The 68515-nt window shown below is 52.9% G+C and overlaps 7 protein-coding genes across 17 annotated transcripts in view; 4 read left to right on the top strand and 3 right to left on the bottom strand.

Moving 5' to 3' along the window:
• LOC122390748 (RNA polymerase II degradation factor 1-like) overlaps window positions 1–3675 on the bottom strand; it is a 5951-nt gene extending 2276 nt beyond the window's left edge. Inside the window, exon 1 of the mRNA XM_043383979.1 lies at window positions 3508–3675. Coding sequence (XP_043239914.1) covers window positions 3508–3528 — 21 coding nt within the window. The 5' untranslated portion in view covers window positions 3529–3675. The remainder of the gene's footprint in view (window positions 1–3507) is intronic.
• The window catches only part of LOC122390746 (oxysterol-binding protein 1-like), a 37287-nt gene extending 24909 nt beyond the window's left edge, over window positions 1–12378 (top strand). For all 8 annotated transcript variants that reach the window (XM_043383973.1, XM_043383971.1, XM_043383975.1 and 5 more), the window contains 6 exons: window positions 8442–8592; window positions 9061–9230; window positions 9515–9684; window positions 10057–10209; window positions 10648–10715; window positions 11044–12378. In XM_043383973.1, coding sequence (XP_043239908.1) covers window positions 8442–8592; window positions 9061–9230; window positions 9515–9684; window positions 10057–10209; window positions 10648–10715; window positions 11044–11186 — 855 coding nt within the window. In that variant the 3' untranslated portion in view covers window positions 11187–12378. The remainder of the gene's footprint in view (window positions 1–8441; window positions 8593–9060; window positions 9231–9514; window positions 9685–10056; window positions 10210–10647; window positions 10716–11043) is intronic.
• Window positions 12379–12919: 541 nt separating this feature from the next.
• Window positions 12920–19082, top strand: LOC122390745 (adenine DNA glycosylase-like). Of its 2 annotated transcripts, XM_043383969.1 has the most exons (8): window positions 12920–12986; window positions 13560–13718; window positions 13930–14117; window positions 15181–15369; window positions 16651–16831; window positions 17141–17365; window positions 17704–18008; window positions 18281–19082. In XM_043383969.1, the coding sequence occupies exons 2-8, from the start codon at window positions 13568–13570 to the stop codon at window positions 18428–18430; spliced, it is 1389 nt and encodes a 462-aa protein (XP_043239904.1). In that variant the 5' UTR covers window positions 12920–12986; window positions 13560–13567; the 3' UTR covers window positions 18431–19082. The 2 variants fall into 2 exon arrangements, with proteins under 2 accessions (XP_043239904.1, XP_043239903.1); XM_043383968.1 differs by lacking the exon at window positions 12920–12986 and having other exon boundaries at window positions 13446–13718.
• A 129-nt stretch (window positions 19083–19211) lies between these two features.
• On the bottom strand, window positions 19212–24311 carry LOC122390765 (alpha-L-iduronidase-like). The gene is made up of 12 exons (XM_043384021.1): window positions 23920–24311; window positions 23584–23721; window positions 23179–23363; window positions 22582–22677; window positions 22098–22368; window positions 21566–21772; window positions 21286–21411; window positions 20903–21000; window positions 20484–20611; window positions 20087–20286; window positions 19639–19757; window positions 19212–19333 (listed from the first exon to the last, which is right to left on the bottom strand). The coding sequence occupies exons 1-12, from the start codon at window positions 24087–24089 to the stop codon at window positions 19239–19241; spliced, it is 1833 nt and encodes a 610-aa protein (XP_043239956.1). The 5' UTR covers window positions 24090–24311; the 3' UTR covers window positions 19212–19238.
• A 3355-nt stretch (window positions 24312–27666) lies between these two features.
• Window positions 27667–29031, top strand: LOC122390764 (low affinity immunoglobulin epsilon Fc receptor-like). Its single transcript, XM_043384019.1, has 2 exons — window positions 27667–28306; window positions 29021–29031. The coding sequence occupies exons 1-2, from the start codon at window positions 27667–27669 to the stop codon at window positions 29029–29031; spliced, it is 651 nt and encodes a 216-aa protein (XP_043239954.1).
• Window positions 29032–34114: 5083 nt separating this feature from the next.
• On the bottom strand, window positions 34115–35823 carry LOC122390744. The gene is made up of 2 exons (XM_043383967.1): window positions 35399–35823; window positions 34115–34733 (listed from the first exon to the last, which is right to left on the bottom strand). Exons 1-2 carry the CDS (start codon window positions 35625–35627, stop codon window positions 34255–34257), a joined length of 708 nt encoding a protein of 235 aa, XP_043239902.1. The 5' UTR covers window positions 35628–35823; the 3' UTR covers window positions 34115–34254.
• A 4807-nt stretch (window positions 35824–40630) lies between these two features.
• On the top strand, window positions 40631–68170 carry LOC122390743 (leucine-rich repeats and immunoglobulin-like domains protein 3). 3 transcript variants are annotated; one of them, XM_043383966.1, is made up of 12 exons: window positions 40645–40803; window positions 42870–43444; window positions 56977–57048; window positions 58255–58329; window positions 58639–58713; window positions 59077–59214; window positions 61046–61192; window positions 62039–62182; window positions 64671–64958; window positions 65276–65804; window positions 66027–66543; window positions 66889–68170. In XM_043383966.1, the coding sequence occupies exons 2-12, from the start codon at window positions 42903–42905 to the stop codon at window positions 67497–67499; spliced, it is 3138 nt and encodes a 1045-aa protein (XP_043239901.1). In that variant the 5' UTR covers window positions 40645–40803; window positions 42870–42902; the 3' UTR covers window positions 67500–68170. The 3 variants fall into 3 exon arrangements, with proteins under 3 accessions (XP_043239899.1, XP_043239901.1, XP_043239900.1); XM_043383965.1 differs by adding an exon at window positions 42659–42746 and having other exon boundaries at window positions 65276–66543; XM_043383964.1 differs by having other exon boundaries at window positions 40631–40803; window positions 65276–66543.
• Window positions 68171–68515: the final 345 nt, after the last annotated feature.

Genomic DNA, 68515 nt, shown 5'->3' with positions numbered 1-68515 from the left:
AGTTTTATTGGCCTCTGGTTATAGAGCGCGCTCATTTCTGAGCGCCCGAGGCTTTGCTGAAAGTTTTACATATTTCAGGATCGGTTATCAAACTTGTAAACTCCCACGCTTGTTTTTCACCCGCTGCCATCCATTCCACCTGTTCGAGCCGTCAAACCACAGCGTTACCGCTAAAGAAACCCCGGCGCGGCTAATGCGCGGACCTCCAGCTGCCGGCCCGCCGCGTCGGGCGGCCAGCTGTCTGCTCCACCGTGAGTCAGCTCCTAAGGCGCCGGGGGTGGGACGGCAGCTGCCGCTCCTCGCCCGGACACTGGCCGCTCGGGAAAGTGATCCACGCGGCTCGGCGCTCATCACCTCCCGATGGACAAAATCGAACGGGAGTCGTAAAGTGCTCAGTGTTGGTGGTAGAAGAATGTCGTTTGTAGACGGGTTTCCAGTGAGGCGTGACTGCGTCACTGTTATGAATCTCTAAGTCAGTGCTAAATTTTGGCTAGTGAACTACCCGAGCTTGATAAGTTGTACATGATTAGATACTACCGATATAGTAGCATGCGGCATGTCGGGTGATGGATGTAACAGCGGATACTTCAGCCCGATACGACGGGATGGTGGCAGATACTTCGATCATTGACACAGCAACAGCGGGTGTCCGTAACGAGTCATCGGTGTCGATACTGGCTCACCGGGGCTCGGAAGTGGCCGCTATTCTGTGCCGTTTTCACCATCGACCACAGACAGGTGTATGATGAGTTGGATGTGACGGCACCCGCATCCCTCTCTCCTTTCCCGTCTTCTTCAGCCACAGACTTCAATGCATAGGTGCTCATTGAAAGTAGCTGAGTGTGCCGAATGACTGGAGTTATTAAATGAGGTGTGAAACCCGATTTGTCGTGTGAATTGCTGATATCGCACATAACAGCAGCTCTTAAAGGGACAGTATCATCGAAAAAAAATCTATGTATGGAGCTGATTTTTTTTTTTTTACTAGCATTTCTTATTTTTCTGAATCAGAAAAACATAGCTTGAGGACCGAACTCGGTGAAAAATATTGCAACCACATTTCATTTTCATGATTCATTTTCATGAGCGAACCACCACTATACAAGCATGGCCGCCAGTTTGGAAGCATGCAAAATTACTACAGAACTGGCGCAGATAATACATTATTGACGCTACGCTCACGCGGTCGTTCTTCTGATTGAGTTGTCCTTAGGGAGAGGTAGCCTTAGGTATTGCCATATAAAAATATAACGTGACAATTGGAGGGAGTGACAATTGGACGTGACAATTGACAATGGGAGAAAATATCACGTGACAATCACGTGATAAACGTCATACATTGGAGGGAGATTGTGATTCAAGCTGGAGGAATTCCTTTGTTGAGCCGCTAGAATCCGAAGGAAACAGCGGAAATTGCCTACGACTATTTAATGAATTTAACGGTGATGAATAAGTGCGAAAAACGTTTTGGCTTTATAAAATTTGATGAAATGACCAGGATAAAAGTTTTATTACTGGCGGTCAATTCAAAACGGCGCAAACATTTAAACAGTGAAGATAGTGAAGCACGATTCAAAGTGTGGTACACCTTTCGTACTTTGAGCGGCGATAGCGGGATAACGGTGTGGAGCTTCGAGGATCGGTCTTCAGTTCCCGGACCAGAAAGGTGGGGCCTATGCAATGTCAAATTTCATCAAAATGGTGATACTGTCCCTTTAAGGGACTATGAATTCGGTTTCACCGCTGCGTGCGCCAATCCTGAATGAAACGGCTGCGGCGTATATTTCACTTTCATACGCTCCCAGCGCGGTGGGAACGAAGGATGCGGTTAGCTGCATCTGCCGCGGCTAGCCCAAAGCCACCGCGGCTGGCAGCCACGACCGACTCGTCGTCCCTTTCTGCTTTCCTCGTTGTGACGGCTATGCGAACCCCGACGTCATCGGTTCTGTGATGGGTGGTCGTTCATCTTATTAGACGCCCTGCAATCATCCGGGGAACATTTCTTTCGTAAGCACCGAGCGCGGACGCGTCAAACCGGCGTCATTTGTAAATACCGCCGGAGGAGAGGAGACAGGCGCCGCGTGTTGACGGCAGACTGTCAGTCGCCGCCGGCGGTGGAGACTTCTGGTCCGCGCAGACACGACAGCTGTCGATACCGACGCCGATCATCGTTAGCGAGACGACGGGAACGAAAGTCGCGACAGCCGGTCGGGTATGATGTCCTGCCGGTGATGGATTTTGGCTACGAGTCCACGCTATGATCTTTCCGGAGATCTCGCAGATCTTTCCACAGAACGAATTCTATGCAGGGACTAGACAGAGCCTGCTTTGGTAGACTCATGTAGACTCATGCCACATACATGTCTTTGCCTCATGCTGTCTGGTTTCGGTGTATTTGTCAGCGCGGCTAGAAAATACGCCATCTGCTGTCGACAGTGGCTGCTGTCCGTCCCATTGCCGTCGGGCGCCCGCCAGTTATTACCGAATAATTACCCGGCGCCCTGCATCAGCTCGCTGCGGAAACGAGCCACTTTCACATGAGACCATTTTTTCTCACAGTTTGATTTCTCGCATCTTGTAGGTGATGTTCTCCTTCAGCGGCCACCGGCTTCCTCGGCTGAGACGAATGGAGCTGTAGACTCACGGGCGTGACGCGGATGACGATTACTTCCACTTATTAACCGCAGGGGAGTTTTGTGCGAAGCACGCTTCCACTTATTATTTACCGGGGAGTTTTGTTCGAGCAGCGCTGGCAGTGAAACGGACGCACGGCGTCAAATTGTAACGGTGCAGTTGCGCTCATTTGCTCGTGGCAAGATATTCATAGGCATAAACAAAAGGATGAAGCAACGAATGGGCAGTATTTTAAGAACTTGCCTATGAACATGACAAAAATCCCTCGACATGCGTACCCAATACCGCTGTCATATTAATTGTTTCAATACTATTTCAAAATAAGGGGCGATGTTTTTTTTCCCGAAATTCTGTTACTTTTCACTATCGCATTAACAATTTACGATAGATTTTGTGGGATCATGTTGTTGTACGATGACTGGTCACTTGCCTTTTAAGTCTTCAAATTTAAACGTTTTTAGTTCCTTTCTCAATTCTAACGAATCGAGTGTGTATTGTGCCTTTGGATTATCGTTCATTGCATAAATGAAACGGTTACTCTGAGTCCCCGGTGTTCATTCGTATGATGCTGGATGAAAAATTGAGATAGAATTTTCGGAAATTGCGAAGATTAGACACATTCAAGTACTTGAACCCTGAGGTAGGTAGTATCGAGCTCTGTCGATGCATTTGGGCGGATAAAATACGCACAACTTTCACGTACTGCACTGCACATACACATTGTCAGTATTGCTTATCTGAAGGGGAGGCCATGCGTTATTTATTTATTAATTTGAAAGGTTGATTGTCGATGGACATTGCCACTTAGAATAAATATACCTACCCTATCTTATACATAAACGGTATGACAGAACACAAGTTTTGTAAACCCACCATGATCTGCGCTGGTCTCATGTCACCCGAGTTCTCACTCCTGTTGATGTGGACTCCGTCTGCGCCGCTGAGACACTAGTCACACTGTCGCCTGGCGCCCTTCTGTCCGTTCACCTATAGCGCGTCACCACCCTCCTCTCTCGGTCGGCCGGTCCGCCGCTGACGACTCCGCGGTAGGTTCTGAAGCTGCGGCGACCGACGCGACTCTCCTCGTGTAGCCGCCAGCCCGCCCCCATCCCATCGCCCTTCGGTGGCTCCTCCCACCTGCGGTCAACGAATCAGTCTCCTCCTTCTTCTCACTGATTGCCCGAGGGCTTGCCGGTTGAGGTATTCATGTTGGGCTTCTATTTGCTCTGGTATATGATGCTTACTTCTTTCGAATAATTAATGTGGTATATTGTTATTTGAATGACTGTATACCTAGAAAAGGTGATGCTTTAGGGTTACTCTTTCCACTACAATGGTTGGTCCATGATTTTACGTGTGGTGTGTTTCTCAGTGTCTCGGTTGCCGCCATTTCGTTGACTTCGCGTGAACGGAAACTGATATGAAGGTTCTTGAAATAAAAATTCTCCGCTTCGTTCATAAGAACAGCAATGTCGAGGAAAGAAGACTAAAAAATTGTGCCTGCAACCCGCGAGTTGCTGGGGGGGGGGGGGCGTTAAACGCCCCCACTTTTTTCGCCGGGCCATAGCATAAAAACGGCGGGCGCGCCAAATTTTGGGTACCTGTAGGGAATTGATTGAAGTGTATTGTGACAAAGTTTCAAAACAATCGGTCGGAAAATTTTTGAGATATCGAGGTTTTAGTGACGTCATGATTTCTGAGTTTTCGACCAAAAACGACATATGTTCAAAAAATCATATAAAATCACAGAATAGACATACAGACATGCCGTAAACTCCATTAGACTGCCAATATCATGAACAATCAAATGGCTATCTTCGATTATTGATTATCGTTCCGTATATTCCAAAATCTTGAACTGAATCTTGGCAATTTCTCGTGACTACTTCACGATCATGATACATGCATTTCTTAAATTGAACTTTTTAGCCAAACCCGTACACATATGATAAAATGAATGTCACCATCGTGTTCTACGCCCCAAATTACCCATAAAACATGTGTCGCAGGCTGCGAATATCAGTTTAGATTTTCGGGGATATTTGCCTACCCGGTTGACCTGACATTGACCCTGACCTATGCTTGACTGACCCCTACATGGAGCTGACACTCTTGTAGGCCTTATATGATGGATTGTGCACCGTTTTGACGGAGTTTATGACGAGAGACGCCCATTGCGAAGTCCTGAAGACCATGCTACTGAAAGCCCGATTTCAGGTGTTTGACCTGACCTTGACCCGACCTGTGACCTCAAAATTCAACTTTAAAGTACTCATCTGAAGCGTCTCGTCGCGTTCTTTCGTTTGCCGCCTCGTGCGTTTCGCTGCGCCTATTGGTTCTCGAGTTATCAGCTGGGGCGTTTAACGCCCCCCCCCCCCCCCCCCAGCAAACGGTGGGTGGCGAAATACCCCAGCAACTGCCGGGTTAAGTGACCATTCCCAAAGCCTTGCCAAACATCAAGTGGATGATCAGATTTCACAAGCTGCTTCCATAGATTTGCTTAATATCATCTTCAGACATGCGCATGGATCCAAGTGATGGATCTATAATATCAGTGGATCTCTAAGCAAAGTACAGGTTCGGATCTATGATCCCATCGGATCCGGAGTGAAAAATTTATTATGGATCTATGATTTCACAGGATCTAACGATAAACTAAGAACATGAAGCTATGATCTGAGTGGATCCTACCATGCACAACATTTGAAAACAGGTTTCCAAGTGTTTCTATGTTATAACTTATAAGTGCCATAAACCTATGGATTATGACGTGCTATCACATAAAATCACTGAATAAGAACGTTTGCAACGAGTTATTTTTTGGGGAGAGTTTTTTTGTTGACAAAAATGAATGAGGATCTATGATCTCACTAGATCTCCAGCAAAAATATTAGACTCGGATCTATGATCCCTACGGATCTCTCGATAAATTAAAGGGCTGGATCTGTGATCCCGACGGATCCGAGATCAGGATCCGTAGGATCAGATCCCAGATCCATTTTCTCGGATCCATGCACAATGCACATGTCTGATCATCTTTACATTTCAAGGTGTTGCTTCCCTTCACATCTTACCTAATCCTAAGCACGGTAAGAATTTTCATCTTCCTTACTTTTTTAAAGTGTTGAAACTTAGCTGTTGTTTTCGCCCGCCCACGCTCTTGCTTTGTGTCCAGACTCCAGGCTACACAATGTCATAGATGTGCTTAGTGGTGTTTTATTCGCATTCCATTAGACGCGTACTTTTCTTTGGTCGTATTTCACCCATGCAATGGAAGGGATCGCGATCGTCTCCTAAAGGCCACAGCAGGTCATCATTTTCTTCTCGTTATACCACTACCAGAGGAAAGACGCAGTCAGTGTGAGGTACCGTTGTGGCATCTTCTGGTGGCCTCTCGACACCGGTGGTTGTTAATTGCTCGGCCACGTGCCGTTTGGCCCCAGGCTTTCCACCGCCTGGTGATCGGCCGCGCAGCGAGCCATCTGCATCGTCTCCAGTCATGGCCCTGTCCATAGGTCATCCCGAGAAAGCCGAACCGAGAGCGCGGGGCGTTGTCGTGACCATAAGGCCGCGCCGAGGACAGAAAGGCGGCAACCACACCGCGTGCCAGCTGCTCGAATAAGCTACTCACAACAGAGTCACGTGCGAATAATTCAGGAAGGAGAGAGTGGTCTTACGACAGTGGATCGAGATGACTCATGGCACCCATAGTCCCATAGCGGGCTGTTTCTCCGGGTTTGATTGCCGTCAATGAAAGGTGATTGTGGTGGTTCAAAGGAGGAATGATACTATGGTGGTTCAATGGAGGAACAGCGCTGGATGTTTTATGTCCCAGGGCGATAAATCACTTTCCCTGGGTTGTCTAGGATGTGAGGAATATTGCTTGGGCGTGTATAGACGCCAGGAAAACGAAAGGGGCCAGGCAGGCCAGCGAAACTCTTTATTTGTGAGAAGGGCGGTTCCCTGATAAAAATGTTTCAATGCTCTTCTTTCAGGCAAAGACAGTTTTTAACTTGTTTGCGTTTTTCAAGAAGTATCTTATAAATTATGTTTTCAAATATGAGCAAGAATGACAACCCTTGGTGCCGCACGTCATCCTCACCTTCAGACTCGCCTCCCAACACTTCCCGGCTCTTTCGTTCAGAAAATGAGAATCTACGAGGTGTGTTAGTATCTTGCCTTTCAGATTGCATTGCCTTACATTGCATTACCCTCTCTGCTGTGTCCAATGGCCTGTCATCGATGCCTTTATAGTATGGAACGCAGCGGCTGGCCAGGTGACGTGTCAGATTTCTGATGGTGATTTGACATGGACTCCAGCCGTCGTGGGTGACTTGTGCAGCTGGAGCCGCCCTCCCATCTCCCGTGTAACCACGCCTCCCGCCACCGAACCGCAGGGCTCCCTGTCCGGACCGCAGGGTTTCCTCCCTCGGACCGCACACCGCCGCTCTGCGGCCAACTCTGCTGAGAAGAGACAACTGATCCCGGCGCGGACTGACGTGAAACGTCACCGCCCGTTCCCACCGCCAGACAGCCCCGCCCGGCGAAATTGATGCACTGTCGTTTTCCAATTCATCCGGCAAGAAGCTGCGCTCAAAGAAAAGACGACGCTGCTTTCTGTGTGAACTTTCATGGTGTGTTCACATGTCATCCGATGCATTTGACAGTCTCTTGATTGAATGAGGAGCTGCCATGCTTGCTGAAACCGTTTGTGTCGGAAGGGTGCTGACAAGCTTTCGAAGCATTCTGTTATTTAACGAGCTAGCTATAAATAAGTTATCAAGGAAAACGGGAAAGATGTCTAGTGCGAAGTTCTTTGCGGGGTAGGCAGCGAAGTGTAACGCCTTATAGACCACATAATTGCATAGGCTGTTCGGGGTTTCTCTGCTAGATTTGTGGCGTGTATTTATCACTGATGAAATTATGACTATTTCACACCTGGCTTGCGACAACAGTCAGTGGCTCGGTTCACACTCCAGACTTTATAGCTCTGTCATAAGATTGATTGGTGTTTGACATCCGTTGTTGGCGCGTTTGGACACTGTTTGACGTTTGTTCGTCGCTACTCGCTAGTTTCATCTGCAATCTCAAGTATCTGTTGGATTATGGATATCTTTTTTCCCGTCGATGGATTTTCTTGTTTTCCGATTCCGATATTCAAGGTCTGCTGTCAGCTGAGTCGGTAATGAAATGTCGAGATGTCGAGGAGGTACGAGCTTTTCATTGATTCACCCACAACCATCTACGATTCCGTAGCCCGAGTCTCGGTAATGGCCGCCTCGGAGTATGTGGGGGTTTGAGGTATGCTGCGATTCGCGTTCACAGGGCCTCGGTGATAGTTTGCTTATTTTGTAGAGACCTTCGTGTAGAGACCTTAGCGAGACCTTCCGCAACCGGAATGATGATATGAATGGGGGGAGACATTGGTCTGGGCAGCCACCCTGGAGCGTCGCCGGGGCTGAGCTCGTCACTATAGACTGGCAAACCCCCTCCCCGCCAGAATAGAGGGAAACGGAGGGCCTCGGTGAGTTCGTCGCTGGCCCAGTGATTTCGATGCTCATGCGAGCCCCGTGGTACGTGTGGCTGACGAGGTGACAGTGCCGTTACGCCTGTGGCCCGGCTGTATAGCTGACGGTTAATGTTTACATATAAAGGCTGCTTATTTAAACAGGGAGCAATATCACTATCAGGACATGGCTTATGTCTGGGGATACGAGTGCTCTCGGGCACAGTATGATAGCGGCCTAGCGGGCGGTACGAGCCTGTTGGTGTCCAGGTGAATGACTGTTTGGTTTCTTGTCCGCCAGGTGTCTCATCACCCGCCGATGGTGGCGCAACACTGCGAGGGCGACGCCGGCTGGGAGTGCTACCAGGAGTTCACCATGTCGAGCAAGTTCCGCGGCAAGTACCTGCAGGTGATCCCGCTCGGCATCTCACACCTCCACTTCCCAAAGACAGGTGAGTACTCATCTTACATCTGTACTTCCCAAAGAGGGGTGAGCACTTATCTTACACTTGCACTTCCCAAAAAGAGGTGAGTACCCGTTTCGGGTGCTTCCCCACTTCACCTTAAGGGCTCAGACAGATGGGAAGTCGTATCGCATACCTCGGCTTTCCCAAGGTTCGGCCGTAGGAGTTTGGTTGTCGAACTAAATTTCAGCTAGGCTAACTGCGCGAGATGAGAGAAGATTGAAGCTCGCCAGTGGTTTGCATTCTCCCTTGGAGACAGTCGTCTTTCGAGGTCGTCGGACTGTGATGTATGGATCGTGCGCTTGAAACTTGAACGCTTACGTCCATTTCTTTCGTCGTTTTATGTAGACAGTTATGCTTTTTGGTTTATGCTGGATGATATTATCTGGATACCGCAAGACGTTCAGGGATATATTTGTTACCGGCCCTGACCCTACGGCACTCGTGCTTCCCCAGGCAACCACTTCACGTGGCGAAAGGTGACTACGACGGTACACAACATCATCGTTGGCCGACTGTGGGTGGACCAGCACGGTGACATGGAGATCACCAACCACAAGACGGGCGACAAGTGCAACCTGAAGTACGTCCCGTACAGCTACTTCTCCCGCGACGTGCTCAGGAAGGTGAGACGACGATCGATGCGGCTGGCTTGACTCGTTAGCTTTGCATCAATCAAAATAACATTTATCATTCATGTTATTTGTGCATCAATCAATCAAGAGTCTTTGTCGCATTGTTCTCTGGTGCACATTTCGTTGCTCTGCTGGGGAAAGTTTTGTGATGTGAGCTTACTTTCCAACGAGTGAACAGGCTGCATTTTTCACACGTGCCGGGATGCAAGGTGTATTACTGGAGAGGTTTCGTTTATCGAACATCTGCTAATTACGTGTGCACCTTTGTTCGGCAGGTGACGGGCTGCGTGACGGACCCGATGGGCCAGGTGCGGTGGGTCCTGATGGGCACCTGGGACTCCAAGATGGAGTGCTGCAAGGTGCTCAACTCCAATACCTCTGTCAAGGGCAAACCGGTCATCGAGACCGGCCCGCCGCGACTGCTCTGGAAGGCCAACCCCGTCCCGTGAGTAGCCGCTCCGCCTCTCAGTGACGACCAACAGTTATCGAATGGTGATCTCAGATCTAGGTTTACTTCTGTGGCCAAATCTCTGGATACTTTAAAGCTTTTTTATTCTTGTCCATAACGCATAAATATTTGTTCCCATTTTGTTCAGTTCATTTTACCTTTGAATGCTACCAGCTGCAGCAACCCTCCAACTATCGTCCTACAAACAGAAAACCTGGCACAATTATCTGCACCTCCGAACTCTTTCGCTCGCTGACCACAGCACTGCGTGTGTTACCGGCATCTTTCTGTTCCTCCTACCACCCCTCTCCGCCGAGCGCCGCTGTATCTGTCGGTCACGACATCTCACTTCACTTGTCTGTGTCACAGAGAGGACGGTGAGAAGATCTACAACTTCAGTCAGCTGGCGATCGAGCTGAACGAGCCGGAGGAGGGCGTGGCGCCGACCGACTCCCGGCTGCGGCCCGACCAGCGGCTCATGGAGGAGGGCAAGTGGGACGAGGCCAACGACGAGAAAGTCAGGTGAGGGTCCCAGCCCGCCGGACTGAGTGGAGATGGAGGTGACGGGATGGGCAGTCTGGATATGTGGATATAAAATCGAGAGAGGGTTATTTGGCCTAAGTATGTTTTGGCATCAGTTGATATGCTCATGCATTTATATCGTTATATAGCCATTTTGTGGGTTAAATTTCTTGTTTTCATACTCAGTTCGCTTTTTCGACTTATGGGAGACTGGAAAAGTCAGGGTCATAAATCGATACAGGTACTCTTATTTCGCAGTGGCCGTACAGTAATCGATTAGGTTCGTCCGCGATGCTCTTATTGCTAGTTAAAACTTAACTGTTCTTGACTCTCGGTGAGATGGCTAAGACTGGTATCTCGATGTGATGGTTATGTATCCCCGATATCTGACCTGCATCCTTGATCTTCCCGACATCTGACTTGTGATATTGCCCGCAGACTGGAGGAGAAGCAGAGGGCCGTCCGACGGAAGCGGGAGGCCGAGGCCGAGGCGGCAGCAGAGGAAGGTGAGTAGGCACTAGGCACTGGCAGTGCGGGGTGAGCAGCTGGGGACCCCTCAGAACCGGTGCGTCTTTGTCGTCACCGTTGTGTATTATGGCTTCATTATGCATAAATCTCACAGTATAATAATTTCGCATGGAAAATTGGTTTGTTCGGGCTGTAGTGGCGGGTGCAATCAGACATTCTGGTTTCGGAATGCTCATTAAACACTTATCATTTTACATGTATGTTGAATAAGAAGCAATCGTTTTCAGACTTTATCTGTGGCTGAGCAAAATGTGATTTAATTTTCGCAACTGCAGTGCTGACACATTTGTTTTTCTCCCTGTGCAGGTGTCGAGTACACGGGCCACCAGCCGATCTGGTTCCGTAAGGACCACGACCCGTACACCAGCCAGTACGTGCACATATACACGGGCGAGTACTGGACGGCCCGCGAGAAGCAGGACTGGTCGCGCTGCCCGGACATTTTCTAGGCGGCCGCCGCGGTCGTGTGAGTTGTGATGGCCCGTCGCCGCCGTCGCCGGCCTGTCTTTCTGCGGTGTCGGTGAGTGCTCAGCAGTGGCGGCGTCAGTCGCGGCGGCGCGGGCCCGCCGACGGTCGGCGTCCCGTGTCGGGGCGGCCGCCGCGCCGCGCTGGAGACAGTGGCGGCCGGACGCGGGCCGCGCCCGCCCCAGTATACGGTCTGTTATTGAGTGAGGCTAGCCCGATTCCGGTGTGATGTGGCGTGCGGCCGACCCGATCACTGTGTCTGTGGTCGGGAGGAGGCCCGCGATAGAGAGAGGGCCGGGGGGATGCGGCTTCTGTCGACGGAGCCAGGGATAGAGACTGAGGGGGAGGGACAGATAGACGCTGAAAGAGAGACACACTGACTTAGGGAAGGACAGAATGGCTGACTGACCAGGGAAGACAGACTGACTGAATTATGTTGTGAAGACTGATGTAGGATGCTCAGACAGACTGAAAATTTAGAGACAAGAGACAGGATATGCACACAGAGACAGACGCAGAGTACCCATTACCCATGCATCGTAGTTTGACGGAGGAAGCCCGCTGATGGACGATGAGCTCGCTGAAAGCGGAAAGTCAGACGCAGTACGGCACAGGGCGGTGACTGACGCGAGACTGGTCTGTTCAGGACAGTGACTGAGGCGGACTGATCTGTTCAGGACAGTGACTGAGGCAGACTGGTCTGTTCAGGGCTGACTGTCGCCGTCACTCAGTGATGGCGGCGAACTCGGAGTTGGACTGTGCGGCGAACTCGGAGTTGGACTGTGACTGCGCTGCGGACCGGGGCGATTGTGATGTCAATAGGTCGGCCGGCCGGCTGGCCCAGTCCCATAGAAACTATCGGTGATTGTGATGACGGAATGTGCCGGCTGGCGCCGGCGGCATTCCTCTAGGCTACGGGGTTTATGGTATATAATCTGTATTTATGAGACGACAGTAGGCGTGACGGAGCCGCGTGCGGCGGCGCGCCTGCCCGCCCGCCAGATGGTGTATAACGCTACCGTAGACAATAAATCGCTGCTTCGGTAGCCGGCGCAACTCCGGAGACGCGAGGAGAGCGTAGCAGCCGACGGCCGCCGCCGCCGCGCCTGCACCTCGGATGCATTTTCGGTCGGCTTGTGTGTGTGACCGGCTCCAAATATATTCACCTGGGTGACAGCAAGCGTTTCGCATGGGTTTTATTGCGCTATACAGAGTTTAAAAAATTTAAAAATGTTTCAACGACATCAAGTGAGCAACCTCAAAATGTGTGCATCAACAGACAACGGAACGGAGCTGATCTTCCTGAACTGTGCTGACAATGGGCCGAAGCGTGTCAACGTTTGCAAGATAACGAATCTTTCACACAGGACGGCAATTTTGGATAGAGTTATGAAAAATCTGAAGGGTGACGCAAGGCAATGAATGAATGAAGTCTTCCCTCCGCCCCCCATAAAAGTGCATAACAGATTCTGAAAAAAGATTATCCATTCTTCGTAAAATCAAAAATGCATAATCATCATTCGATATAACAACATGCTATCTATGCAACATGATTTCGTGATTAACAAAGAAAAATAGGGTATTGTCAGACGCTGTTGATTTAGTTGCGTTGTTCGTTTTAGAAGAAAGCCAAATATGGCGCCATAGTCTCAATTTCGGACTAATTTGCAGAGGAGAGCGCGCGCGTAAATAAAGCGGATTATTTATTTGTTCTCATCAAGGCAGTAATATACCCTTCTCATAAAGTAATCTTGTGTTCTCACACATCCGTTTTGAAAATAAAGGTCAGCTATTCGGGCACTTGGAAACAGTCCATTTCATTCCTTTGAATGGACACAGTATTGTGAGGTATCAACCTGGCACAAATTGCATTCATCAGAAACTTTGATTCGATTCCAATTCATGTAGTCTATTAATAACCAGCTTTTATTTTTTTTATCTGTACGCAGGCGAGTGGGCTGTACCAATTTCTGGATTATTTGCCGGCTGGTGCCGTTTGGTGGCACTAACGGAGCTTGTTACTTGCTAGATAAAAATGGTGTAATATCTATTTATTAATTTTCCTGACTGCCATTTACTTGTCATTTCCATCTACTACCGTGCTTATATAAATAAACGCCATAGCTATCATACGTCATCAGCTGGCCAGCCAGCTGCTTTTATCCAGTTGCTAACTTGCTAATAAGGTCCACGAGCAAGTAGTAACACTATGGCTTCAAGACTTCTGGGATGCCCTGAGCTTGGCAGTGTGTGTATTGCATTTAGTACTATAAATACAGAATATATCGGTTAACTGAACTTGCTTGCCTTTTGCTATGAGACCACTTTTCACATGCATTGAAAAATGCATGATTTAGTTTTCAGGATGAAAATGCCAAGGATACATGATGCATCAGCTTCAGAGATTCTACAGTTCCAGCAGAGCCTTCTGAAATGGTATGATCAAAATCATAGATCCCTGCCATGGAGGGACATTGCAGCCAAGGAAGCAGATAGCAATAAGAAAGCATATGCTGGTAAGTTACTGAATTCAGGTGTTCTGCTGTTTCATTTTGGCATAACACAGCTTTGTGAAGTTGTGGTTTAGCCACTGCACCATGCAGTTATGCACTCATTAGCTAAGTATGTTGCACAATCATGCCAATAATTATTTTATGTGTCTCCTAGCTAGGTCAGGTTTTAACTGATGTCTATTGCCTATATTCTAATACTGAGCTATTATTTCAGTTTGGGTCTCAGAAATCATGCTTCAGCAGACCCAGGTTGCCACTGTGGTGGAGTACTTCAATAAATGGATAAAGAAGTGGCCAACAGTTGAGGCCTTGGCCACTGCTGACCTGGACGAAGTTCTGAAGGTCTGGTCAGGACTGGGCTACTACTCCAGAGCCAGGAGACTTCATGAAGGAGCTCAAAAGGTAATTTGAATAGGCATGCTTACTTTTTATTGTGCATTTTTGGTCCATTTATGTACCTAGATGCAGAGCAGAAGTTGTGGGTTCAGTTGAGTTAAAGGAAGGGTGCCACCTTTTGGACACAACGCAGTTTTTACAAGATTAGCCTCACATGAACCTAAAAACCGGCTTCACTTACCTATGCTCGAGACGGTCAGCATTGAATCCGCACGTGAAGTTATCATTTGCGAGTTTTGCTGCCAGCATTCGGGCAGGCAAAAATCTTCAGCACTATTTCCTCGTCGTGTTAAGGGTATTTTATAAAACATGAAATCAGCAAAGGTATGTATAAAAGTTATACTTTTGAAGCATGTTTTATCATTTTGAAAGGGTATATTTTTTCTTTATGGTATACACTTAAGTTTTAAAATTTTAATTGGGAAGTTTTTCTAGTAAGTTGCATGAAGGGTGAAGGGTTCCATAGATCTCTTAAGCATTGTAAAGGAAAAACCTTTACTCGACTTATTTGATGTTCTTTAACTGTTGGCAAATATGGCCAACAGTTACCTACTTGGTTACCTACAACTTAGTTCAAATCATGTTATCTTCTTCCTTTTTATTTGTTCATCTTTTTGTCTCAGTTGCGCCATCAATGCAAATGGCAGAATGATATGTTGCCATGACAACAGGATATGCCAGCCGTCCTAGCTGCCACATCAAACGACCTTGAGTTGTGGTGATATAAACAACGATCTTTTTTTTGGCCAATGTATTAAATGCAATGTTTCGGTTTTTTTGTATATTGTGGACGCGCTAACCACGTCTAAAAATTCAAATAAGTAAAATAGATTCATAGAACAAAAATTTCGGAAGGTGGCACCCTTCCTTTAATGTTTGCTCACTTAGCTGATTTGCCATGGTCTAGCCTGGCATCTTCCTGGTCTCAGTTTGCTTCTAATGAATAATGTTGAAGTGGTGTATGGAGTACACCCTATGGAGTAGGTGAGCTATGAGCAGTAAAAGCTGTCATTTATCCCTCCATCAACCTCCTGTTCCTTTACTCACTCTCCCTGACCTCTGCACTCAGGTGTGTACCGACCTGGAGGGCCGGGTGCCGGACTCGGCCGAGGCTCTGCTCCGACTGCCCGGAGTCGGTCGGTACACGGCCGGCGCGGTGGCGTCCATTGCGTTCGGCCAGCGGACGCCCGTCGTTGACGGTAACGTGGTGCGCGTGCTGGCCAGAGTTCGGGCCGTCGGAGCCGCCTCCGACTCCAAGGTGGGTTTAGCGACGGAGTCGCTAAGCGGATAACTGGTGAAAGTCGTTATTAATCTTGAGCTTATTGTCGGAACTTATCGGCAACAAGGACGTCGTCCCTCAATGGCAAATGGCGATATAGACCTGATTTTTGACAGAACCAACGTAGAACCAACGTAGATTATCTCGCCCGTAAACGGCGATCTGCCACCTTCGCCCATGCAGGGGGGGTTGGTGCGACCCCCCCCCCTTGGCGTTTGAAAACGGAGCGTCGTAGAGCTTAGCGGAAAAGACCAACGGATTGCTCTCGCCGAGATCTCGCGATTGGTGGTATATTTTTTGGTCCTAGGTCAACATTTGACCTACTTTTGACCGGTCAAAGGTCAAATTTTCGGAAAAATAGACTTTTTTTCAACTTTCCGCGGCGATTGCGGCAAAACGGTGGGAGATATCGACTTGAAACCTTCACTATCGTGTTCCTTGATCAATTCTCTATCGTTTGGTATGTATTTCGTTTCCCTAGCTCTAGAAATGGCGCGTTGGGAGCGCCGGAAGTCGGCAAGGTCACAGTCGGGGGCAGAAATTCGAAAAATCAAAAGTTAAATTTTTGAAATCTGATTGTATTTTTGGATTTGGGAGGTCCATTTGCTCCCTATAGAAGCTAATATTGCTGCATATTCCCATTGAGGTGACAAGAATTAGCAAAATAGTGGTTCGGGCGCTTTTCAAAAATAGTACCGGACGCTGTTCCTCTTGTGACGTCATAGCTCCGTGACCTGACCTGACCCGGTCAAGTTTCTTATACCATATGATAGCCAATACTTGCCCCAACATGCATGGGAAGTTTCATCACGATCCATCAACCGATCTCCGTACCACCGGCAGGAAACCTCGGGCGTTGGCACTCAGTTTGTGAAAATCCGGCCGGAGGCTGTTCCCTTTGTGACGTCATAACTCCGTGACCTGACATGACCCGGTCAAATTTTTTTTATCAAAAGATGCGCAAGGTTTGCCCCATAAGGTACGCAAAATTTGGCGGCGCTGCGCGCCGCCGTTTTTGCACTATTTCCGAAAAATTTCCGAAAAACCTCAGGGGGGGGTTGCACCAACCCCCCCCCCCTACATGGGCGAGGGTTAACATATTTATTCTTTCTGCAAATATTCGATGAAGACTTATTTGGATGAATTTCTTATCGTAGATGTCGCCACTGAGCAAATTTTACCCGTTGGTAGCTGGTGGGTTTGCTGTTTGTTCGCTAGCTTTGTTTGTTTGTTGACCAGTCCCGTATCATGCCTCGGCAGCCGGTGACCGACTGGCTCTGGAAGACGGCCGGTCAGCTGGTGGATCCGGACCGGCCTGGCGACTTTAACCAGGCCCTGATGGAGCTGGGGGCGACCGTGTGTACTCCACGGGAGCCTGCCTGCCGCACGTGCCCGGTCCGGCCGCAGTGTGCCGCGTACAGGCTGACCGGCCAGCGTAACGGTGAGTGACCGAGACGGACGGATTTCGGTGGACTGGGAACGTAATCGAACTTGGTGTAGATTCAGTTGCCCTTTGTGTAACTTTGTAAGCTGTTGGCTGTTTTGTGGATTCACGAGCCGCTGACTATGTCGAAAATTTCGTCTGATACCGTGGAACTACTCGCATTTTACGGAAGTTTTGTACATATATGTTTTTTTATTGGCGCGTACCGCCGACTGTACTAAGTTTTAACTGTTTATTAGTGAATACATCTGAAATGTCATCACGTTGCTCAAACGTCTTCCAATCATGGGCACTGTTCCGCCGTAGGACCCGTGAAGTCCACCTCGGCCGTCTCGGCGCCGGTCGCGGACATTGAGGAGTGCGGCTCACCGTGCCCGCTCTGCCTTCCTACCGACCTCTGGGAGACGGAGCGGGGAGTGCTCAACTTCCCCCGCAAGCCGCGGAAGGCAGCGCCGCGCGCCGAACAGGTGGCCACCTGTGTGCTGCACAGGGACCGGCGCCGCTTCCTGCTCTGCCAGCGGCCCGAGTCAGGTAGGTGGCGCTGCTTACTGCTCACTGCTTATTTCAGAAATAAAACTGTGTTTTGCTCGTAGGCACTTTTGGATGATGAAAATGTAGCACATCATCCTCAATGCAGTACCATTTCATCCGTTGCTGTTGGAGTCATCCTACAATTGGTTTAGCACTAATCTTTTGACTCAATACTAATGCGGGCTAGTTTGGCTCTATGTTTGATGTTTTAGATAAATATTTGTTGAGCTTGGTACTGATTTAAAAGCGTCTGTCACTATTTGCACACCATCGCCGTCCGATTCCACCATGACCATCCTGCGTAGTTCTTTGATTAACACGCTGTGTCGCTCCACCAGGTCTACTGGCGTCACTGTGGGAGTTTCCCTCTGTCCAACTCTCAGAGGAGGAGCCCTCAGACTCTGCCGTGGACTCAGCCCTCCGCCGCCTGCTGAGCGGCCCTCTGGCCCCGCCGGCCGGCCCGCTCCAACCCGTGGGGGACATCACCCACATATTCAGTCACATTCGCCGAGTGTACCGGGCGCGCTCCGCCCCGCTGAGCAGGGAAACGGAGGAGCCGCCGGTGCCCGAGGGCTACCAGACCGCCCGCTGGGTGTCCCGAGAGGATCTGCTTCAGGCCGGCATCCCCACTCCGGTCAGAAAGGTAACTGCAGCGAATTTAATGAGTGTGTGTTGTTTTGATTAGATTTATTGCGTGTTTGGTTGAAATAAGACTGCTGGTGCTTGCTCGTAATGTTTCGTTTTCATTGTGAATTCGGTCCACAGCTCTTGTCCTGGCTGCCGTTTTGTTTAAGCCGTATTCCTATTCCTAGCCTTCTCGCAAACCTATCGCTAATTCTAGCTATTCTCTTTGTATTTAATGTGACCGTCTAGCTCAACCCTCTCTTCTCTTACCCTTCCTAATTCTTTCGCCAGATTCTGAAGCTATTCGAGGCTGAGCCGACACCGAAGCGCGCTCCTGCCCGGACTACACAGAAGTCTGACGGTAAGCGGCAGGCGTCACTCACATCGTTTTTCGGTCCGGCGACCCGCCGCCGGCGCACAGAAGAGGCGGAACAGAACTAGTCAGTCGAGGTGTCGGTGCCTCCTGCTGAGAAGGCAGAGACTCTCTTGGAGGTCAGTGCCTATGGTATGCTGCTGCGAGACACTGGTGTGCCTCTGAGAGCGGCCAATGGGGCTCAACGGTATTGACGTTTTGCCATAATGCGTGGAGAGAGTAGCTCGGCGGGGCGGGGCAGCTGTTGGTGGGACGTGCCTTACCGTTAACCGGCACGTCGGAGTGTGAAGCTACTCAAGACAAGCTATGTTGGGTTCCTATTCCAGATAGGGTGGATAATGGATAGTTTTCGTGCCTCGTGTTTTGAGTGACGTCGTTTGTAGATCTTTTGCCGAGTTTTAGTGAATTTTCCATACTCATAACTCCTAATGTTCTATCATTTTTTAGAGGTGAGGTAACCATGTCGAGTACCTGAAAGCCATCGCAGATAGCATTGAATGGGGATACGAAACGAGTCAGAAAGACTTTTGTGCCATTCTCATTGGGAGTTCCTGTGTCATTGCCTTGCCGATTGCCTGTTGCTGATTATTCAGCACAAAACAAACATACCCGATGATAAGCTGTGGTATTTGCCATGTAGCAGTACATTTTGTAGGTCTTTTACAAGCTCGTGTCTCCCGTTGGCTCATGACAGCACGCAATATAGTTGTTACAATTTCACACAGTGACTTTATCGTGTTCATCTGTAAGCACGTTTCACTCTGACAGGCGTTTTCAGTGATGACTGACAATTTAATGACGCTGGGATTGGCGACGTGACATTTTGCGCTGGGTGGACAAGTCGGCAGATCGTGGGCGTCGCAGGTCCTCCTCCGTTCAGTAGACAACTGTCGGTGAGAAGGGACCGGTGGCGCCGGCGTAGTCTACCGCTCGTGCTTTGTACTGGCCTCGTGTCGGCTCAGGACCCTCTGCTGAAAATAGCGTGGGATGTAATCAGGAGATGATATCCATGATAGGAGCACTGATAATAATCGAACAACGAGAGCGACTAGCAGCAGCTATGTCGTCAGTTCAATAAGATACTTTTTAGCTGACTTCCAATTCAACACATCATCATGCATAACTGACGTTTCATCATGGATGCTTCGGGTGATATAGAGAACATGTATGTTGAATAGTTACTATGGGATGACTTCCTCGTTTAGGTCCTTGTGTAGATTTTCGGAAAGCATTTATGCTTAGACCAGCGACCACTAACTTCACTTGCCCGACTTACCTGGCGTATCTGGGGACCATTGGAATAAGTTGAAAATCGTATCCAATGGGTTGATTCGACGAAACTTCTCGTTAGACTCGTTCTCGGCTCGGAAGAACACCTCGTACGTTAGAATGCACCTGTCGGTCGAGTGGGACCATTTGAGATAGGTCTCGGTATGAAGTCAACGAGACCAGACAAAAGTAGTTCATATCGTAGTGCTACGTTATGATTGCTTCCGTCAGTATTGTCGACTGACAAGATTGCATCAGTGGGCTTGATTCTTCGATGGTGTTTGTTTTACGTTCTCGCGTTTTTTCGCCATTGTTCGGAGTTAAGTTATTCGTTGTCCTTCAACGTCCAATGATTGGCCTGCCATCGCTCAATCATTCTCTGCTGGTTTCGTCCTCCATCGTTCCGTTCCTCGCACTGGAGCTATCTAAATCTATCCATCTGTTCTCTTACCCACCTGGTGTCGACCAGTCGGTCATCCCAGACGATCAGCACCTCTCCGCGTGTGACTGGCTGCACCCTCAGTCCAGTGACGGGTCCCGGTTGGTCGCCGGTGCCACAGACGTGTACCAGAGTGACAGACGGCAGTGGCAGGCGCAGCTTCACAGACAGGCGGCCGGAGAGGAGCGGCAATGGTGGACCCATGCGACGAGCGCCCTGAGGGGGAGGCTGGGGTCAAGGAAGAATGTGAAAATGTTCTGAACTGACGGCGCTGTTTTGTAGGTGATCGAGGTGTTCGTGTAACGCACCATACACTGTTTTAAAACATAGATGCCATGACAGGAGCCGGCAAGCATCCTTTTCCATCTCACAAGCACCGTTTGTTACGCACTGTTGTTGATTGGCTCTCATACCTGTGCCTGTCTCATCTCCTCCATCTGTGTCCTGTTGGGGAACACGGGGCTGCCCTGCCGCACCCATATGTGATACGGGCTGGTCAAGCGGTTGTCCATGGTGTATACGGTGTAGTACCACTGCTGATCTGGAACGGTCGACAGAGGCTCACGGGTCGCGACGTGACGACAGGATAAAGTACGCACGCAAGATGGCATTTCTGATCGTCTCAAATGCCAAGCGCGTCAAACTTTGCCGTTTGTTCCTCAAACCCTGACTTCTTTTCCTATTATTAATTTATGGGCAAGCTCAACAGAGCTCATCTCGACACAGTTGTCTGATATAAACGTTCAGCACCTGTTCCAAAGACCTCATCTCGAATCTATTTCGTTCCATTTACCCTTTTCAGTAGCATGCGTACCCTGCTCGCTATGCTTACCTGTCGGCATGGTGAAGTTATTGATGTGCACATGGACCGTGGTGTCTGCCCCTGGCTCCTCGGCTGAGTCTCCCCGGGTGAGCAGGACCGTCAGTGATCTGTTCCGGTCACCAATAGATGGCAGCACGTATAGTGAACTGTGGATCGTGGCAACAAACATCTCGTTACATTGAATTCTGGAATCGGCTGACGACGCACTACCGCATCGACTAGTTTTTATCAATGTTTCCCTTGTTTCTGAGTCATCAAAATTCTGAGTTGTTTGTTGTCCAACAGCACTACTCCTGTTTACCTCAAAATGTTACTTTTCTTCATGAAGCTTTTCGTGCAACCGATGTTATTTTTCTGCCTGCCAGATGTGACTTGGTGCAGCTAGCTTTTACCTGGGCATGTGTTTGGCGGCGAACCACAGCTGCCGAGAGCCCAGTTGGGCCAGCAGTGCCATAACTGAGAAGCTCGGCTTCAGGACATACTCTGGGTGTCTGTCTGATGTCCGGTTCATCTGAAACCTAAAAATCCGCCTGCCATCACCCCCTGACTCTGGGAATCGTGGCCTGCAACAATCTCAAACATTTGTTAGGTCTTAGATAAGCTACAGATTGGTACACACTCGTTTTACACACACAAAAGGGATAAAGGTTACCGATCCTTTTCGCCCAATACCTGGCGAACAGAGTCCTCTGCTGGAAGTAGTGAGGGTGGTAGTTGAGGAAGGCGTTGTCGTTGCTCAGCAGGCTGTAGTTGTACTTGTTGCCGGTGGCGGTGCGCCACTGCTGGTGTCTGATGATGTTGGACGCTATCATAGCCGCGTAGGTGACGTCGGCTCGCCACGGCCGGGCCCGCCACCAGCCCTTCTCCGGGTCGGCCTCGCTGTGGGAGGGAGAGATGGAGAGACCTGGAAGGGCATGGACGCGTTCCCAACCGCGACATACACGCTGAGTGTATTGATAGAAGAATCAGTGATATTATGTGGTATTACCTGGATATGTGACTAGTTTTCTGCTAAAGTATGTTTGATTCTGATTGTCTTCGTCAGATAATACAGGTTCCGAAAGTGCCGTTTGCCGGAGAGCATTTTTCAAAGGCACCTAGGAAGCTCATCTTTGAAAACTTAGGCTTCTGAAGTGAAGAAGACATCTTCCAATTGGCATTAGCACATAGCAGCAGTGACGATACCAGTGCTGACGGTCCTCACTCGTTAAACACGGGCAGCTGTTGCACCTCGGGGAACCTGGCTCGCAGCTCTCGCAGCGTCTGCACCTCGGCAGAGAGGATGGAGCGCACCTCCTGCTCGCCTTTCCGGTGAAACGAGAGGAAGTCGAGCTGTGGGGCGGCGTGCCTCAGCAGCGCCCAGCACAGGGTGCTGAAGTGGGGAGGTCGGCACGAGCCGCCCGGTCCGCCCAGCCTCAGCCGGCCGTCGGCAGCGCGCAGTCCGCGCCGGCTCGCCCAGAAATAGTTCAGGTACCCTGCCGAAAATGGGGGTTGTGAAGATGAAGAAAGGCTGTGCTTCATGACGGCCAAAAATCTGCGTTGTTCGCCCTCCACAAACTCGCTTGTTTGTTACCGGATACTACTTTTCTTTACCTTGTCCTTAGTTTATCAATATTGCTATTGCCCTAATTTGGCTTAGTACAGGTATTTTAGCTTAGTACTGAAAGGCCTAGTTTTCATCATCATACCTGGCACGGTAATGTTGAGCGTGTCGAAATCGTGATGGTCGGGCTCGTTCCAAGTTTCGAAGTTCCATTGTCGGACCTCGTCTATGCCGTAGCGCCCTGTGCTTCATGGGCCAGCCACATGATCTTGTCAGTGAGCGCTTTTATCAATGAGCCAATAGAAAAACAGCAATAAAAGATTTGCGATGCTGTAAACGGTACCTACTAACCAGGGCTACTGATGAATATCCGCATTCTTGTTGGTACGTTCGAGTTGGCACGTTTGCATTATTGTTCCAAATCAAGTATGTCTCTTGTCATATCTGACCTGGGATTTGAGTAGGTACCTACTTACACAACAAACACATCCATCGATTTGCTTCCTTTGCTGGCGGTTGGTTGGGTACTTATGCTTACCTTACAGTCCATAGATGGCGCTAGTGGTGAACGCCTGAAAGTATGCTGTACCGCATTACATGAACCTGGATTCTGGGCGCGCCCGTTCGGTGCGGTGTTGAGCGGCTGATGCTTTACATTCACGTAGTATAAATTTTAATATAATGTGTGAATATTGTAAGCAGTAAAGCAACTGAATGCATAGCTTGGACGGCTTGAACCCACCTGCATAACGCTCGGCCATAGCGCGAACGAGCTGGGTCCATCTCCGCTGCTGGTCTTCGCTGAGGAAGTCGGTGAACTGTCCGCCTGGGTTGCCCATTAGCTCGAACCCTGGCCTCAGTCCATTTGACACCAGGGCGTCCAGAAACGTGTCCAGATGAGTGAAGTTATATGTCTGGCTTCCAGCACTTCCTCAGAAAGATAGAAAGTTGGATATATTTTAATCAGCGACTCGTTTTCAATTGCTGGATTTGATTGTAATTTGACCATGTCAGCGGTCTCAATTCTTGCTCCATTTATTTATTACGAAATCAAATGGATGGCTATTTGAAACTGCCCCGACGGTTATTTATAGCGGATGCAATTTTATAACTGATACCATAGACAAATTGATTCTGGTCTCCTCACCCTGGTTTCACGAGGTCCAGTAGCCAGTGGACCCGCACCTGCTGTAAACCCCTCCACGGCAGGCCACCAATCAGCGACAGGCTCGTGATGACGTCACGACCGGTCAGCTTTATTGGGTCCTGATGTGGCATTCCAGGGCTGAAAAAGGTTTATTATAGTGTTTTATATCGCATGACTATTGGTTTAACTTATACCTACCTATGCGCAGATCTGTATGAACTGATAAATCGAATTAACACGGACTTCAAAAACAAACAAACAAACAAACACCGACACAAAGACCTTCCCGTTTACGGATACTTTATCGTCTCGACTACGAGTATTTTCTGCACTTACCAGAAGCCAGTGGACGTCCAGAAGTGGGGTAGGGGGCCAACAGGTTGACCAGCGTCCACCTGGACATCAGCGACGGCCTGTGCTCCGACCCCGGGCCCGGCCAGGGTCGTCAGAACTGACCACGCCGTCAACACTGACCACACCGTCAGACAGAGACGGAGAGGCGACATCGGCGATCAGCGACGACACCGGAGACTCGGGGTGATCGCCACTCTGACACACAGTTGGCTCAATACTGTCTTCACCGGCACACGGATAGGGGTGCTTGCTGAAAATATTAAAAAGGAGATGCACTTGCTGGATGTCGTCACCGTTTCGCCTTGTTTCGCCAGCGACCGTTTTGCCAGCGATGCTCCTCTAACTTGCACGTTTAGTCACACGTCTCGTCAAGTCTCTGCTGACCGTGCGATCGCACTCTCTTTGCTGAGCGAATAGCCACACTCCCCTCAGCTAGCCTGCCTTCCGCTGTATGATCACGAGGCCTGGCATCCCGCCCTCTCTCACTCCTCCCCTCCCCAGCTTGAGCTAAACACGGCGTGTTTACACAGCAGGGGGTCTGGACCTCTTAGCACTCATCGCTGAAACGTTAAAAGCAGCGTAACAATCAACTCATCTATAGCAAAGACCCGTGTAATTTATGTCTACTTATTACGCCTACTTTTCGTACCCACATTTTATCAAGCAACAGTGACCAGGGGCGTCGCCACGGATTTTCGGTTGCCCCCCCCCCCCCCCCCCCCCAGACTAACTAAACTCATAAGTATGGTATTGTCGCCGATACTTTTTCAGGCCGTTGCATTGTCTGTCTAATGGATCGAATTCCTACACAGTAGGTACACGTCCGAAGTTCGATTCAATATGACACGGTTAAGGGCAAAGCCTCTTGACTTTTGACAGGGTATAATTGTTCACATATGCCTCCAATCTGATATGTAATGCACACATATCTGCGTGTGAGGGTGCTTTATTATGCACAACTCACAACGTCTTTTCCACTCGAGTGGGAGTTGGCGGCGCCGCGAAAATTGGCAAAATCACTGGGCAAAACAGCTCCAAAACACATAAATTTTACAGCCTGTGTAACAAGTTTGATACCAGAACATCTAAGGTCTGATCACCAAGTCAACTAGCTTTGCCTCTAAACATATGTGTTACTTTCAACCGTATAGCTTTTTCTTATAAGTCTGAGTTTGTTTAAACCGCTCAGCAGTGCGCGTAAGGAATTGAAATCATAGGAGTTTTTAGAAATTGGAGAAAATTTTTGGGGTTATGCCCCCCCCCCCCCCCCCCCGCATGCGTCCAAGACCGTCTTTCTGCATCCGCCAGTGGGCAAGAAACGTTTTAACGCTCAGTCAAAAGGAAAAGGCTCATGATCACGAATTATTTTACCGTGCTTCGGGTTTTAAGAGGCCTGCCCGCTGTTGGAGATGGAGTCGGAGTCGATCAATCAACTCCGCAGCCCCCTTAAAGGAAATAGTTCACTTTCACGAAATTATTTTTTTTGCAATGGATTTATGATTTTTTATGTTCAAAATGATCAGCAAAGAAAATAAAACCTATTTATAACAAAAGATTATTTTCTATATTTTGATATAAGAAGAACTTTTCAGTTTCTGTAAGGCACAGGCGATCCAGTATGAAAAGAGCATGGGTTCCGAAAATTCTTCAGAAACTAGAGAAATTATCGCGGCCACCGGCATTTGGGCGATCTGCTGCTGCTGAATGTCCTTATTGATCAGTAAGAGAATTTCTCTTGAGTTCTCGTAGATAATTTCACTAGTTTCTGAAGAATTTTCGGGACCCATGCTCTTTTCATACTGGATGCGAATATATGCAAGGCACACATCCTCAACGCAATACACCTTTTTCGGGACGAGAAATAGAATATCTTTGCCTAGGGTGATCGTTGGGCTGTAAATGCTCCTGATTTATGCTCGTCTCAGCCCAAGCTACGGAACTGCTATTCCAGTTCAAAACCCATGTTAAAAAGTGAACTATTTCCTTTAACCCGCGCCGTGCTGGGGAGAGCGTTTTTATACACAATACACAATACACAATACCCCCTTCAGGTTTTTCGCGAATATCTCAAAAAACGGCGGCGCTGTGCGCCGCCGTTTTGGGTACACCTGTTCAGACATCTTTTCCACACGTGTTGTGAAAATTTCAGACCCGGGTCGTTCAAGGTCAGGTCATCAGGTCACGTCAAGTGAACTTACCTCGGAAAAGTTTTAAGGCTCGCTTTAGCTACACCGACTAAACGATCACTTTGAAAGTGTCAACGATTGATAAGAATAACAGTGTATGCAATGTATATCTCAGATTTTCTATATCTGTGACCTAAGGTCAGGTCAGTTTTGCGACCTCTCCATTATAAGTCAATGGGAGAAAATGGAAATGCGCCTCTTTTTGACAAATTTCGTTCAAAACGCTCCCAGACGTCCGTTCATAGGTAAACATGACACCTTGAATCGGAAAAATGCACCGGTGACCCCTCTGTATGCCCCTGAGGTCATCTCAGGTCATGATCGGTCACCAGCAGTTTTTTGGCTATAACTTTTGATAGAGACGTACTACAGCAGTGAAAACACGTCAGATGTGTTCAGCTCGACGATACGGATCGACTGATATGCAACATAACCCTTTCCGGTCAGGTCATGACCTTGACCTGAGGGTAAATTTTCAAAATGACCTTTAAAGGTCAACATATAGTTCATACGACGCGTGTCGACGAGAGGAACAGCTGGCAAACGTGATGTTGTGGCTCTCTTGAGTCAAAAGTTATTACCGAACAACATTTTTCGTGAAAACGGCTATTTTTAGAGTTTTTGCCCTTTGGAGGCTAAACCGTTGACCTGAGGTCAAATATGAGAACATTTCTAAGAAAGGTCTGTAAAAGGGCTATCGAATGCGCTTTTCTGCGGCGCTGTAGCTCTATTAGTTCCCGAGGTAGCCGTTGGCAGTTTCCAAAAATGTTGAAATGGACTAAATTTGACCTCTGATGCCCTCTGGTGACCTGATCTTTGACCTGACCTAAAAAATGGCCGAAGTGTTTCCGTCATTATTTTTGACGCTTTTTCGATTGCCGCATACCGCGTGTCGTGTCAAAGGGACATCGGAGCAGTAGCAAGGAAATCAAAAATTGGTCTAGGCATTGTTGGAAACACCTATATCAGTTCAGGGCTGTCGATTGCTTTTCCGAGTTTTTCATCTATCAGTCTTGGAAATATATAATGAGATGTGCATTTACGCCTTCATCACCACGGCGAAGCTGACAGTATTAAGTGTAGAGCACCCTTTGTCTACTTGTCAGTTTATGGTCAGTTACCTCCGTTTACGCGATTAAGAGCTATGCCTCAATTTTTCTTATGCGCCGGTGCTGCTCATCATATGAGTCATATTCAGGTGAAGTTGCTCGTCGGTGTATAGGAATTTTCGGTTTCACGGAGTTTCCTATTATGCATTGGAATTAAATAAAACAACTCACCCGCATTCGTGGGTGTTTTTTGTGGGGGACGTCCCCCCCCCCCGGATTCCTCGACTGGGTGGACGTCTGTAGACGGCACGAACGCCAACAAAATAAACTAAACACGCCCATGGACATTCCGAACAACTCCTTGGCTGGCAATGCACATGTCAATAAACAGTTGCACCTATGATCTGAGCCACATGGCCAGCAGAGCTGGCCTTAAAACCTTGTAACAGCCCACTGTCTGCCAGAGGCATTGACGCCACCACTCTGGTCTGACCATGCAACTCACACCGCTAATGTGCCTGTGCCTGTGCGCCGCGGGTGTGACCGTGCTGAAAGGAACGGCAACCGCTGCCCCGGACTCAACCCTCAGTCATCCCGCAGCTGTCGACATCGTCAAGGGTATCTCGGAGGCCTGTGCCGAAGCTGCGCGCGGCGAGATTGAGCGGCAGCTGATCGCAGCGCGAAACCAGAGCCTGGCAGACACGAGCTCAGCGCAGCAGCAGACCGTGCAGGAGACCCTCGCCGCCCTTCAGAGAATCCTGCAGGAGATCTGGAGGGGCCGGTGCTGCGCGCAGGAGTCGCCGGCCGCCGCCAGGACGCCGGAAGACGGCGAGTGTCCGTTTGGCTGGAGTCGTCATAAGAACAGCTGCTATTTCGTCACCCTGCAGAAGACGTCCTGGTACCTGGCGCACCACTCGTGCGCCAGTCAGCAGCGGGGGGCCCGTCTGGCGTCGGTGCGCCTCGACTCCAGTCAGTTCATCGAAGCTCTGGGCGCCCCCGACGTGTGGCTGGACCTGGTTCGTCTTAACGACGACGGGGTGTTCGTGTGGAGCGACGCCTCACCACTGGACTACACCAATTGGTCACAAGATCAGCCCAACAACATGAACAAAAATGAGAACTGCGGCCTCATGGGTGAAAACCAACATCAGTGGTATGATAGGAATTGTAATTCGCTGCATTATGCATTGTGCCAGTTTGATCAATTTTGAATTTTGAGTACGAATTCGTTAGCAATGTTATGCACCGCGGCAATCACGAAATGTGCGCTGTGCACGTTTACAGGTCAGTTAGACGGTTTTCTCCGTTAGTCAGTTCATCCTTTCTGCGGTGACTTTGCTGTGCCTTTTTTTTGCCCTTTACCCTCGAAGCCGTGATGATCGTGTCTACCTACTACATCAAACCTACGGTCAGAGTAGGTCACTCACAGACACAAGGCCTGTCCGCCAGCGTGCCTCCATTGTCGAGCTCGAGACTCCAGAAAACAAGTCACGCCGGGTAAGAGCTAACGTGCTCCGATTGAGCACAGGGAGACTTGCTCAACCGAACCAGAAATTAGCGGACAAGCCCGCGACAAAGAATTAAAACCTGTAATGTCCATAGGTGGCGGAACGGGGGGGGTGGCACCGGGGCACCGTGCCTCCCTTTAATTTGGGCATTTAACATTAGCCCTATGGGCGTTGCATGGAAAGAATGGGACCAAAAGTCGGCAGTGCCCCCCCCCCCTCCTTAATTGAAGGTGTTCCGCCGCCATTACTAATGTCACTGGACAATAGCTAAACGTGCGTGATAATGAGTGCGAGATGCGTGTGTTTACTGTTTACCGCTGGTTCTGGCAACGTGTCTTAGAACTGAAGTGAGCTGCCGAAGTAGGCTCGGGCAACACGTGCGATCCGGAAGCATAACGAGCCTCCTTGCTTGCCATGCACGGCAAGATCTGTGGGATCGTGCGCGGGAACTACTTTCAGACTGGGGGGGGGGGGGCACACATAATAGAGATCAACCTAGGGTACCCCCAAATCTAGTTTTCTCACCGGTTTTAGGCCACTTATTTTTCATCCATCGGGTTTTTTTTTAACCAAAAAAGAAAACATTTGCAAAACAAGTACGGTATTCCGTCTCAAAGTTGTGGGGGCCCCAGAGTTGGGGAGGTAAGCTGCTCCCACTGCCCCCCCCCCCCCCGGTTCCCGCGCCTATGGTGTAAGATGTTCAATTCTGCAAGTTGGTGGTAAATGCTTGGTGGACGCGTGCTCGACGCTGATGCGGAGTTTTGAGTCGACGACTTTGAGCTCTCAAAGCAAATGCGCTTTTATCTCTAAATAAACTTGCTATGCAGATAGAATGCGCATTATTTTGTTTGTATTTTTCCTTTCTGCTTGTCCTTTTTGTGTGAAAGAATTGTTGCATTATGCAAGGAACAAAATTCAGCACAGTGTACCCCAGAGTTGAACAAATATGTGACTCAACGCCCAGATCATGATGTAATTCGGTGCCCAGTACCAGGGATGGGTCGTTTGCAGCATTATATTATAACTTTCTTACATTTCTTTTTTAACAGAGGCGTCACCACGGATTTTGAACGGGGGGACTGATTGACCGACGAAAAACCCAAAAGTGGACATTATTACCGTGCTTAACCCGCGCCCTGGTGGGGGGGGGGGGGCTGTTATTGTCCCCCCTCCAGACTTTTCGATATATCTCCAGAACTGCTGCGCCGATCGTCACCAAACTTTCAGTACCCTCCCGGGCTTCAATTTTACACATTGTAACCAAACATTTTTTCCAGAGGCTATGATAGGTTGGTCGGAAATGACGTCAGAGTGACGTCATGTTCTGCCGTTTTCGACCCAAAAAAAGGTTTCGCGGGAAGAGCTGTCAGGCCTATAGCTTTGAAAATACAGAAAAATGATAAGGACATAAAAGCTGTATAATTGACAGGGCTACGCAACTGTTATCTCGGATTTTTGAAATTTCGAGTTTTGACCCCCAAAAAAACTATTTTTTGGATATATTAGCCAAAAAATTCAAGTTTTTTCTAATTTCGGGAAAAAACGGAATATATATGATAGTACCTACCGTGTTCTATCTACACACCAAATTTCAGATCGATATCTCTTTTTTTGGCCAAGTTAGCGAAAAACTTCAAAAATGATGACGTCAAAATTTTCAAAACTCATTTTTTTTTGCAATTCTGGACCACGTAGCGCAAAACAAAGACCACCATTAGACTCGCCGTGACGAGCTGCATCGAATCGATACCCATTTTATGCAAAAATATCAACTTTGAAATTTGACCTTTTTTGACCTGACATTTTTTTTAATAAATTTAGTCCGAACCTTTTGATAGGAAGGATTGACAAGGACAGAGCCGCCGCTAAGCGAAGCTTGTTGCGGTGACCCTACCCTCTACCCTCCGATCGCGCAATTCCGGTACTATATGGCAGAATTTAGAGTCCAAAGTTTAACGTGCGCACATAGCCGCGCACGGCCGGTCCCCTCACTGACTTCGCCTGGCTACGGCCTGCCACCAACCGCAACCATACCTGTCAGGAGGCCCATAAATGTCGAGCGCCCGTCGCGCTTCGAACCCCGACTGTTACAACCGGGAACGCGTGCTCTCACCACGCGGAGTCCAACGCTCTACCAACTGAGCTACGGGACCGGCGACATTGACCTGACCTCCACCAGGGTCCAGGAAGTGACTTAAACCGTTCCTGATGGTCATATTTATATGACCATCACCATATGTGATGGTTATATGACCATATGTGTTGGTTATAACCAACACCATTGATTTGGAAATGAAAAACTGGCCATAAAACATGCATCGCACGCACAGCCCTAGTAAAATTGGGTTAACCGTCACCCGCACATGCCATTTTCCCATCCTAGAACGCACATGGGGGGGGGGTTGCCGCCCCCCGCGCCATTTCGTTCCTGTTGGAGATAGAGCTTCGCGGTAAGACCAAAAAGATTCTTTGGGAAGAGACGAATCCAATGATACCCAGCAGGGATGCGGAGCCGTGGAAATTTCAGACGGCTCCGGCTCCGGCTCCGGCTCCGGAGAAAAAAATCGGCTCCGGCTCCGGCTCCGGCTCCGGGTGAAATGTTATGGCGGCTCCGGCTCCGGCTCCGGCTCCGAGTAAAATGGTCCGGCTCCGGCGGCTCCGACTCCGGCGGCTCCGGCTCCGGCGGCTCCGGCTCCGACTCAGTACATCCCCTACGCAATCAATTAAATACGGGTGGAAGAAAAATTGGATTGGTTATACGCGTTACTCTTTGCCATGACCGGCTCACCGCGTCCCCGTGCAAACGCACCTCGGAGAGAACTGGCAGAACAAAGGGCTAGGAAGCGATGGCATTGGAAACGCAGTCGCCGCGAAACGGAGTTCAGTGAACCATCGTAAGCTGACACCCGTCTCGGCTGCATTGGGGGGTGAGAGGTGGGGGGGGGGGGGGGGTGTGGGATGAGACGGTGCTGGGAGTCGCAGTCCACTGCACTGGTTTGAAAACAATGGCCGTCACCTGATGACTGGTCCTCATGTTCTGGGGATGCAGTAGACGTGGGGGGGGGGGGGGGAAGAGCAAACAGGAAGTTGTTTGCGTACTGTGGGATACTGGGGATATTCGGATTTTTTCATTCACTTGATGGCCCATGACGTAAGTACCATATGTTTTACTGCCTTGTACTGTCAAACCGAACTAGGTCAATTATTTTTTTTTTCCTCTTCAAAAAATAAAAAGGAGCCGGAGTCGCCCCCTTTTTTGGCGGCTCCGGCTCCGGCTCCGGCTCCGGGCTATATTGTTTCACGGCTCCGGCTCCGGCTCCGGCTCCGGGCAAAATATGCCGGCTCCGGCGGCTCCGGCTCCGACTCCGGCTCCGGCTCCGCATCCCTGATACCCAGTTTTACCTTCTCAGGTCTGTCATTGACCTTCCAGGTCAGGTCAAACTAAAAAAATGTTGCTGTTTCGGGTCACCGCTGGATATCAAGTGCGCTGCTTATCATATACCGATGACGATGCCGTTTTCTGGTGCCAAGCCAGCTAGAACCTCTTTGTCACACTACCCGACCAGGATTTTGCTGCTGAGGTCATTTCAGGTCAAGGTCAATGATATGTGTTTGTATGTCTGTATGTGTCTGTGTGTAGGTATACTGATGTGTGCACCGATTGTTTATGTGTCCATATTACATGAAATCATGATCTGAGAAGCTATGCAGTCAAAAAACTTCACGAAAGGTAAATTCAGCTTGCCTAAAACGCAATTATTTTAGATGACCTAGGTTGACCTTGACCCTGACCTTGACATCTGTACATCGTCGAACAACATGTTTCATGATAGGTGGGAGGTAAGACTGGCAAAAAAGGCCGAAATCAGGGTGTCAAAAGCTCACAAGCCAACGCAAGATGTTGAGAATTGGTCATTTGGGTCATGACATGACCTGAAAAACAAGGTCATATCTCCGAAACCAAAAACCACAGAAACCTGAAATTTTTCAGTGGACATCAAGAAAGGATAGAGGAGCAGCTATACGAAAAATCAGCCTTCTAGCTCTAAAAATGTTGAGTGCAGAGCAGAAAAAGTACCCCCTCCCCATGTGCGGGCGAGGGTTAATGTGCTGACCCTTGGTGACCTGACCTGTGACCTGACCTGGTATTATCAGTGACCAATAGCAGCATATGTATGTACTAGGCAACTGACGCCCTATCGCTGATTTTCGATAAAATGTGTTTTACTCGATGTTATAGCACATTCCCTAGAAGACCCGTGAACGGCGAAACATTTTATCTTTGACCTGACCTGTGACGTCATCAGTGACCAAACCCCACCAGGGCGTGGGTTAATAAGCCGCTACGTGGGCCTGTAGCGCTGAAACATAACATTATTTCCCTCGTGCCTTAATTTCATGTCACAAACGGTGGCTACACGGCAAGCTAAAAGTTGAGATGATTTCAACTTCTTGCCGGACCGGAAAATCTGGCTCTCCGACCTGCCGGACCGGTCAAAAGAAGTTGCCAGATTTGCCGGCTCACACCAGTTTTCAATTTTCCGGCACGGAATTGGCCATTTTTCCGGCCCGGCAGACGGAATTTTGCCGGTCCAGAATCTAGTGTGAACCCGGCATTAGCTGTGGCCAGCACAGAGGCAGCATTGCCCCCGGCCACACCGATCGAAACCCTTTGTGCCAGCCAGGCTGTTTCCCGTTTGTCCCCGGTGCTTGACGTCAGCCGACGGCCAAGCTCCATCATGAGACCTGTGGCCGCTGGACCCAGGATATTCACGTCGATCATTTTCGTAAACATTTTCTTAAGTTTGACCTACTTTTTAAGTAAATTTTTTATTGACGTGAACTCCGTCGATAAAAACTTAAAGAAGTGTCGACGTGAATACCAAATTATACTTACGAAAGAAAATCGACTTACGAATTCGACGTGAATACGGTCCCAGATGTCTCAAACGCGAAAGGAACGAAAACGTATCTCTCACGGAGAGCGGCATATCGGACGCGCTTGCGTTCTTCCGCACAGCGAGCTGCGCTGCCAGGACTCAAGGCAGAGCTGACGACAGCAGTTGCAGAGAAGGTGTCGCAGCAGGTGTCGTCCCATATCAGGCTCATTCCTCGGCTAGATTACATAATAACTAGATTACATAATAACTTTTTCAGGTAAGTTTTTTTAATGAAATTATATTTTTTATTAAACTTGTCTATTTAGGTATTTCCCTAAAGCTGCCCGCGCATTTCTGCTTGTCGCATTCTGGAGTCATCTTACAGCACCTTCTTCATCTTCCCCTAGACAAAGATAGATGATATAGGTACCAACAGGTAGGTATATTAGACGATCTCACGTACAAAACATCATTCTACACTATCATGCATGGTTGCAAGCTGCCTCGTTCCTTGTTGAAGTTGATCGCTACACTTAAATTGTATTAGTGCACGTTCAAATGTTCTTAGCAAATTTTATTTACCTACGTTTACCGTAAATCTCTCGCACGCGATCCTTTCCGTCGTTGAGCGTATCAGTCTAGCTGGAGCCCGCCGATGTGTTATAGGTATGTTTACCTAAGCTGCCCGGCTGGTCTAGTCCCTGTGGCCGCCCCGGCCTCTCATCATCATCATGGGCATGGGCGGCGGCGGCGGCGTGGTGCGCAGGTTGCCGAGGGCCGGCGTGCCGACGCCCTGCAGGATGACGCCGGGCGCGGCGGGCAGACCGGCCGCCGGCAGCGGGCCCACGTGCTCGGCGTTCGTCTGCACGGCGTTCGTGTTGCCGAAGGCGCCGGTGCCGCGGGAGCCCGTCTGCGTGCTGACGGAGCCGGCGGTGGCCAGGTTGAGGTTGGCGCCGCGCTGGCCGACCGTCCGGCCGCCGGCCACCAGGTTGCCCGCCTGGCTGACCTGCTGGGCGGCCGCCGCGCCGCCGGACAGCGCCGCCGTGGCCGCCGCGTTGTTGAACCGGCCGTTGCTGACGGAGGTGGTCAGGGTGCCGATGTTGCCGAGCCGGCCCTGCGTCTCACTGGTCACGCCGCCCGCCTGGCTGACGTCGCCGTTACCGACAGACGCACCTGCAACACGGATCGGCGTGGATGATTAGTCGGTGATGGGGGGTCGTGGGGACCAACGTGAGCTTGCACGCAAACGGTGCGTTAAAAATGAACTTAATCGTCTTGAAACGGACTAGTTTTTTTAACTAACTGGACAAATTAAACTCGGACATTTGGATACCTTTGTGCATTAATCTGATGCACCTGCAAGTTGTGTATTGTTTGTGTGACGCATTATTTGTATTGTGGAAATACATGTAATTGTATAAACATTTGTTTTCATCATGAGTATTAGTGCACCCTCATCCTGGACCACCCATTGTCCCACCGCAGGCACAGTCACCGGTAGCCGGTGGCGGCCGGCTACCGGCTATTATGATCCCAAACTTCAATGTGACCGTTTAAGTTGATGGCAATACAAATGCCGGAGGGGCACAAAATAAAGGAAGAATAGAATGAATAATATGCTTTGATTTTATTATATTCTTTTTAGCCCGTTTTAAAACAACGTGGGCGCCCTGAACGTTTTCATGGAAACTTGTTTCCAAACGACTTGAAATGACATACCTACATGTGTAGGCACTGACTAGTGACCTGGCTCTATCCCTCCCATATCCACGGACCTCTCCCTACCCCGACATCTGTACGGAGACGTGCCTGCAGTGTCCCGTGCCGTTTGTACTGACCCTGGAGCGCGATGGCGGCGTTGGCGGCCCGGTCGTCGCGCTGGTTGAAGCCGGGCGCCGTCTGCACGCCGATCGAGTTGGCCGCCGCCTGGCCCTGGGCCTGGGACACTTGCGACGAGCCGCCGCGCGTCCAGTCCGTCTGCGAGGCCACCACGCTCGTGCGCACGTTGTTGGGCCGGCCGGAGGCCAGGCCGACCAGCGCGGTCACGAGCAGGGTCAGCGCGAGCATCCTGTAGCCGGCAGCAGAGCGGAGCAGAGGCTGTGGTGACGCAGACTCCCCGCGCGGTGTTATAAGGCCGCGCCGGTGACAGACAGACCCAGCGCGACTGACGTGCTAAGTGGGCGACCTGACGGGTCGCCGTGCGCGTCTCCGGGATGGCAAGCGGCGCTGTTCGGCGTAGGTAGAGAAATGACGGCCTCATTTTTTAGTCGGCTGGCGGATGTTTCTGCCCTATAGGTGTGTATGATGGACGTTCCCTTTGCAGACGCTGACGTCTCCGGGGCCTGAGCGAAGGAATAATTGGCTTTTCGATGTGACCTTTCAGAAACAGTGACAAATACCGTGGCGCCATGTCCAGACATTGCGCTGAGACGCTTACATCGGCCGCTATTCAGTTTGCTCATTGTTGTGTTGACTGTTACCTCCTACAGGCTGCCGGGCTCGTAGTTTGCCAGATGTTACAAATGTGTGTTCAAATCAGGGCTGCGGAGTCGATGGATTTTAGGGTGACTCCGACTCTGACTCCGACTCTGGCTTCAAAAATCGACTCCGCCTCCGGACGGTTCTATCAACCCGCACCGTGCTGGGGGGGGGGGGGGGGAGCGTCACGCCCCTCCCCTCGTTTTTTTGCGAATATCTAAATAAAAAAACGGCGGTGCGCAGCTCTGCCGTTTTTGGTACACCTGTTCCTTTCCGCACATGTGAAAGTTTAGGGCCCGGGTCGTTCACCAGAGGCCAGTTTTACCAACAGAAAAATAGCCGCCTGCCGGAAGCCTACAGGCCGCTTCACATACGGAGCATAAACGCAATGGGCACGTAAGCGGAGAGGGCTTTACCGTTTACGCTCCGTAGGTATGTGAAGCGGTCATAAGGCAAAAAAATCCGGCAGACGGCTATTTTCTGTTGGTAAAACTGGCCTCTGGTCACTTTGAAACTTTCAGAGATTGATAAGAGTAACAGTATCTATAAAACATATGTATCGGATTTTTTTTATAACTGTGACTTAAGGTCAGGTCAATTTTACGACATTTAAAGGGACCCTCCCACCTTAACATTATATTTGAGTTGAGATAGCCAAAATGGGGTCCCTGGCTCAAAATTACCGGTTTCGGCACTCACAACATCGAGAAATGCCTTAAATCGGAAATATTGAATTTCAAAATTGCAGCATTTTGATTCAGAGGGGCTAATGCTTAGGAATACCCCTCTGAATGTGTGACGTCAGCGCAGATATCTAACGATTTTTAAATGTTTGACTAAAACGTTTTGTAGCACGCGGTGGTATATGCAATTTGCGCGCAACATCTGCCGCAAACGCCGCACTTCTAAAATAAAGTCGCTAGAAACAGCGGAGATCCCAAAAAAGTAAACAAAAGTAAAAGTCTACTATCTTGAAAACCGGTGAATGTTTTTCGGTGAAATTTGGTAGATATTCGTTTTCCTCTTTCTGAACCGAGCAACATCACTTTCATGCCAATTCATAAACTTTTTTGAAGGTGGGAGGGTCCCTTTAAGTCAATGGGAGAAAAGTGAAATGTGCCTCTTTTGGACGAATGTCTTTCTAAGCCTTCTCAAACATCGGTTCTTAAGTAAACATGACACACTGAAACGGAAAATTGCACCTGTGATCCCTCTGTGTGCCCATGGCCTGGTCATGTCAGGCCATGAAAAGTCACCATCAGTTTTTTATTATAACTTTTTATAGAGACGTGCTAGAGCGTTGAAAACACGTCAGTTGTGTTCAGCTCGACGATACGGATCGACTGATATGCAACATGACCCTTTCCGGTCAGGTCATGACATTGACCTGAGGTCAAATTTTCAGATTGACCTTTCGAGGTCAACTTATTGTTCATTCAACGCGTCTCGACGAGAAGAGAAGAACACGATGCTGCCAAAAGTAATGTCGTGGCTCTCTTGAGTCAAAAGTTATTACCGAAAAACATTTTCGTGAAAACTGCTATTTTTAGTTTTGCCCTCTGGGCTCTGGAGGCTAAAGCGTTGACGTTAGGTCAAATCTGAGAATAAGAATAAGGAAGGTCTGTGAAAGGGCTATCGAATGCGCTTTTCCGTAGCGCTGTTGCTCTATTGGTTCCCGAGTTAGCAGCCGGGTGATTCGGAAATTATTGAAATAGACAAAATTTGACCTTTGATATCTTCTGGTGGCCTGACATTTGACCTGACCTTGACTGCAGTACTTCCGACATAATTTTTTACGCTCTTCCGATTGCCGCTTACCACGTGTCGCTACGTGGCCAAGGAGCCGAGTTACACGGGGGACGTGAAAAGCCCCCCCCCCCAGTACCGGACACGGAAAACTCAGGCCACCAGCACGGCGCGGGTTCATGATATTGAATTTTTATAATGGAGATGTTTTTATCCGGCCTGAAACGATCCCGCGTGCGTTCTAAAGCTTTGCGCTGCAAATATGCATTACAAATAACATGCAGCATTAAAAAGCAGGTTCCGGGGCATTCGCCGTCTTCCGTTTCTTTAGCTGAAAACGTTCCTCCAAAACAGCGAAATGGCTTTTTTCGACAAAATCCAATTTCGAGCGCAGTATCGTCAATCAAACAGGACGTTGACGTTTGATTGCGGTGCATGACGTTGAGCCATGCAACGTTAGCTCGGACCCCGTAGTCGGAGTCGGTAAGATTTTGGCGACTCCGACTCCGACTCCGGGCAGAACTGTCGACTCCGACCGACTCCAACTCCGACTCCAAATCCGACTCCGCAGCCCTGGTTCAAACAGGTGACTTACCTTACATATAGCTAAGTTGCCTAATTTACCTCCCAATTTGCCTGTCCCGTAGCTCAGTTGGTAGAACGTTAATTGGAATCCCGGTAGTGATAGCCCGGGTTCTAGTCGCTCGGGCGCTCGATATTTGAGACTACTGACGGGGATGGTCTGCGGTTGGTGGGAGCAGCCGCAGCCGGTTGAAGCCAGTTGAGTGGGACAGGCCGTGTCCGGCTTTGAAGGGCACGTGAAACTTTGGCATCTAAATTCTCCCGTTACCTGTAATTGCGCGATCGGACGATAGGGGTCGGGGGTGTACGCAACAAGCTCTGCTTATCGTGGGTACCCGGGCTTTATCAATCCGTCCATTCAAAGATTCGAGCTAAATTTATTCAAAAAAAAAAAATGAAAACATGGTGAGACCGAAAACCCGTGCACCGAGATGCAATTTAACTTGAATGTTACAGCTATGATGTGCACTTGGTGCAGCGCTGGTGATTGGCGAATGAGAACCCGAGTTATAAAGTAGGTAATCTTGGGTACCCGGCCGGGTGCCGGCCCTGCCGGTTCTTTTTAATTGAAGGGTGGTCAGCGTGGACCCTGTGCCGCCAATTGGCACTGCAGGGCCCCTCGGGCCCGGGGGAACTTTAACTCGATAACGGGCACATGCCCCCTCGCCCCCTGGTTATGCCACTGCCAATCAGTGATCAGGGGTTTCTCAGGTGACCAGCGGACTTTTGATTGACCAGATCCCACTAGTTGACCAGGAGAACTTCTTATAACCAGGAGCCAGTTATATCAAGGGCCCCTCAGATAGCCAGCCAGGGGCACCTTAGGTGACCAGGTATAGCCCCTCAGGTGACCGGAAATCCCCTCAGGCGACCAGAAGGCCCCTCAGGTGGTCAGGCCCTGACAGGGGCCCCTTAGATGACCAGGGGGCCCCTCGGATGACCAGGTAGGTAACTAGGGGATCCTCAGGTGACCAGGAGGTCCCTCAGATGGTCAGGGGCCGCTCAGATGACCAGGGGGCGCCTCAGGTGACCAGTGAGGTAACTAAGGGGCCCTGAGGTAACCAGAGGCTCCTGAAGTGCCCAGGGGGCCCCTCAGGTGACCTGGAGGTCCCTCAGGTGCCCAAGAGGCCCCTCAGGTAACCAGGGGCCCCTCGGGTGACAACGGGTCCCTCAGATAGCCAGCCAGGGGCACCTCAGGTGACCAGGTGGCCCCTTAGGCAACCAGGAGGCCCCTCAGGTAGTCAGGGGTCCCTCAGATGACCAGAGGGTCTCTCCGGTCCGGTGACCACGGAGGTAATCATGGGGGACCCTCAGGTGACCAGGGGACCTCAGATGGTCAGGGGCTGCTCAGATGACCAGGGGGCCCCTCAGGTGGTTAGGGGCCCTCAAATGACCAGGGGGTCCCACAGGTGACCAGGGAGGTAACCAGGGGGCTCCTCAGGTGACTAGGGGAGCCTCAGATGGCCAGGTGCCCCTCAGGTGACCAGGAGGCCCCTCAGGTGACCAGGAGGCCCCTCAGGTGAATAGGAGACAATCAGTTGTCCAGGGGGTCTTCAGGTGACCAGTGAGGTAACCAGGGGCCCCTCATGTGACTTTGGGGCCCCTCGGGTGACGAGGGCCCCTCCGATGGCCAGGGGGCCCCTCAGGTGACCAGGGGGCCCATCAGGTAACCAGTAGCCATCATTTAGGAAGGGACGCTGTCGGCTCGTCACTGTGACAAAATCTCTCATCGATATTAAATTTTTCATTCGAGTAAAAGACGTTCTGTCTAATTGGCGACCGCCGACCGGCGTGCTGCTGCTGAGGGTCCACCAGAGTTATCGCTGGACCGCTCCTCGCACCTTCGGCGCTCAGCCCCCCCCCCCTTGGGTACGTCACTGCCCTCCACCCTACTTCCACGTTTCTTATAGTTATCTTGACTTCCACCGCCCCAGGGCCTTGGCTTCAATCAAGCTGTGTTCCTGCCACCTAGCGGCGATAGATTCAACTATGACTTGTAACCTTCGTGTCTTGGCGCTATTGTTCCATTTTAGGGTTTCGGTCATTATGACGTCATCAATTGTAGTGCTTAAGCATGCTTAAGGTACCTTTTTTAAGTAATTTCGTACTATTGTTAGTAATTTAAGTACAAAAATTCAGAAAATAATTTAAAGATCGCAAGGTACTGCAAAATAATGCAAAGAAGAATGTAAAAATATCAATTTACGTCACTTACATCTGAAAGAGGAAGCACTTGAGCGAATCTTGTAAATCACAATATTGCCTGGCAGTCATTCGCAAGTGAGGTGCCATTGTGGTCGTGTCGTCGGTGGTGTAAGACTGGATATCAGGATTTTTAATGTGCGACTGTATTGATTGTTGTATTTAATTATTTATTTCTAGCAGTGTATGAAATGTCGATTGACATATCCAGTGTGATTGGTTTTACATAAGTAAGGTAAGATATTTGGGACAAAGATGGTGCGCTACCTTCTGTCGCAGACGAGTCAAAATGTTGTGCTGATTTGCGTCGCTTATACCATTGCTTTGTGCACTACTGTTGTCTGTGCTTTGTGTTTTTTTTTTGACTTATTCAATTATGTTTTTTTGTTTGCCTATGGATGGAACTTCTAGTTTGTAGTTCTAGTAAGGTTTAGTTATTAGTAAGATAGGAATGGATCAGTTTTAAAGAGGCCGTCCCACCTTCAAAAATGTTAATGAATTGGCATGAAAGTGATGTTGCTCGGTTCAGAAAGAGCAAAAACGAATATCTACCAAATTTCACCGAAAAATATTCACCGGTTTTCAAGATATTAGACTTTTACTTCTGTTTACTTTTTGGGATCTCCGCTGTTCCTAGCGACTTAATTTTGGAAGTATGGCGTTTGTGGCAGATGTTGCACGCAAATAGCATATACCACCACTGCTTCACAAAGATGTTAGTATAAGGTTTTAAAATCGTTAGATCACCGCTGACATCACAAATTCTAAGGGGGCATTCCAATGCATTAGCCCCTTCACCTTAGAATCCGAAAACTGCAAGTTTGATATTCCATATCTCAGAATTAAAGCATTTTTCGATGTTGTGAGTGCCCAAACCGGTATTTGCAGGCCATGGCCAGTGGGCCATCAATTTGGCTATCTCAACTTAAGGTGGGATAGTCACTTTAACTAGGAAATGCCATTGGTTGGTGGCATGCGCGTTGTGGGTCAACAACAAGCAATACAATAATAGCATGCGTTATAACAATAAACAAACTTTGTGTTTTAACAGACCAGAAAAGCACTGTATTATTTTGTTTGTTACATATTGATATGTATATAAAAGTTGTCAATTGAGGCATCTTTCATCATGTTGTGAAATTGCGATCTGGATCCCTCTGGAAACTGTTGTTACCATTTTTCTTGACTCATTTAAGGCTGCCATAGCCATCCATCAGTTCTGACTGATCAACATCTACAAAACACATGAAATTAATTGATACCTCAATGACTAATGCTTCATTTGTTTCCATGTGTTTTCCATGTGTTTCCTCTGCCAAACTAAGGCATTGCTTTATGTAAGCAGTCCTAATGTCATGTGATATGTTATGTCTGACCTCACTGACTCACCTCAAACCTGTGACTAAAATCTAAATGCTCAATAAAGCCAGACACAATAAAGGAAGAGGGAGAATGAATTATTCTGCTATGTCATGTTACAAATTTTAGCAAATGCCTTGACTGAAACATGAGAAAAGAAAGCATCAATTAATAAAAATAGCTGCTATTCATGACATTCTAATAGCTTGGCATGTTCAATTTACATTTGGCTGTGAAGGTAAAGAATGAGAAAACTACCTTTAGGATTATAAATAATGAGGGGATAATATTTGCAGGCACAGTTGAATCTTTGTAAGATGATACAAACATGGCATTAGTTAGTGGAGCAGACTTCACTCAAAGGTCTTCCAACCAAGGACAGGCACTGTAGGTTTGTAGGTTGAGGGTTTAGGTTGTACATTGTACATTGTAAGTTGAAGATTAGGTTAGGTCAGGCTAGATAACATTGGTTTTGGTTTGGTTATAAAGAAGCATCTCCAGATATAGTGCCTCTGCTTGGTTGGAAAATCTTTGTGTGATGTCAGCTTTACCAATACCACAAACTTTAGGGAGTTATTCTTGTTTTCCCATATCTGGCCAGATCTAATGTTTGAACTTTGGCTTACATTTACATTTCTTTTTGTTATATTTGCTTTGTTGTACAATTATACCAGTGATAATAATTGTTGGAAATATGACCAGTTTCTGTTCCCACTGGTGCAAATGCCAAGTTCAAAAGCTTGTTCTTAGCATATAAATAGTTCTGCACCCAAAATCTTTCAAGCACTCTTTTCAGCCAATGCGGTTAGGAAATATAATGTAAGTATTTGCTGTCTTCTGTGTTTTTGCATGCATACAAATATGTGCTTGCTGGAGATGGAGAAGGGGGTTGTGTGCCTGTTCATTATCATACCAAAGCCAAATTATGCACCTTTGCTTCAGATGTTCAGCCCCTGAGCGCTGGTATCACACGCCATGAGGAGGTCCCGGCTGGCGGCAGTGCTGCTGCACCTGCTGGCTGGCGCTGCTGCGCTGCCCACCCTGCAGCCTGAGCTGCTGCACACAGAGCAGCTGGAACTGCAGACCAATGCAATCAGTGACGGTGTGACGGTGAACGCGGAGCTCGCCGCTGGTGCGCCCGGTCGGACATTGGCAGCGCTGGAGACCGTGGGCCCTCTGAGTGAGGACACAGGCCCCGCGAGTGAAGCCGAGGGCGTCGCGTACGGAGCGTTCCGCCCTGTGAGTGACAGCTCGAGCGAGACTGTGGACCCTCTGGATGAGGCCGATTACGCGGATGAGGACTCAGAGGACTTGTATGAGGTCGCGCGCTCGTCGAGTGAGGCGCCTGGCCGGCCCGCGGCGGTGACGGAGGCCCCTCCAGGCCCCGAGCTAACGTCAGCGGCGACCAGCGGTCAGCACTGTCCGAGCCAGTGCGTGTGCTTCGACCTGACGGTGGACTGCAGCAGCCGGGATCTGCGCCAGCTGCCGGCCGCTCTGCCCAACTGGACCAACGTGCTGTGAGTACAATGCCGGGGCGACAGGGCGGAGATGTGGTGGTGAGGGAGTAGCATGACGAAAGATTTAGGAAGAGTTTGATAGGGGTAACTATTTGAATTGTTTGTTGGTCTTTCTTTTACTGTATTGTATTGTATTTGTATTTACATTTAAGAGCGATCCACATACAAAGTGCGTGGCGATTACTGCTCAGAATCCGTATCCGCGGTTGCTAATCTAATCATTCAAAACAGTTGCACATTCACTCACGTCAAAACAAGGACAAAACACTCTCAGGACAGCCTCATCGCTTTTACCCACCCCTATCCTATTGGTCAGCGACGATGTGCTGATTCATCGTCCACGATTGCGGCTTTAACAGCGCGGGCGAAGCGGGCGGGAGGCAGCTGCGACAGGTGAGGTGGCAGGCTGTTCAGCAGAGCTGCAGCTCGATAGCCAAACCGCCGCTTGCCCGTTTCCAGCCGTGGACGGGGAAGATGGAAGAAGTGATCTTGTCTGGATGGTCTCTCGCGGATAGCGCTATTAGCGACGAACAGGGCTGCTAGTTGCTCAGGTTCACGGCGCTGTATGATCTTGTGTGCGATGACAAGGGTGTGGAAATCGGACATACCGCGCGGGGACAACCACCCGAGTTTTGTTCGCAGGTCGGAGACATGGTCAAATTTACGGCGGCCGAAAATAACTCTAGCGGCGAAGTTAAGAATTTTTTGGAGTCGATCGAAATTTTTTTGGGACCCATTACCATAAACTGAAAGGCAGTACTGGATACGCGATACAACGAGTGCCGTCACGAGCGTTCGAATGATGCCATCTGGGAGACAGTGGCGCGCATGTGAAAGACCAATCAGCAGTCCCGTACACCGGCGGCAGAGTTCAGAGACGTGTGCGTCCCATGACATAGTGCTGTCAAAAGTGACGCCAAGGTTCCCGACTTGTGCGCACGGTTGCAACGCTGCGTTGCGGAATGGTACTCTAAAGTCTGGTAATTTACGAAGATTTTGACGAGTGCCAAATACAATAAGCTGTGTTTTACTTGCGTTCACTTTGAGGGCGTTAGCGCAAAACCAGTCGTTGAGAGACGCGAGCGAGTCCTCCATGCGCGAGATGAGAACTTCGAGGTCCCGAGCTGGACCGCTAACCAATACTTGAGTGTCATCGGCATACTGAAACACTTTTGCGTCGCCCGCGTATAGCGATAAGTTGTTAGAGAAAATGGTGAAAAGAAGCGGCCCTAACGCAGAGCCCTGGAAGACACCCATGGCATTAGAAAGAGGCCTAGACAGCACTCTACGTCCGGATACATCTTTCAAAGACACGCTCTGAGTGTGTCCATGTAGATACGCGGCGAACCAGGAAATTTCAATGCCGTGTAACATCAGTTTTTGCATCAGAAGATCGTGGTCAATCACGTCGAAACATTTACTGAGATCGAGAAGGCATAGCATTGACAAATCCCCCCTATCAGTGGCGGCCAGGATGTGTTCAGTGACAGACAGCAACGCGGTTTCCGTGGAGTGCCGGGGGCGGAAGCCGTGCTGGGAGGATGCCAGAAGGTGATTATGGGAGAGGTAGGCGTAGAGCTGCTGATGGACAATGCGTTCAACTACTTTCATGATTACAGGAACTAGGGAAATGGGTCGGAAGTTTGCGGGGTCTGAAGGGTTACCAGACTTGAACAGAGGGTGAACTATGGAATGTTTCCATGAATCGGGGATGTCAGATTGGATTAAGCAGTTATTGATAATATGCAGGATGACACCACCAATAGCGGGGAATCCGAATTTCAGCATGCGGACACAGACGTTATCGGAGCCGCAGGCACTCGAGTTACGCATGCTGAAAATAATCCGCTCGAGCTCCCCCAGTGTTATCTCACGAAGTTGAAAAGTGCATGCGCCGACACGGGTGAGACGCACATCCAAATCGGTGGGAGTGTTTTGGGTTCGGATCTCGTCAGCGACACGAGGACCGACAGATACAAAAAATGAATTTAAATCATCGGCAGATAGATCGGGCTGGACGTCTGGGCCGTCCTTCTTCGCGGCTACCACTGACCTGATGCACTGCCAAACTTTGTTGGGGCCCCGCTCCCCAATTTCCCTCCGTATCTCTATTCGCCTGTCTCGACGCACTGCCGCCCGGACTGAGCGGTTTAGGTCTCTGTATTCGCTCGAGTTGCGGCCTAGATGGCGAAGCGCAGCGCGACGTTGAGACATGAGGTTACGGGTGGCGGCGGAGACGGGAGGAGCGGTCGGGTTACGGATAGACACACGCTTGATTGGGGCATGGGCATCAAAAACAGGTACGAAGAACGACAAGAAAGCATGCCACTTGTCACTGACAGTTTCGGCAGAGAAGACATAATCCCAGTCGACATCGAGTAAGTCGTGATACAGTGTAGGGTGATCTAGGCGCTTAAAAGAGCGAGATGAGATAACGGCGGGCTTTTGACGCACTTTCGGCACATTGACAATCACGTCGATGATTTTATGGGGACTGAAGTGACAATAATTAACGCTGGTGTCACACACAAGTTCGCGTTTGTTAACAATACATACATCCAATAGAGAGCCGGAGGTAAAAGTTGGATTTGTTACTAGTTGATCTAAAGAATAATTTGATAAGAAGCTGATCAGATGTTGAGACGCGCGGAAACTCGGCCCCTTCAATAGGTCACAGTTGAGGTCCCCGCAGAGAACGAACGGAACTCTGGGGTAATCGATGAGGACCCGCTGCAGCTGGGCCTCGAGGTCCGTGAAGTCGGCGAGCAGGGCAGCCTCAGAGTGTCGGGGTGGCCGATAGAGGGAGCAGATGATTATCTGTTGGCCCTTGTCCAGCTTCAGCAGCGCCCACTGCGACTCCAGCTTGCTTTCGGAGCTCCCGCTGCCGGGGATCTTCAGTGTCATTGACGTCAAACTGTTTTTAGTGATGATGGCTACGCCGCCATAACCGCTGCCATCTGGGCGGTCCACACGACTGAGCGAGTAGCCCGGAATGACCAGGAGGCGTTTCGGGGTAGACGGACGTAGCCAGGTCTCGGAAAGCACCATTACGTCGTAGTTGCGACGAGCGAGTTCGCAGGTCAGCTCTTGAAGTTTGGGTTTGATACTTTGAATATTTATGGCGCCGATCAGCAATTTGGGCGGGTCGGTCGGCCGGCTGGACTGGAGAGTCCTCGATGCGGGGCGGGGTCCACATGCCGCTTCCGCAGGGCTGAGGGGGCGTGATCGATTAAGACAGCGGATGAGATACGCGGGAAGACTGCGCCGGATAGTCTCGGCTACTTCACGAGTGGTGTCGTTGCTTAGTCGGTCACGCACCACCATCAGGTGTGCCCGGTCGTATGCACGTCTGGCAGATTCAGCGGTGTGATCGTCCCGTCGGTGGTCGCTGGCCGGTGTTTGGCACTCTACACGGCGAGACCCGTTCGGGGCCCCAGTGCCGGAAGCAGTCAGCTGTCCGCTGCTCCCATGTCCCCTCGCACGCCGAGCGCGCCAGCCCGCGCGGCGGCCGCGCCGAGCGGGCCGCCGGGGCAGGGGGGAAGGGTCGGCCGGCATTGTTCGTTTAGCCGGCTACCGGCGTCTCAGGCGCCGGCCGGTCCCGGTAGGGGTTGGTCGCCATGACAACCGAGGACGGTTGGCAGAGGGCGGAGAAGTCCTTGAAAGCATCCGCGTCGGAAAGGAAATAGTCCTGCAGATATTGGCGATTTTCTTGCAAGCGAGAGCAGATAGACGCATAAAAATAACACCGTTGGATGCGTCTTTCAAAAATGCATCAATCTTCAACTGACAATGATTGCGTCTCTACGATGAATTTTCTGGTGGCTTCACGACAGCAGCACGGGTGACGGGTACCAAAAATTTTAAACAATGAATAATATCCAGATCAGTTCACTCACAGGTCTGGTGACTTCAATGCAGATGCAGGGCAAGTAGTAGAACACTGAGAACACATGATTCCAATCACACCGAAGTTTTTCCCGCTCAAAATGCTAAAAAACCGCGGAGCGGCCAATGAGGTTCTGGAAATAATGGCTCTTGCCACGTATCTATCCCAGGCTCCGCATGATATGTCGTGTGGCTGAGGTGCCTGTCAGTTTTTGAAATCTTTCTTCACTTTTTAGTTTTTAAGAAGCATCGTTCTCTTATTCCTGCGTAGCATAATTATTTGCATCTCCTACCAGCGCATATGGTTTCGTTCAGTGCGATTTTTATGTGTTCTGCTGTCATGTTCTCGTTTCTCTTTATATGTTTTCAAACTCATCAATCAACACCTTCCGAACAGCGGGAAGTCCATTGCTGCATTATTTTTCGTGCACGCTCACGCTCAAGGACCATTCCTTGTCCAGTCGCTCTCCTACCCGTTGCGTTCTGTTCCTGGCTTCTGTGCCGTCTGTGAGTGTACCGTCTCAGTCCGTGCACCAACCTCGAGACGGGATAGGCTGCCGACCCCTCTGCAGAGCGCAGGCTGTGGACGTATCGCCCAGCCCTACTGGCCGTCTCCGGTGCCAGGGCAGGCAGTCCGCCTGGCTCGTCTCAATCCTATCGGCCCGAGCCGCGCCAACGACCGACTCCGGTTTCATCAGACGCTGCGCAGGATGTGACGTCACACTGACCATTGGCGGCGCCCACCGGTCAAGTGACCTTAGCACACCCATTTCCTAGGCCCGGACCCAGGAAAGATACGCAAGGACATAATGTAACCTCATCAGCGTAAAATGCGACAGGTTTTATGCGATTAAGTGGGCATCATTCCTTCCTGCGAGCTTGTACTTGGTATCGCACTTTTGTATGTGCTGATCGGTTGGTTGCCCGGATCATTTCGCGAGACCCTCCAGGATGACAATGAACCCTTCATTCTCACAAACATCGACAGTACCGGTATCTGGGCACCTGTTCGATGTGATATGAGGATTGAGGATATACAGGACATTGATAGATACGGCATTGTGCCCAGTGCCCACAACAGACACTGGACTGTGACTGTATCGGAAGGAAACAAAAGTATATTTTCCTATGTATATCGATCTTAAACATGGGTGCTACTCAAAGGGAAAATAACTGATCCGTCAGGTGGTCGTGAAGATGAAAATGTTTCACGAAAGAGCGCTTTGCTGGTAAACTTTAAAAACTGCGACTAGTCTGTGAAAAAAAAACAAGTGGTATCGTTGGGTAACATGTCATCTTTCATAATGTTATCTTGCCGACGGTGGCGCATACCTACCTACTTTTGTATCTGTATCGCCTCTGCGCTGACAACTACCTACCTACGTGTTATTGACCAACTGGACCAAATCTAAGGCAATACTGCTCATGTGATTGTGTTTTGTCCGCGTGATTGGGGAGCTGCGAGTTCCCTCCTCGCTCTGTATCGGACCGCTCGGGGAGACGGCATTCCGGGCGGTAATTGTAATCAGCACCGCTGTCGGCCGGCGGCGTCTGCTCCCAGGGAGCTCCGTGATTCGATCCGGCCACCGGCGCTGGGTCCTGCAGCTCCGGCTGTGTGCTCTCGGTGGACCGCGCTGCGTCCCGCCTGTTTACCCCTGCCGGCCGGCCCGCACTGATGGGGTGCGCTGCCCGCTCGCCCCCCGCGCGGAGGACGGGAGGCCCACTGGGGCCGGGACGGTTCGTGCGGGCGCACTCATTAAGGCCTGTCGAGTCGCGCCAGGTGTTAAACCCGTGCCTCTGGCGGGGATTGGGTCCGGCGGGCCGCGGTGCTGTATCCAAGCGTCTAGCAGGGCCGGCGATGCTGTATCCGAGCCTCCAGTCAGGCCGGCGTGCCGTGCTCCTGACTCGCCGGACCTTCAGTTAGACTCCCGCCTGTGTGGGACTGAGGGATGAAAGGCCTTTGCACGGGGTTGGTCGGACACCGCCCTGCTGGTGGTATCACTGATATAGCCGCCCCGCCGCCCTCACAGGGTTACCGCCCTAGCGGCATTACCATCCTATCAGCAAAACCGCCCTCACAACGCCTCCGATTTGGGACTCCGCGGCCCTCATCATAGCGTTACCGCCCTCACAGCATTTCCGCCCCAACAGCAATACCGCCCTTACAGCGCTACCGCCCTGGGACGGCGTTTCCCTCCGAGCTTGTCGGACCTCCGGCTAATGGTGGCGGTGAAACGGCCACCCAACTGCTCCCATGAGATGCCGCTGCTCAGCGAAACTGTCACTTAGCTGAGCCGATTCTGGCACTTACCCGGGTCGTAGAGTTGCTTCAAGGGCAGATACCGGAGAATAAATTTCATATAAAAATATGAGAAGTAAATTCGGCTATAACATAGAGCGAGAGGCATCGTTTCTGGTCATGTCATCCGATTATTTGTGTGAGCGCTGTCCGTGGCCAAGGCCCTCGCAGCGCGGCGCGCCCTGTGGGGAGACGTAGATGGCTGCCAGGGGCTCCGCCGTCCCTTATGCGGACCGCTGGTGGTCCGGCCGCTGCAAAATCGATGCTGCGCTTCTGGGAAAATGGGATGTTTTTACGTCAGGCCGTCACCGGCCGGCCGGGAGTGGGGCGCGGAGCGGGCCGCGGCCGGCGCGACGGGCTTCAGCAAGCTATCTGGGCGGATCTCCAGTGGCTTGGTGACTTCATGTCGCCGGCGGCCGTGTCGCCGCCGTGTTCGCCGTGTGCATCTCGGAGCAGCTGGCGCCGCGGGACAGTCCCCTGTTTCCGGTGGCCGGCGGTCTACCGTTCAGCATGACGTGCGCGACTGTGATGAGCGAGCGCAGCGTCACCGTCCTTTCGTCCCTCTCTCTCCGCGGCGGCCGGGCGGGCCAGATTTGGCCGGCCGTCTCGGAGGCCCCAGGCGTGGCCGGCTCGTTTCCATCACAATGACTGCGCTCCGGGTGTGAAGTGGCCGGCCGAGAGGCCGGTCGGTCGTGGTGCGTGCCGGTGTTACCGGGCTGGGGATCGGGCTCAGGGACAGCCGGATTGGAGAGAACCGCGCCGGCGGCGAACGCAGAGCCGAGGCTCCTGCGACATCCGCCTCATGCTGCCGAACAAAAGCTATAGAACGCAAACCGCCCAAATCCACATTTTTAGTCGTGCACTCGTTTCGTCGAATGCAAGGTCGAAGTTGCCATTCATTTATTCAAGTGACTATCGTTCCTTACCTCCACCGTGCTATCTATAGAGCTCGTGCTTGAGATTTCCCCCTTCACCGATTCCGGCATTATGCACGGATACACAGAGACCTCACAAATTGATTTAGGCAAACTACACGATACTGTTTTCTGCTGTCCAAAAAGCTAGGAAGTGTAAGCTCGAGCGCTCGCTGAGGCGTAATACCGGCCTGTAGCTAATTTTGAACCCAGTTTTCTTTTTTGAAGGTGAAGCGCTGGGTTTCGGCGAGCGCATTCCTACATGCAGTCACAGTTACACACTGCTTTACCTGATGCTCTTATTGTCCTGACAAAGCATTGTTCGTGTCGTGGTTACGGCATGCCAGTGCCTGGATTCAGCTCGTCAAGAGAGCGCACCTGCCCGCATTTTTAGTGAACAATTACGAATGTTGTCCTGACCGGCTAATGAGGTCTGGCTCCTGATTGGGCGGTGCCGAGGACCGGTGGACCTCGGGACGCTGTTCCAGCAACTGAGGGAGTTCTGCGGCGGCCTGTCGACGGTCACCGGACGGCGGACGGCGGGCGGCGCCGACACTGGAGCCGCGCGGATCAGGTGGCCGCGCCGCGCCCCGCTGACGCAAGCGGAACACGGCCGCGGCAGACTCAGCCCGCCCTGCCAGCTGCAGCCGGGCCTGCCAGTCGTCATCGGAGAGACGGGCCGCATCCAGCCACCGGCTGCTGTCCGTCAACAGTCGGAAAAAACACACGGCCGTCTGCAGCTGATGCCTTTTGTAGCCGGGCTGGCCGGCGGAGTTGCGGTGGTGACCGCGGTTGCGCTAATGTGCGGCCGCTGACGCTGTAGGTCCGGTCCTGAGGCAGCCATTTTTCGGGTCAGACTGTGGCGGTATTCAGCCACACGGAATTCCCTGGTTAGTTTTTCATGTTTGTGTGAGGTTGAAGACGACAAGCACCTGACATCTGGAGAGCTGATGTGAGCCGGTGAGCGGCCGCTGGGCCGGCGGGGCTCGGCGGCCCGGGTCGCTCGCCTCAGGGCCGGGAGCGGCGGCCGTGTGACGCGGCCGACGCTCCGTATTGAGCGGCGCTGCCGGCGGCGGCGGAGGCTCTCGGTGGAGTTGAGTTCAGAGTCGGGCCGGGCCGGTGCGCGTCGGCGGCCCGATCAATACCGACACCGATCGGCGGCGGCCGAGCCGCGCTGTCTGCCAGCTCGGCCGACGGGCGCGCCGCCAGCGCCGCCCCCGCTCGGGGCCCGCTCGGTGGGCCACCTGGCCGGGTCGGATCAGGTGCCCCCCCCCCCCCCCGGCGAGCGACCGGTCAGCCCGGCCGTGCTGTGCTCCGTGACACTGCCCACGGTCAGCGCCACGGTGGGCTCAGGAAAACGTCACAGGCAAACTGGGCTCCGTCGGGCGCCGGTCAGCTCTGCGACCAACTATTTGCGGTTTCACTGCGACCTCCAGCATTGAGGAAGCTCGCTGCGAAGTTCTACTAAATGGCTGACCTTGTTTCAATCCCCATTGACGCCAATTCTACGGAAGCGATTTTATTATGGTTTTATTACTTCTCTTGTGATATGCTGTTGGCTGCTTTACCTACAGGTAATTAATATAGTTATATACATAATGCGTGTCTGTATGTTTTATAGTCTTTAAGTACCCGGCGCTTTCTGTTCCTTTGTTATGGAGTTGAGTCCGAAACGAAGGCCGCAAAAAGTAACGAGTGTTTGACGATAAATTCTTTTAACTTGTATGTTTGAGCTATCAGTTTTGACATCATACTCTGCCAGCTGTCGCATAAATTTATGGGCAAACTTCAAAGCAGGCCTAGCCGACGCTGTTTGTACTTGCTCTCGATGATGTGGACTCGGTGAGCTATTTCGCAGCAGCTCCGCTCCGTTATCGTTCGTTTACTCCGCGGTAAATGCGAGATTTCTTATCTTTCTGCCCGAGCAGCACCGGGCTTCTCTACAGCTGCGTAGGCTCCACTGCCCTTCGCGCACCGCGCTGTGGTAACGCAGGCCTGATGACCTGATTTGAAAAGCTCTGGATTCGCCATTCTTGTCGGACAAAGAAGTCGAAGGTTAAACGTCTTTAGGATGTTAAATTCCTTCTAATGATTTTCTGTTTGAAAGGCCTTTTATTAGAGTGCGGACAGTCACAATTGCTCCATTATATTTCAATCTCTCGTCTGCGCAGTGTTCCACCTATGTAGACCTCCGTGTCCTCGGGTGCCCCGTGTCCCCTGCAGTGTGCCCCTCTGGCTCTCGGCGGCCGGCCGTGGCTGCAGTGTCGCGCCGTCAGACGCGGTGTCGGGTGTCCGCCGGCGGCCAACTGCGGAGGGAGACAGCGCGACGCCAGGCCCGCTCCCCTCCTCCCTCCCGGTCCGACCGACCGACTGTCTGCTCTCCGGCGGCCGACGGGGGGGGGGGGGTCTGTCGTCGGCCGGGACGCCGATTCGCTCCGCCGCCGAGGGCGTTCAAAAGGTCACCGCGCCGCGCCCGCCGCCGGCCGACGGTGCCATCAATTAGGAGGGTGTCTCCCGCCAGTCGCGCCCAGCCACCGCCTCCGCCATCGCCACCGCCCTGCCGCCGCGCCAGGCCCTCCATCGCCGCCCCGCGGCGGAGCGGCTGTGCCAGACCGTGCCGAGTGCCGACCCACGCAGGAAAGCCGTGTCCTGGACGTAATCTGACTGGGTTTGCATGGCACTCCTAGATATGAATCGGTAAAAGTAGATTAATTCACTTTTACACCTAGTTGTTATTAATAAACAAGGATTAAACCTTAATGGGAGACTAATCCTCCCAAGTTTTGGCTTTATGGATAAGCTTGTATGCGGCCAGGGAAATGAAGCATGCAAATTCAGAGCACAGGTGCACCTAAACTTGCTGTCAACTTGTCAACGTCCTTCCATAATGGCGCAACGAAATAATTCGCTTCATTAAGTGCGATTGAAAAGGCGTTTATGTATTGCGTAGATAAAGGTTTTTAGCCTCGCATCTTTCATGCTTCAGCATCTTTCATACATCAGGCTCTCAACAGCTGAGGTCACCTGCAGTGCTCACATCGGACTTTCAATGCGCGTTGCGGTGAAGGTGGTATCAGCAGCTGCGTTACGACGCTGACTCGTCTGGTCGTTTCATGGGGCAGCCGGCCGTTCCCCGGCCACGGGTGATCAGGCTCCGGCGCTTCTTTGTCGGCGGCTGGGGTTCGGCCGCGCGGTCGGCCCCCCGCCGGGCGGTCCCTCCATTTCACACCCGAGCCGGCGGCGCCGCTGACGGCCGCGTCCGCCTCCATTCATCACATACCGGGCGGCCGAGGTGCGCGCCGGGCGCCCTATCAATGCGGCCGACCCCTGGGACGACCCCTCCCCGCCGTGCCCGGCGCAATCCATTCGCCGCGCCGCGCCGGTATGCGCCCGCTGTATGGCCCGGAGAAACGCCGGTCCGGCCGGCCGCTTTGTGGCTAGGCGGCCGAGGTGCGCGTCTGAGCCTGGTGCCATTGTGTCACCGGGACCCCGGTCACCGGGGGCGCGGAGGGTCGGTCGGCCGGAGGTGTGAAACGGGGTGCGACGCCGGGGAGCGGCGACAAAACGGATAGCCGGTATGTGCTGCGGAGAAGGGGAGGGATTGACGGGAGAATCAACCGGAAACGCCTGCCAAATACTGGAAACACAGGATCGGTTACTCACCACACAGACGCTGAAACTGCGCTCAGCATCGTTGACTTGAAATCGGATCTCTATTTACTCGTGAATGACATTGAAGCTGCCTTTGTCTTGTCTCGGTGAGACTTCGCGGTGCAGCCGTATGCGTTGGGTCCAGCTCCAAACAATAGCGTGGCGCGGGACGCTGACGACAGTGGCGACACGTGGTGCTGCTAGCGTATGCGATCTTAGGCCATGCATTAATCGGGCGCGATAAAAATCACCGCCGTCACCGCTGGGCGGTGGGCGGACTTTCCGATCAGGTGTCTGTCGGCGGTGAGCTGGTTGAATGGCCCCCGTGTGTGGCGGCCGGGGCGCGGAGCAGGGCGGCCGGATGTGACGAGCACGCCCGCCCGGCGGCGACTCCCGCCGTGAGGTCACGGCACACGGGGTCGCCGCGGGCAGGGAGCGGCCCGATGACCGCCGCCGGCGCCTCCATCTGTCACGGCCGGCCGCCCCGGGACGGCCGTCACGGGTCCAGTCGGCTCGTTTTAGTCACGGCGGGGCGTGCACTGAGGTGTTTCGGCCGGGTTAGGTGGTAGCCGCCCGTCGGCCCGGACAGGGCGCGAGTTGTGAGATGGTGTGAGAAGGTGCTGGCGCCCGTCCGGCGCTGAGTTGCGAGATGGGGTGCGTGGCCGCCCCTCTGAGTGACAGCCGACGGCCGCTGACAGCCCGACTGCCCGGCTGACGACCGGTCGGCGCTGGAGGAGCGGTCAGTGACGCAGAGCGGACGGGGCGGTGTCCACCGGTGTCGGCCGCGCCACACGTGTGCCGACCGGCCGCATCTGTCACCGCTCCCGGGCCGTCTGGCAGCTGGCCGGGCGGCCGAACGCTCCCGGCAGTCGGCGCCAGACGGCGCGGCGCTGCCAGCCAGCGGCCCTGGCCCGCTCGGTGCAGCCGGCGCCATTAAACAGACACCCACGGCTGGCCGGCACCGCCAGACAGCCGGCCGACCGATCAGCGCCGCGGCGGCAGAGTCACGGCCCGCTGCCCAGACTGCTCGGCACAACCCCGCGATGAGATGGGCTGATTCATCGCGCTGTATCGGGCTCAACTATCGTGTCACGATATGCCGGGCGATTGGTCATGTCTCTCGGTACGTGTTGACGGGATGGCTGAGCTGCACCGGTGCCACTTTGTGACGTGTTTGTATCGGTGGTGCATGCAGTACCGGAGAGGCCGCCCGCCCCGCCCGAGGCCGGCTGGCAGAGAGCGAGGTCAGCCGGCGGCCGGGCCGCGCTGACCTTCCGCTGCAGTCTGGCCTGGCGTCGGGCCCGTGACCGCGCCGCCGCCGGCCGGCCAGAGGCGCCCGGAGCCGCTGATCGGACGGCGCCCGGCCGGCCGGCTGACCGGGGCCGGTTCGTGACAGGCGGACACCATTTTTGTCGGCGGGCGCCGGCTGCAGCGCGGCGCCCGAATGAACCGCCGACCGGTCCCATCAGCAGCCGACCGCTCCGTCCTGCGCCCGCGGCCGGCGACTGAGCTCGGCTCAGCCCTCGCATGTGTCGGACAGTGTGTCACCGGCTGACGCAGCCTAGCCGGCCACGGCTATACTTACGGCCTTCGTTGACTCTGACAGCGCACAGACCGTATTACCCCTTGACCTCGGTCGGAAAGTCCGCGCTGTGATTTCTACCAATGCCGTCTGCGGCACATGCACTGGACATGCTTAGTGTCGTCAGCTCATTAGCTGACACATCAGAGGACATAATTGTGGCACCGCGTCACTCGCGTCACGCTAGGCAGAAAGGAAAACTGCTAGCTGGAAAGCCGACGGGTTTTGAATTCCGTTATGAGTGATCAAGGGGAGATCAAAATCAGCGTCGTTTTCATGTTGGCTGTCTCAGCCTGTGACGTGCCATACGGTCACTCGTACATCACCGTGATGACCCTGAGTGCTTTCCATGTCGACGGGCCCAGGTGTGGACGGAGCCGATGATCGGCCAGGTCGAGCGCCGCAGGTGACACACTGGGCCAGCCAATCGGGCGACGTTTTCCTCGGCGCTGCACCGGCTTTGCAGCGCATTGAATGGAGGGGTGCAGCCGTATTTAGGATGCTATCTGGTGCGCTGAATTCACCTGCATTATCGATCACCGCTGATAAATGCAGTTCATTATGTCATAGCTTTTTATAAGGCGGATGAGTTGTGCGCTCCAGATATGTAATTGAGACGGCGTGGCCGGCCGGCCGGGCAGCGAGAGGCAGCGGCCTGGTGAGTCATGGCGGCCGCCAGGTAGCCCGTTTGATGGACGATGATTATCCCATTTCGCAACGGACGACCGGTGCCCGATAGCCCGTACATGGCGTGCAGCGAAAATACTGCGCCGCGGCCGGCCGGTCTGCACGGCACGCCACGGGGCACGGCTCTGGGCCTGGGGTCGGCCCGTCTGGCCGGCTGGGCGCGCGCCGTCCGGCCGATGTATTCCGGGCGGACGGCGCCGACCGCTGGGCGCCCGCCGCCGCCCCCGCCCGGTCCACTTGTCATCCGGCGGCCGGGCGCACGTAGCCGCATATGGGCCGACCGACCAGATGGTATCGGCTCACGTGCACGGCCTTATATTCGGCGACCATTAGTGGCCCAGGGGCCGCCGCGCTGCGCAGTCAGCCAGGCTCGGGGAGGCCGGCCTCTCACTCTCTCCTTCGCTCTCTTTCTCCTGTCTCGCTCTTATCGTTGATTTTATCCAGTGTAGTGTGTGGCGTATGTCCAGCCAGGGAGTTGTAGCATAATTAACCCCTGTTTGTCCATCTGTTTCAGAGACCTGCACGATAACCTGTTGGAGAGCCTGCCACGCGCCGCGCTGGCCTCGATGCCCCACCTGAAAGTCATGTGAGTAGCGGGCATCGTGTTCTCTGCCGTGTACGAACACCTACCGCCGGGGGCGCTTCCTAGAAAACAGTCGCATAAAACGGCAACTCCACACCTCTGAAACCGGAGCGGCCGGCGCGGTCGGGCGGCCGGTGGCGTTGTTTGCCAGTCTGGCCGTGTGTGTAGCGGGGTAACCCGAGTCCGCTGGCACCTGACCGTACCAGCCGTGCCCGTGTTGACGGCTGGTACCGCGGTGCGGTGCGTGGTCGGTACGGCTGGCGACTGATGACGGAGGTCGGGGGTAACCCGAGCTGGTGACACCTGCATGCTGACCGGACAGCTGTGGTTGTGGTCTGACGTAAGCCGTGCTGTGCTGACGAGTGGTAGACGACGGCGGAGACCGGCTGTGCTGAACGGTTTGACTAATGGCTGACATGACGGATATGGACTGACAGCTGACTGACTTGTGACTGCTTGACTGATATGACTGATATGATGTCAAATGACTGACTGACTGACTGTCGTGACTGGGTGGAGTGTCCGGCCGCAGACGGCGGCTGTCCGCCCCGCGGAGCACCCGTCCGGCCGGACGGCGCGCCCCGCCGCGGCCTCTCCCGGAAGCGCCGTGAGCTCCGGCGGACGGGCTGGCCGTACACTGACCGTCAGCTCACCTGGCAGACACACAGCGTGTTCACACACCGCCAGTTGACAGTGCACACACGGGGCCGGCGCGGCTGTTTGTCCGCAGCCGACACACCTGCCGGCTCGGGAGACGTGGCGCCAACCCCGACCCGGTCTGTCTCCAGTGGACAAACACACCGATAGGGATACCATGAAAGCGACGCCAAACTGGCGCCGCACACCCATGTGGCGCCGCTGCAAATTGATGCTGCAGACACATTTGAAATGACTGCGATAATCATGGCGCCAGTTTCAAAAATGTTTGCCTAGTGTCTGCTCAAGCTCCGATAGAAATTACTATTGTCTGTCTATAACTATCAAATCACTATTTGTTCCTGTATGTTAAGAACATTTTTGAAATATTATGTTCTCATATGAATTTGAACTGAATTTTGATGTAAAAATAATCAATTTCATATCTGGAGACCCAAATTCTGTTCCCGTCCGTTTCGGGCTCCCACTGGAGCCGCGTCCTGACCTTGCGCTGAAGGAAGTTGGCTGCTTATGATTTGGTCGCTGACTTACGCACCTTTGTCTCGTTTACAGCAATGTGAACAGGAACGCACGTCTGAAGTATTTGGCTGCTGACACGTTCGCCGATAATCTACTGCTGGATGAGATGTGAGTTTCCTCTCAGCCACCAGTACCTGCCGCTGATGACGGCACTGTTCTGTTTGTGTGCGTGTTTAGCGGCGCCCTTGAGCTGGCTTTATCGTCGCACAGACGTGCGGGTGGGCTTATGAAAACGTGATGAGGTTCTTTGCTGAATATATTAACACATTTTGTTCATTCTCTCGACGCTGGCGTGGAACACAACTGAAAAGCGCCAATGTAGCAGCGAAGTGTGCTGCTTCGTACTGTGTCCCGCTCGTCGGTGCGAACGTTCGCCACATCTCCCCGTCTGACCGCGCTGTCCGGTGTCTGTTACAGTGACCTGTCCGGCTGTAGCGGGCTCGGCGCCGTGCCGCCGCTCGAGCTGCCGCCGACCGTCCGCGTGGTGGATCTGTGAGTACCGAGGACCGCGTGGTGCGGGGCGCCGCTGAGACGCCGGCGGACGTGTCGAGTGGAGCGGCGCGGCGCGGCGCCGGCGTCCGCCGCTGTTTGCCGGACGGGCGCCGGTCTGCCGCGCCGCTCTGTTTGTCCGTTTGACTGCAGATTGCTCGTTGTTCGTTGCTATCGGTGTTGCTGAGCGGCCGTCTATGCCGGGCGCCGTGTGCGTGCGCGTGTAACCGGGCCGTTGCACCTGCCGCTGTCACGCGGACGCCGGGCGGCGGCGGCGGCTGCCATGTCAGCCGTCACTCCAGCCGTCTGTAGCGCGCGGAGGGCTCGTCTGACCGTCCGTCCGTCCGTCTGTTCTGTCTCCCTCAGCTCCGACACGGGCATCGAGCAGTTGGAGGCGCCGGCGCTGCTCGGCTACGGACATGTGCACAACCTGGACCTGTCCGACAACCGCATCACCGGCCTGCCTCGGCGAGCCTTCCCAGACGGCAGCCAGCTGCGCCGACTGTGAGTGGCGCCGACCTGACCGTGACCTGACCCGACCCGTGACATTGCTCACATCTGTACTTAACCAAGCAGCCGGTGATGTAGCAGCATATCCTCCTCGTTCTTCTCACTGCTCTCGGTGACGTTCGAATTAGCTCACCACATTCGTCCCGCTTCTAGGATGTTTGGCTAACGAGAATGTTGGCTCTCCCCGTCTTCGCTTGGACTGACGCTTACGTTGTTGTTGATGTGTGCCGTGATGTTGAGATGTGATGTCACCGTATTGATGCGGATCAGATCAATGCTGACGCGAGAACTCTGCTGACGTGAGAACTCGAGAGCGGCTACCGGTGCAGTCTGTCAGTAGCGCGCGGGGGCGGTGCGGAAAGTTACGATTAGCCTTTGAAAATAGAACCGATGGAGCGATTCTGGGATCGGAAGTTGCAGGTCAACACGATACGAAGGTCTATCTATATTTCGACTTCTGGTTTTTATCACGTGTCAGACGCCATGAGGAAAAGACTGAGTGGGCTTCTGAAGTATCGGAAACCCTTCCGGTCGGAGTATGCATCAAATTTACAAAGCGCTTGATCGAAGTTTGGTGTGATCTTAGTTTCAATGAACTACTCTTATCCAATCGCTAGGTTTTGATAAAGTGAAGTGGAGCTTTGTGACCAGGTGTTTATCAACCCTCGGCCTGTTACACCAGCAAAGTAATCTTGTTGCTCCGGCACTCTACGGGGTCAATATTAGCGCGTCGCTACGTCCGGAGCCGTAGCCGATATAGTCCGGAGCCGATATAGTGTTCCTGTTGACATGGCTGGCGGTCACTTTAGTTAGACGCACGTGGTGTAGAGTCGGGCGGCGCTGGGAGACACGCTGTGTCGCCACTCCGCCGCGCTCGGCGGCAGGTGCGGGCCGCAGGCTTTAGCGGCCGAGTGGTGCAGTAAATCACCGACGCCGGCCGCTGCTTGTCGACGGCAATAATGGCGCCGTGTCGCGCCACTGATCGCCGCGCCGCGCCAGATAAGGTGGCCGCCGTCTTGTCGACCGGTCAGCGCGCGCGATGCCGACGCCCCCCCCCCCCCTTACCCCCGGTTGCGCGATGCTCCTAATCCTGTGTTGACGGACGACACTTTTCGACGGCGGTCGCTCAGCGCGCCGTCCGGTTTTCCGCACTGGCCGTGCCGCTGACGTAATACCGACCGGCGCCGTCCAGCCGCGAACAACGGCCGCAGTTTTATTGTGTTCTCGGCGAACAATCCCTCAGCTGCGGCCGTGGCGGTGGGCCGCCGTCCTGAGTCAGCCGGAGCGGCCCGGTGGCGTGCTGGAGCGCCCGACTGGCCTCGGGTTTGTTGGCTGTCGGACAGGCGGCGCCGGGCCGGCCCCGGTGCCCGTGAGCCGAACACCTGGGCTGACTGAGCAGGTGTGGGGCCGCGCCGGCCGGCCGGGCGGGGCGGCCGGCTCCATGCACCGGCCGCCGCGCCGGAATGTGAGACCGATTACGGCCGGATTGCATCTTATCGCGCCCTTTCGGCATGCGGCGCCCGCACCGGCGGCTCAGCTGACAGGCCGGCCGTATTCAAAACGCCGCCCACCACGGCTCTCTTCCGCATACAGCCAGCAGGGCTTACCCAGCCGGCTGACGAGGGCCGCTGACGCGATATCGCGCCCGGCGACAATCTCGATGGCGTGATAGGCGATCTGCTGCAGGTGTGGCTGTGTCCTTGTCAGACTCTCAGGCTGTTTTTGTTGGCCACTTTTGCTCTTTGTCCACATTCAGGTGCTTCCGTGGTCAAGTGGAACGACACCTTGACGACCGCCTGACACCGCTGCACCCTGTTCGTTCCAGGAAACTGCACAACAACAGGATCAGCTCGCCCAGAGAGCTGCGGCGGCTGCGCAACCTGCGACACCTGGAGGTGCTCAAACTCTCCAAGAACCGCATCAGCCGACTGAAGAAGGACATGTTTCGCGGCCTGGGACAGCTGCGGGAGCTGTGAGTAGCGAGCTGCCGGCTCGCTCCGGACCGGCCCGGACCGGCTCCCATCGCGGCTGATACAAGGGCGGAGCGAGCGGTGCACCGGGTCCGATGCTGTAAAGATTAGTTATTGGTCCTTATGCCAGCCGTCAGGGCAAGGATAGTAGTTTATACGCTGGTTTAAATCCACACGGAGCTGCTGCTACTTTCTCAGGGAAGGCAGGCACCATCTGCAGGGCCTATATCGGACTGAGGTCGTCTGATAAATGTTGATGGTGGTCATGCCTGAATGCCGGGAATTGGAAATGTGTCTGGTGACGGCGTTATTTACTGCCTTTGATCTGTCGATATAAATGTCAGCTCAGTAACCCGCCTGAGTTCACTCTGTAATCCACGTGCATTTTCGTATGGGCGTTTACGCTGATACCACGCCATATTCAGTTTTATAGTTCATTCATCGGGGTTTATCAGATAAGGGTAGTGTGCCGTTAGTGTTTATTTGGCTGGGCTCGGCCTCGCACACAGTGCAGGTGGTGTCTGAATCGGACCTCCGGGCCCTTCCATAAATAGGTGGCCTACAGCCCGGACTTTCCGCGGCTCTCGCCTGCACTGCGGGTGGAGGAGATGGTGCGGGAGGGTCTGTAACACCGGTACAGGCAGTGAACACCTGACCCCAGAGCTCACAGCTGGCGCTGTGATAACCGATAGAGTTGTCTGCACTGAGCTGCCAGTTATTACATTCCCCGGTTAACCGGATCGCCGGAAGTGAGCGATAAACCAGACATGCCGCTGCCCGTGTTCGGTGTCGTGTGCTGTCCTATGCCATCAGTGCTGACCTCAGCCTGTCCATTGTGTGTCCGACAGGGATCTGAACCGGAACCGACTGTCGGAGATCGACAGTCTCGTGTTCTCCGGTCTGCACAGCCTGCAGGTGCTGAAGCTGAAGCGCAACGGCATCCGGCGCCTGATGGACGGCGCCTTCTACCACCTGCACAACATGACGCAGCTGTAAGTGACGCCGCCGCCGGCCGGGACGGGACGGGCGCGGCGCGCCGGCTACTGCAGAAGTCCGGCCGGTGACACGCCGTGAGCGCGGTAGCCGGCGCGCCGCGCGGCCGCACGGCGGCCCGTGACACAGCCGTGATTTACCGCCTGTTTAGCATGGCCTCTCGCTGAATTATGGACCGCCTGCCGGGACGCGCCTTTGATTTACAGCCGGAGCGCGCGGCCCAGCCTTTAAGCTGCGCGGAGCGCGGGCGCGGCGCGTGCGCCCCGTACAGGGGCCGGTGTCACCCCGTCAGTGTTCGGTGTCTTGGTGACACGCCGGCACTCCCTCCTGCCGGGGCTGGTTACGATATGACGCCGTCAGAGCCTCCGCGGCGGCCGTCGGCGGAGACCCAGCCAGCCCGCGGAGCCTGCATCGTGCTCCTACCGGCGTTCCGGGCGTGTTGATCCCGTCTTAGCTGCACTGATCTGCCAGTGTTGGGGATTACACGTTCACAGAGAAAGGGCCGCGCTCGGTCACAGGTGTGCCCGGATTACACGTTATCTGGAAATGGCATTGGTCAGCTGTCAGCCAGAGCTGTTTGAAGCTGTTACCTGCTGAGACCCTTCTCATGGACTACATGTCATGAGTCAACGCCCTTTTTTTGTCTCGTCGCACAAGTGCCTCTAGAGTGAATCACTCGCTGATACTGGCTCCTTGGCGCCTTGATATGAGTCTTCAAAGTGAAGACGTTTTGGTGACCGAGGTCTTGTTTTTCTGACGGCATCGATATGTGCACGTCGTACATGTGTGTAAAATTCGATCCTTATTCTTTACTGGTTTTCTGTCAGTATTACTTTTCTCTGAGAAGCAAAAAAAAAAAAAAAAACGCCTTCGATGTGGGGTTTGCTCCTTGCACACAGTGCCGCCGGTACCGACAGTTACGTGCGGAATGCCTGTGGGGCGGCCTGTCTGGGCTGTTTCCGGCGCGCTATTGTGACGAATCACGGTCGACACGGGGAGCGTGTGGGCGGGTGTGCCGCTCGCGCCCGCTCGGTGTTTGTGCACTGGTCGGCGGGGGCGGTGTCGGCGGCACTCCCTGACCGCAGCACACACCTGGTCTGTCGGTGTCAGTGTCGGTGTTAGTCTCAATGTCACTGTCGGTGTTGGTGAGGGGCTACTCGGCACACCTGGCGCTCTGTACCTCCCCTCCGACCCCCACCCGCCGCCGCGGCCCCCGGCTGTCTGGCGCAGCCGCGGACTCTGTACTGATACGGCGAGAGAGAAAAAATCGTCCTGATAACCTGCCACAACATCTGGTGACTTTCACATGACGGCCGATGACGGACGGCGTGGCGGAGGTTTTTTTTTGGTTTTACGTCGCCTCCAACAGGTCCGAGATGGTATCGAGAACCACATGAGCTGTCCGTCCGGACCTAACCTGGTCCGTCCAACCTGTTCTTAATTAGGAAAAAATATTCTCTTCCATAACGTCCTATCTCGTTGGATATATCAAGTCCCATGTTTCTGAGGGCGGTCGACTCGGCGGGCGGTCCGCTCGTTGACAGGTCTCTGGAGGCGGTGCTCCGGGACCGTGTCGATCTGCTAACGGGCGGGCGCGGCGCGGTGTGCACCACGTTTCGTTTGGTGTCGCCGTGTCCGACACAGCCGTGATACGCGGCTCGGAGCGGCCGCGTGTCAGGTGTTGGTTGGCGAGCAGGTGCTCCGGGAATACCTGGCGACTCCGCGCCGCCCTGCCCGGCCCGGCCAGGCGGGCCCCGGTGCGACCGTACGATCCATTGGGATGAGTTCCGCGAATTAAGTCGTTCCGACAGCCACATTGTAATTGTATATGAAGTCGCCGAGGCGACAGAGTGATGAGGTATTCTGTCCGTACTTCCAGCGCCCCTCGAACCGGGTTGTGTTGAAAATGAGCAATGCAGGCGGTGCAGTGTGCTGGGACCGATGAACTAGTCTATTTTACATATTGGTGATTGAACACCTTACCTTGCATTTGGCTGCGCGTGTCATGTCACGGTAATGTTACGGGACATTTTTCGATCCTAAGACCGATGTATAGCTGTTGAACTTGGCGAACCAGGCGTTCTTCAAGATCAGGGCGCGCAGGAATGCGGGGTACGCCCATGTATCGGGGTCTGATGGGAATCACCCCTCTGTCCGTCTGCATTACTGCGGCCTGGCAGTGGATAATGGCAATGCGGCCTGGCAGTGGATAATGGCAATGCGGCCAGGCAGTGGATAATGGCGAGGGATAAACGTGTGGGAAGACTGGACCCGTCTGCCATGATGTCGGCTCTCTCGGCTTATTTACCGGGACTTTTTTAGAGGGGCCGTGCAGACTCGTCATCAGTTGTTGTTTTGTAGCAGCGCTCGGATGGTTTGTGTGTGATGTGTCCCGGATTGTATTATCTCAGTAGTGTGCTGCAACTGACATCACCAGCTTATAATACCCCACAGACACATCTTAACACCGGGCGTCTCCGCCCGCAGATACCTCGACCACAACCAGATCCGCAACATCACCAAGGGGTGGCTGTTCGGCCTGAAGCCGCTGGAGCGCTTCAGTCTCAGTCACAACGAGCTGCAGCGGACGGATCTGGACTGCTGGCGCTACTGCGAGCACCTGGCGTTCCTGGACCTCAGCTACAACCAGCTGAGCGCCGTGGACACGCACACGTTTGCCAAGCTGCCGCGCCTTCAGCAGCTGGTGCTCGACCACAACCGGATCGCGCTGATCGACGAGAACGCCCTGCGCGGCTCGCCCAAACTGAGAGACCTGTGAGTCACGATGGGGAGGATCGCTGGCTTTTAGGGGGGGGGGGGGGTAGTGACCTCTGTGGTAAAAGTTATGGAGGATGCGACAAGGGATTTGACTAAATGAGCTTCATTATTTGTTTGGAACGTCTGGAGCGAAATTAGTCTAGATCACGCAACCGTTTGCACAATCATCGACATAGCATGTCTTGGACGCTCCGCACCATGAGCCGTCATAGATACTAGACTTTTGCTAGGCTCATGACCGTCCACCAGTTCCCGAACCCCATCGCGCTCGTTTTCTCTCCCGCCCCTCTGACACACCTTTTTCTGTTCGACAGCGAGCTGAACAACAACCTGATCTCGTCGACAATCGAGGAGGGCAGCGGCGCGTTCTCCGGGCTGCACCAGCTGACGCGCGTCGGTCTGCGACACAACCGGATCATGTCCGTGTCGGCCGACTCGTTCACCGGCGCGGACGCGCTGGAGGAGATCGATCTGGCCGGAAACCCTCTGACCACGGTGCGCGAGGCCTCGTTCAGCCGTCTAACTGCTCTCCGTGTACTGGTGATCGACTCGCAGAGTCTGCTGTGTGACTGCACGCTCCGCTGGCTGCCGACCTGGGTGCGCGAGGCCGGTCACGCGCAGACAGTGACGGCGCGGTGCCACCATCCGCAGCGACTGCAGGGTCAGCCGCTACTCGAGGTGGCGCCCGACAGCCTGGCCTGCCACGAGTCGCCCAAACCGGCCATCCGGCTCCAGCCGCGTACTGGGAAGACTCTGAAGGGTGACAACCTGACGCTGAGCTGCGAGGCCGAGTCGTCCGCTAACGACACGATGCAGTTCGACTGGCGGAAGGACAGCCAGCTGGTGGAGGCCGGCCGCGCCGTGTCGCTGGCCTGGGCACACACGGACGGTCGGCCGGGCCTGGTGATGCGCTCCGAGCTGTCGCTGGTGAACCTGACCGACGCCGACGCCGGCGAGTACCAGTGCGTCGTCTCCAACGGCTACGGCGTCTCGTACTCGAGCAAGGCGCGCGTGGACGTGCACGTGTTCCCGGTGTTCCAGCAGCGGCCGGCCGACCTGCAGCTGCGCGCCGGCAACACGGCCCGGCTCGACTGCAAGGCGTTCGGCCAGCCGACGCCGTCCATCTCCTGGGAGAAGGACGGCGGCTCCGACTTCCCGGCGGCCAGCCAGCGCCGCCTGCACATGCTGGAGACGGAGGACGGCTTCTACATCGTCAAGGTGCAGGCGGACGATCAGGGCACCTACACCTGCACAGCGCGGAACGAGGCGGGTGAGATCCGCGCCAACGCCACGCTCAGCGTGCTCGAGGCGCCGTCGTTTGTCCAGCCGATGGAGGACCGTGAGGTACCGGCCGGGGACACTGCCGTGCTGACATGCATGGCGGCCGGCTCGCCGGCGCCGCGACTCACCTGGACAAAGGACGGCGCACCGCTGCAGCTCACCGAGCGACATTTCTTCACGGCCGGTCAGCAGCTGCTCATCATCGTGCAGACGGTGCCCGAGGACGCCGGCCGCTACCAGTGCCAGATGAACAACGTGCTCGGGGAGCAGAGCGGGCTGGCCAAACTCACCGTGCTGCCCAGTGAGTACAACCGACATGGCTGGGGTTATGGGCTTGCTCTGTCTATTCATGGTAGTATTCTGCCATAAGTGTAACTTAGTAGGCTTAAAGGGAATATCTCGGCGAACGCAGCCTATTGAAATACTTTGAGTTTTGTATTGTTTAGCCTAAATGTCTCACCTTCAGAAAGACATTTCCTCGCGTTTTTGAAAGGGCTTCGCGTGCAATGGCTTCACACGAATGCTTGAAGACTTCAGTAAAGTCAACCATTTACTCTCGAAGAAGGCTGTCGGCTAGAAAATGTGCGTCCCAGGTGGTTAGCAGACCGAACCCAGTCCTCTGACACTACTCTGTGTCTTCCAACAGGTTCGTCACTCGGTCTGGACGACGACTCAACCTACGCCATCATCATAATCGCCGTCGTGTCAGGCGTGGTGGTCACCTCGCTGGTCTGGGTCATCATCATCTACCAGGCGCGTAAGCGGTCACTGCGCCAGCAGCGCAACCGCTCGACGGCCGCCGACCGGCCGCTGTCGCCTCCTCCGCCGCACACGGTGACCGTGTACCACCCGACTGCGCGGAGCACGCTGCTGCCGCGGCGCGCCTCTAGCGACCAGCTGTACACCGGAGACGACGGCTCGGAGCACAGCAGCGGCAAGGACAGCGGCCAGGGCGGCCACGACGAGCCGGCCGGCGCCGACCCGGCCGGCAGCTCACTGCTGGTCGCCGTGGCCGCCGAGTCGGACGACGAGGGTGTGGGCGGCACGCCGCTGATGGACCGGCGGCCGCGCGTGCTCACCACGTTCCAGGGCGCTGTGGGCGCCGGGCCGGCCGGTTCGCTGCGCGACGGCCCGGCCAGCCGCGAGAGTCTGCAGACGGTGGTGCCGCGCCACCTGCTGGCCGACCGGCGGCTCGCCAAACTGGCCGACGGAGCCGTGGTGGTGGCGCGCGCCCGCTCCCAGCCCACCGAGGTGTGAGCGCCGCGGCGCGACCACCCACACCCATCACCCACCCACCCGCCCTCTCACAGCGCCCCGGGCGCGGCCGGCAGCCGAGTTCTCCTCTACCCTCCCCTCGCGGCGCTCTCCCTCACCCCTCTCACACTGTATCGTATTTATTACCGACGTATCAGACGACATATCTCCTCTCTCGTTCGCCGTCTTGTCTGTCACTGTCAGTCAGTCTATTCGCCCGACGGCGGCGTCTTTTCCGTTGGGCCGTGTTTCTATGCGCGCGGCGCTGCGGCGCTGGCGGGGCTGCGGCTGGCCCGCCCGCCCCCAGTCAATGACCGACACTGAGTCGGTGCCGAGGGCGCCCACAGGTGACCCTCGTAATGCATGTGATATATTATTTATGTACAAATAGTTATTATGGAGTCGATTGAGCGGCCGGCCGCGGTGGCTCGGCCGGCGAGGCAAGCGGAGCGAACGGCCCAGCGTATTGTTGATCGTCATCATTTTGTAACGTAGACTAGCGTGTGCGTGTGTGCGGATCAGTGTCGTAACATTATTTGCGAGTGTGTGTGAATGTGAATGTTCTCTTGTGTGTCCATGAGTCATCAGAGATCTGAGGTCATATCCCATGATCGGTGTCATACAAAGCGCGGACCGCGCGCCTGCGCGGTTGTAATACAGAATTTGTGACTGTGGCGACATTTTTGTAGAAGCGGACGTATCAGGCGCCTGGTGGCGTGACAGCGACGAGATAGAGAGGGAATCAGGGGAGTGAGGACGATCAAGCAATTGAACTCTTTTTACAAAACACGAACTAGCCTTCGGAATCCCCTCAGAGGTGTTGAGAGCACTGCCGCTGCCATGGCCGAACGCATACTGACGCTGACACGAAGCCAGTATAAGAAAGAAGGCAACCTAGCGCTGCTCCGTTCGGTCCGGTAAACCTAAGGAGCGTGCATAAAGGTCGACATGTGAACTGCAACTTATCTTAGGAAACTATGTTTGGTCCCCGTGATCACATAAGCTGATGCCTCGGGGAA

The sequence above is a fragment of the Amphibalanus amphitrite genome, unplaced genomic scaffold (genome assembly GCF_019059575.1).
Source record: "Amphibalanus amphitrite isolate SeventyFive unplaced genomic scaffold, NRLGWU_Aamphi_draft 000407F_arrow, whole genome shotgun sequence".
NCBI classification, from domain to species: domain Eukaryota; kingdom Metazoa; phylum Arthropoda; class Thecostraca; order Balanomorpha; family Balanidae; genus Amphibalanus; species Amphibalanus amphitrite.
This window is presented reverse-complemented; position numbering and strand designations above follow the sequence as displayed.

Coding starts and splice junctions, on each gene's coding strand:
- LOC122390745 (XM_043383968.1), top strand. CDS start 13,547: ATGCATGATTTAGTTTTCAGGATGAAAATGCCAAGGATACATGATGCA. Junction 13,719..13,929: donor CAATAAGAAAGCATATGCTG/GTAAGTTACTGA, acceptor CTATTATTTCAG/TTTGGGTCTCAGAAATCATG. Junction 17,366..17,703: donor CTGCCAGCGGCCCGAGTCAG/GTAGGTGGCGCT, acceptor TCGCTCCACCAG/GTCTACTGGCGTCACTGTGG.
- LOC122390765 (XM_043384021.1), bottom strand. CDS start 24,089: ATGTCGCCTCTCCGTCTCTGTCTGACGGTGTGGTCAGTGTTGACGGCG. Junction 23,722..23,919: donor TGGACGTCCACTGGCTTCTG/GTAAGTGCAGAA, acceptor AACCTTTTTCAG/CCCTGGAATGCCACATCAGG. Junction 21,001..21,285: donor GCCGCCAAACACATGCCCAG/GTAAAAGCTAGC, acceptor TGACCGGAACAG/ATCACTGACGGTCCTGCTCA.
- LOC122390764 (XM_043384019.1), top strand. CDS start 27,667: ATGCAACTCACACCGCTAATGTGCCTGTGCCTGTGCGCCGCGGGTGTG.
- LOC122390744 (XM_043383967.1), bottom strand. CDS start 35,627: ATGCTCGCGCTGACCCTGCTCGTGACCGCGCTGGTCGGCCTGGCCTCC. Junction 34,734..35,398: donor CGCCGCCATCGCGCTCCAGG/GTCAGTACAAAC, acceptor TCCGTGTTGCAG/GTGCGTCTGTCGGTAACGGC.
- LOC122390743 (XM_043383964.1), top strand. CDS start 42,903: ATGAGGAGGTCCCGGCTGGCGGCAGTGCTGCTGCACCTGCTGGCTGGC. Junction 43,445..56,976: donor CCCAACTGGACCAACGTGCT/GTGAGTACAATG, acceptor CATCTGTTTCAG/AGACCTGCACGATAACCTGT. Junction 64,959..65,275: donor TCGCCCAAACTGAGAGACCT/GTGAGTCACGAT, acceptor TCTGTTCGACAG/CGAGCTGAACAACAACCTGA.